This window comes from Pteronotus mesoamericanus, unplaced genomic scaffold (assembly GCF_021234165.1).
Source record: "Pteronotus mesoamericanus isolate MK-2021 breed Mesoamerican mustached bat unplaced genomic scaffold, CSHL_Meso_final contig_25, whole genome shotgun sequence".
Taxonomy (NCBI): domain Eukaryota; kingdom Metazoa; phylum Chordata; class Mammalia; order Chiroptera; family Mormoopidae; genus Pteronotus; species Pteronotus mesoamericanus.
In genome coordinates this window covers 20,492,597-20,547,432 of record NW_026555105.1, presented here as the reverse complement: position 1 = coordinate 20,547,432, position 54,836 = coordinate 20,492,597, and the positions used below count along the sequence as shown (strand labels likewise).

The window sequence follows — 54,836 nt, the reverse complement described above, 5'->3', positions numbered from 1 at the left end:
CTTGCCATTTTGTTCCATGCTATGTGATAATGCTAAGTTGGATCACTTTGTTAATGGAGTGCCCACCAGATCACTCCATTGTAAAGGAAACATCTTCCTTTTGTAATTAATAAGTAATCTGTGGGGTAACACATGAAGACTGTATGAATGTCCTGTTCCTTAACAACAAACTTTCCCTCAATCGTTTTAGTATCCCTGGATGATCTTTGCTTCTTATTTTCAGAACTATTTAAGCATGTAATATTGTGTGCCAAGTGTGTGTGTATATGTGTGTGAACACATGAGGAAAAAAATTGGAAAATTGGAAATCTATTCACAGTAATTGAATACAATAATAAGTGAAAAGATGTGGGGAAGAATTGCATGTTTCTTTAAAATTTTTATTTATATATTTATTTACTTTTAGAAAGAGAGGAATGGGAAGGGGGGAGAAAGAGAGAGAGAGGAACATCAATGTGAGAGAGAAACATCCATCAGTTGCCTTTCACATGCCTCAGACTGGGGACCTGGCCCACAACCCAGGCATGTGCCCTGACTGGGAACCAAACCGGTGACCTTCCAGTTATTAGGCTGGCACTCAATCCACTGACCACACCAGCCAGGGCTGCGTATTTCTTTAGAAGAAATATTTGGTAATTTAACTACCTGAGACTCTAAACAACCTCCGTTCTTGACCTTGGCTCAGATCTCCGCTGGAAAAGTAGTCTCATTACAGAGGCTTTGGCAGGTAAAGCCTCAGGCACCCACCTTCAGACTGTCCTATCCCTATCTCTGGAGAATATCAAGACAGGTAGACCCTAAGCCAGAAATCCGACTCCTGATGAGAGCTTTCTGAACTTGGGTCAACCCCTCAGTTCTCTGGGTCATATGCACAATCTCCCACTCTGGAGTGTAAAGGGAGATGGCCAGATCAGCCCCAGGCCAAACTGAATCAAGTGCTCAGCCTAGCAGCAAAGCAGGAGTGTCTCTGATTTCCAATTGTTTGCTCTCAGATGAGGAGGCTTGGAGCCATGAGGTTTGGTTGCTGGGCAAATCCGATGGCTTGAATTATTGATGGATGAATTCATCAGGCACACTGCCTTCACCCACTCACTCAGGTCACGTCCAGCTTATTGAGAAACAGAGCCTGAAAGTGTACACCATCTGCCCAGAACTCAGCTACTCTGGTCCAAACTCCTTAGCCTTCTATGTTGCTGGAGTGTTGGAAAGAGCAGCCTTTGGAGTCTTATAGACCTGAATTCAAGTATCTGCTCTCCCACTGCTGACTGTATGACCTGGGCTGGCTAGTTTACTTCTGTGAGGCTTAGTTTCCTCATCCATAAAATTGGACCAATCATCCCTTACAAGTGTTATGGAGTGAAAGAAAACACACCTAAAGTTATTAGTACAGTGCCTGGAATATACTAAGCAAATGACTCTATTATTCAAACGCTTATAGTCTGACTTCTTGCCTTTGCCTCCCCTCACCATGGATCCCACGTTCCAGCCGCACCTCCCCACCTGCTAAGTTTGGGCCAGCCATATGATTTTAGACCATCTGTGCCGTTTATCATTTTATTGCCTCTCAGATCTAAATCCACTTTTTACCAATTCTGTGCTAACGGAGCTGAGCCTTGTAAATATTTCTCTTTTGTCAGTTGACATATGTTAAGCCTTTTCAGTAGAGTCTACTAGAGGGACACAGGGAGAGAATGGGTCTTCCTGATTCCAGTTTGGCTCACTTTCCGGGCTCCTGGAAATCATGTTGTCTTCTCCACTGCTGGGCCCAAAGTTTCTCCAGTGCAAGGTGCCTCCAAGGCGCAACTTTCTCTAGTTTGTCTGATGCATGCTTTCTCCAGCTCTTAACTAGGGCAGCAGCAACACAGCCAGGAGCCCCAGACAGCATGGGCCCGCACCCAAGTCCAGGTCACTCCTATCCACACCCTCTCCTTACCCCTGGACGCACATACCCTGGGAGCCCCGCAGGGCTGCTCATCTGCAGAGCCAGCCACCTGAACTTCATCCTGTGGAACTGGCCTGGAACCACCCTGGCCCAAGCCATCAACAGAAGTGCACTAGGTTTCCAGAGCGGGAGGTCTCTCTAAATTACTTATCTCCGTTAACATGCTCTGTAATATAAAATTACACACTAGCACCCTATAGGCTTTATATTTTATTTGTGTTCATTTTATTTATTGTCTTCCCAACATCCCCATGCCACCACACTAACGAGGGTACGAACGGGCTTTTGCCTGCATTGTTCCTCATCCGTGTCCTCAGAGCGTAGGGCAGTGCCTGGCATATAGTGGAATCCTCAAATATCTAAGGAGTGAAGGAACGACGGAATATTGGATGGCTGCATGCACGAGTAAACAAATTCTTAGTGATGAGGCTGAGGATCTGTGCGGCAGCCTAAGATTGAGGAGGCAAGTGGATTGGGACTAGGATCCTCAGGACTCCCTCCGGACGCGTGCCCACCGCAGCTGTGCGGTGTTTCTCTCCCGGCCGCTCCCCGCGAGTTGCTTAGCAACCGCCCGCCGGGACTCTCCGCCGCCTCCGGAGAGCGTGCGGGCGGGGAGACGTGACCGCGCGCGCCTGCGCGGCTCGGGCCGGCGACAGAGGCACGTCACTTCCTGTTGCTTTAGGGGAACGTGGCTTTCCGCGCTGCTGCCGTCTTCCCTTCTGCGACTGTGTTGCAGTGGCCGGAACTGGAGTCGGACTCCGAGCGCAGCGTGGTGATGGACTCGGCCCTCAGCGACCCGCACAACGGCAGCGCCGAGGCTGGCAGCCCAGCCAACGGCACGGCGCGGCCGCCTTCCACGCCCGAGGGCATCGCGCTGGCCTATGGCAGCCTCCTGCTCATGGCGCTGCTGCCCATCTTCTTCGGCGCCCTGCGCTCGGTGCGCTGCGCCCGCGGCAAGGTAGGGACAGCGGCAGAACTGGGTGCTTTCCACCTCTCTCCCGGGGAGCGGCTGACACAGACTCGCCCCCGCCCGCCCCAGCGGGAGCTGACACCTCCTTTCCCTGACACTCACCCTTCCCAGCCTTACTCATCGCCGCATCCCCGTCCCAGGCCCACATCCCGCGGCCAGCCTTAGGTGGTCCGAGGTCTGGGCTCCGACTCGCGAACCAGCTACGGACACCTTCCTCGAATAGGGTCCGGTTTCTACCCTCTCCCAGACCCTGACACATCCCTCCCTCTCTACATCATACTGATAACACTGTCAGCCGCCCCTTACACTGTGATTCCCGCACTAATTGTTCTGAGCCAGCTAGACCCAGCCACTCCAGCCCCACCCTCAGCTCTGGCAGTTCATCCCATCTGAGACAGTCGCCCTATCCCAGGCCTGGGTTAACACCAGTCTGCACCCGATGGGGTGCTGGTCCTGAGAACTCGGGAGTGGTATCATGTGGTGTCATCCCTCCATTAGGAACGCTGCCTCACCCCAGGGCAGATTCGAGCATCCAGGCCCATCCCTAGATTCTGACACCTGCCTAACTGGAACCTATGGCTTGTAGTGTGTTCTCCCAGAAGCTTCAGATCAGGCCCTTGCTCCTGCATCTCAAAAACGAAAAAAAAAAAAAAAATTAACCGAGGAATATAGCCGCAGCTCAGCCTCGTTTTTCACCTCACTATCTGGAACCAATTACAATCAGCTAGTTCCTTAGTACCTGGCCCCTGGTGCCTCCCTTTTTAACCAGGCACAGACCCCTTACCTGGCTGGTTTCCTCTCCCTGACAATCAGCCAGTCTTGTCCTCTTGAGTCCAGACCCTGTTCTAATTCCTAACCCTGTTCCCACCCCAGGCTATGAACCTGCCTCACAGAGTAGCCTTTCTTCCTATGCCCCCCAACACAGCCACCACCAAACTGGGCCTACCAGCCAGTAACTGAGCTCTTTGGCCTCTGGGGTGAGACTGGACCAGACCCCATCCCTGGCCTTCCTCAGCATCTGTCCCTGTGGGTACTAAAGAGAACTCTGGCACCTTCCACCTCTCCACTTCCTCCCCGCATCCTTCTTCCCTAGATTAAGCCTCTCTAGCCCACTGTACCAGTGGCTCCTCACTTGCTGGCACCCGATCCCCATCCCCCTGCACAGCCTCCTGATCTGCAGGCCCCTGCTGCTCCTCCCCCCCACCCCCCAAACCTGCAGTGGAACTTAAACGGAAGCTGTATTACCTACAGAGGGCTGGCCCACAAAGCAGCTGCCACTTTTGAAACTGCTCAAACCTGCGTTCTCGAAACATTACCCAACTTGAGCAGTGGCTGAGGCCTACCACCTTCCTTCCCCAAGATTGGAGACCTCAACTGCTAGCTCTCTGTGGTCAGATGCACAGAGGAGTAGTCAGGAAGAGCCAGATGGCCCCATTCACCTTTCTGTTCTACTTCCTCTAAGCAGAATTCAGGCGCCCTTCAGCCTCCCTACTGTGCCTTTCAGGCAGACAGGCAGTGCAGGGAGAAATTGTGAAATAGACCAGAACAGAGGAGGTGAGGGGCAGCATATGTGACCTGGGCTCTTTATCTGAGGGGCTCCCAAAACTGTCTGAGTAATCCTCGGCACCTTCTGCGTATGGGTCGCTAATCTCTTCAGAAAACACCTTCCAGACAACAAAGATTCCTGAACCTCCACTCTTGTCTCATGTGTAGGGATGCTACAGAGATGAGCGGGTCAGAGCTCTGTCACCAGGGAGTTTAGGTCTCTGGATGAGGGAGGAATAACCAGGTCTGTGATTGTAATACAGTTCGTGCTCCGGGTTTAGAGAGAAAGGCTGAGCACGCCTAGGACAGGGCAGGACGGGTCTGAGGCTTGATGCTGGAGACATTCTGGGACTGAGAAAACCAGGTAAGCAGGGGTGTGAAGCAGTTCAGAAGAAGATATGGCTGGAGCAGAGGGTCTGGAAAGAAGAGAGCTTTAGATCTACTGTCACCTCAAATACATGCCCTCCCCGCCCCCGCCTCAGCATCTCCTGCAGGACGGCAGGGGTTGGAAAACTGCACGAAGCTGCGAAGGGTCTGATCCTCAGCAGCCCCCCACCGCCGGGGGAGTCTAAAGTTTACAAAAGCCTTCCCTCTCGTTGATCCTCCCAGCAACCACATGTGACAGGCAGAGCCAGCTTTATTATCCCCATTGTACAGAGAAAGAAACTGGGGGGCAAAGAAATGACTTCTCAGGATCGCTCTGCCAGTTAGGGGCAGAACCAAGTGTCCCTAGGCCTAGTCTGGGGCGCTGTTCTCGATACATAGGTGCCTCTAAATGATACACAAATGATGTATCGGCCTAGGGAAAGGACAGGCCAAATGACTTCCTTTTCCTACCCTGAGTCATGCTTCCCTGGCCATTTGGCAAAGAGAGAGAAAAGTCAGCATGGGGGGCCGGGAGTTTTGATTTCCCACCAGTGTTAAACCCTAAAGCCAGTTGAAAGGGGGCATGCGAGGACAGACTTCTCCCTGGGGCTGACTTGTCCATAACAGGCAGTGCGAATTGTGAAATCATAGGGAGAAGAAAGTGGAGTGTCCAGGAGTGTGGTAAGAAGAAGTAGCAGGGGAGGAGTAACCTTAGAGGGTGCCCGTCCCTGTCAGAGACTTGTGTTGCCAGAAAGGAGCAGATCCCAGGTCCAGCAATAGCTGCACAGCCAGTTGCTTCAGAGGCTTTTGGCCTTTAATGCAGAGGGGCCCCTCAGCCAACTGGACTGGCTGCTGGGCTAGGTACCAGGGCCGAGCCCTGCCCTTACAGGGTTCAGTCACCAAGGAGAAACAGATGTGTCACCAGCCACCCAAACGGAATGCTCGTGTGCCTCCTAGAGTTGGCAGCAGTAGCCTTTGTGTGGACGGGCGAGAGTTCAGCAGGCAGAGCAGGAGGAGAGGGAGGCCCTGGACCACAGGTGTATTCAGGGAGGCTGGGCGTAGTGTGACCGGAGCCCAGGACAGGGGCTTGGATGGAGGGACAGAAGAGGCTCAGGGCTTTCTGAGGTACTGATTCCCCGAAGGCAATGCAACAGTTTATCCACATAGTTACAAAATTACTACACACTTGCACTTGGAAAAAATCAAACTGTGCAGAAGTTTAAAGGAAAAGCCTCCTCAGTTACTTCCGCTCCTTGGAAGTAACCCAGTTAGCTGTTTGGCGTGTAACCTTCCAGAACTTTTTCTGTGTTTATACAAACATATGCATGTGCTTGCGTGTATATCCATATGTAAGTTTATTTTTATAAAAATGAGGCTTTATAGGGCATAGTGCTCTGCAGTTTGATTCTTTTTTTTTTTCTTTAACAATGTCTTGGTCGTTTTCCTACGTCAGTACATGAGGACCTACCTCGTTGTTTTATAGCAGGGAGGGTGGGTAATGCACGCCCGTGGTACGGAATTCCGGAAGAACAGAGGGGTGCGCAGTGAGTCTTCCTCCCACCCCAGCTGCCCAGTCCCTCCCCGGAGGCAGACACTGTGATCCGTCTCTTGGATAACCGTCCAAGAGATTCTGCACCTTTACAAGTAAATAAACACGCTTTTCCCCACTTTTGCTAGATAACTGTTATATTTTGTTATATATACACTTCTTTTTTGCACCTTTCTTTTTTTCATCAAATGTATGTTGGCAATAAATATGTCAGTACTTATGGAGTGGTCATGTTCTTCTCTGATAGCTGTTCGGTGTCCCACCTGTGCCCCCAAAGTGTGACGCCTGGACCAGCAGCATCAGCATCCCTTGGGAACTTGTGAGAAATGCAAAATCTGAATGAGAAACTCAGGTGGGCCCAGCAGTCTGTTTTCACACGTCTTCCTGGTGACTCTGATGTGTGCTCAATTGTGAGAATACTGACTTAGAGTCTCCTGCTGGTCATTTAGGTCGTGCCAGTCTTTCATTGTTATGAGCCATGCTGAAATTAGTCTCGTACAGTTCTTTCACACTTGTCTGTGTATTTGTAGGATAAATTCCTTGAAATTGATTTACTGGGTCAAAGGCAATGTGAGTGTTTTAACTATTCCAAATTATTCACTATGGGGCATGTATCAGTTTACACTCCTACCTGCAGTGACCTCAATTCCTGTGTAGTGGCTGCCTAATAGCTCATTCTCCAGAGATTTTTGAGCAGGTGCATGATACAATCAGTTCTAAGCTTCAGAAGATGCTCCTGGCAGGGCAGTAACAGACAGGAGGGAGAGAAAGGAGGCTGGTGAGGTGGGCGGGGTCAAAGGATGGGGGTGGGGGTTGGTTCAGGAAACGCTTCGGAAGCAGAATTGCGGTGGGGTGAATGAGCAAACGTCGTGGTAAGGAGAGGACACCCTGGGATCCCCAGCTGGAGCGACAGAGTAACAGAATAGTCCACAAATGCCAGAGCGTTTCTAGGGCATGGCCTGGAAGCAGCGCTCCCAGCGCTCGCGCTGAACCAATGGCTTAAAGCCTGACGTCTGTCTTCCCTCACTGCTTTTGCTTCCGCCCTGATAAGCGAACATCCAGAGTGTCACTGGAAGCTAAATTTATTTCTGCTGTTTGTGTCAGCTTCCGCCCACTCTCTGATTACACTTAGTGTGTCAGAAGCAATTGCGTTTGCATAGGAGCATCTGGTTTAAAAAATAATCCAAATTGAATTAGGAGAGAATCCTAACAACATTTAGTATTTTTGTAACTATGAAGATGAACGGTTCTGTTGTCAGGAGTCTGTCCGTCAGGAAGGCCTCAGGCTCCCTGAGCACCCTGTCACAACTCTCCAGCAGAATTTTCCAGATAGGAAAGGTAGAGGGAGTCTAGGAAGTTGTAGCCAAGAGGTTGGGCTCTGGAACCAGATGGCCTCAGTGTGAATCCTGGCTCTGCCACTTGCCAGCTGTGTGACCTTAAAGCAAGTTACGCGCTTCTCTGAGCCTCAGTTTTCTCGTCTATAAAATGGAGCAACTGAAAGTACCTGCTTTGTAGGGCTTTTGAGAGGATGAAATCATGTAAAGCACCTAGAACAGTGCTTGGCCCCTAGAAAGCTCTCAGTAAATGTTACCCTTGTTACTAGCATTGACAGTCGGGTCGCAGGTCTCCCATTCTGACTCAACATTACAGCATGAGGTATTTATAACAGCCACCCACGGAGGAGACCTGATTCCTTTGTATGGTGGAGCATCTGTTCAGCCTTGGTTTGTCATCAGATATGTTAAGCCTCTTCTGCCCAGGGTACTGGGCTATGTGTGGAGATGAGCCCTAACATTGATTAGTAGGTGAAGCCAGAGTCCCCTATATACTTTCACATCTTTGAAGACTTGGCCTTCAAAGCCTTGCTTAAGTGGCATCTGCTCCACACACCTCTGACACTCCCTAACCTCCATGCAGAAGTATGTCCTGTTTGCTTTCTCATGGTTTCCTTGTATACAATAGTATTAACACAAATCATTTATACAGCTTGAATGACGTGTTCAAGGCACAGCACTAAATACTTCCAGTGCAAAAATCATAGCCTCTTGGCAACTCCTATTAGAGCTGAGGAAATTGAGGCCCCGAGAGAGGAGCGCTCCCAAGGCCCCACTGCCGAGGAGGCAGACTGGCCTTTCTGACGTCAGAGCCCTCTCTCAGCCATTTGGCACTCGTGCCATGTATCACACCAGTATACGTGTCTTATTTTGTCATGTGTCACAGTGTATTGTCATATTCTGTTTACTGTCAAGGTCCTGGCCTGCCTGCCTGTGAACTCTTCAAAGTCAGGAGCTAGTTTTGGGGGTTTGTTTTCATGTTTGTTTTTTGTGCTCGCACTATTGCTGCACAGGAAACAGGATTTGTGGAGGTACCTGTAGGGGGTGAGGAACTTGCCCAAGCCCCCAGCACACTCCTGCCAAAATAGAAACCAAGGGCTGGGAGAGGAAAGGGGAGGAGGGTAACCCTGCCGCTCAGTGTCAGCGTTGCTCTGCCACCCCGCCGCCGCCCCGCAGCAAAGCTGCCCGAGAGCGACTCCCACCGAGCCGCCTCTGGAGCTGCTGTGCCTGGGCCTCCTGGCCCTGCGTACGGGCCGCAGGGAGCTGGCCTCCCGGATAATCACAGCTCCCCAGCTCCCCGTATGGTCACAACACTTCGCAGTTTTCTAACCCTTTGACATCCCATCTCATTCGGTGTAAGCTCCTCGGCCCTTTTAGATGTAAGTAAAAGTAGAGCTTGTCATGTGTTTGACAGATGAGTAAATGATTTGTCTCTAGTCACCCAGCAAGCCATTAAGAGAGCAGTGAACACGTTGGCCATGCTTTATATGTATCATTTTGCATGAGTATGAGTTATATCTGGAGGAAAAATTCCCAGAAGAGTTCCTTGGTCAAAGGGAATGTGCATTTGTGATTTTGTGATTTTGATAGCTATTGCCAGCGTGCTCTCTACAACCAGACCTGTGTACCCTCCTGTCCACAGTGCGGGCCAGCACCTGTGTTCCCCACAGCCTGACCAGCTCACGCAGTATCATACGTGGATTTTTGCCTTTCTGATGGTGAAAAATGGAATCGCAGTATACCGTAATTTGAGTGTTATTAAGAGTGAGGGTGAACATTTTTCCATGATTACGAGCCATGTGTAGTTCCTGTTCTGTGAATATCTTTGTACCTGGAGCATGTGCAGGTTACGGTTTGACACACCCGCCAAGTTGTCCTCCCCAAAAGGCTGGACCAGTTTGTACACAATCAGAAGACATGTACCCAGTTCCCCACCTCTCCATCTCCTAGTGATCATTTGATGGGCTTCCTGCTCTATGCCCCCACCGCCTTCCCCCTCTGCCACCTTCCATCGTGGTTGGCCTCCCTTTGGCCAAAATCTTCCTCTCCAGACAGCCTCCCCCTTAGCTTGTTTTGTCCTGTGGGTTTTTAAGAGGCAGCTGTGAGCCATAATATTAATGAGACTCTGCAGCTGAACATGATCCCCTCTCTTGGCGATGCAGATTCACGGGATGGACGTGGTGGTGGCCTCTCGGGCACTGTGCTGGGTCTGTGGCTCTTGTGGAGAGAACTTCTCTTTGGCATGAGCAGAAGTCTAATCTGGTGTTGCTAGGACTTTCGGTAGCTATAATATAAAACAGAATTAGACATACAATGCAGCGAGAATCGCAGCTGTGAAGTAGGCTTATCCCAGCGCGGGAGTCTGGAAAAGCTTCGTGGCGGTGATGCTCGCTGGGTCCTTGAGGACTGAGGGTTTTGCCCAGCAGAGGGCGTGGAGAACATTGTGATCCTGAAAGCTTTTCGCTCTGTGTTTTTAATATATTACTACTGATGGATTTTCACTAGGAAGTCTTTCGGTATGAATTCTATGAAGAATTCCTATGTTTAATTCCTGTGTTGCACTATTAGTCCATTTGCAACTTTTCCCATAGTCGTCGTACTGAAATTATTTTGATTGCATCCAGTTCTTTTTCATGTAAATATTTGTCCTCTGCCAGCCCTTTACCCAGACCACATTCTTGCCAACCATAGCATCTACCATTGCAAATTTAATTATGGCTTTCACTCTTACCAGATGCAGATTTCCCAAATTTCTTAGGCTTTAAGTGTTGTCAAGACTTGCTTCTCACTGTTGGTACCTTCCCCTCTGCAGGTTCAGCCATTGTCAGTTTTGTTTGTTGTTAGTTTATTTCCACTCAGTATTCACTACCTACTGGATAAAAAATTAGTCATATTTATCTCTTAGCTAAGCCATAAGAAAGTTGGAAAGAGTTCTCATGAGTTCCAGGGCAACTCTGTTGTCACCAGCTTCCAGGGTGGGTTGGTTATTTTTCAGTTATTACATATCATGACTGTCTTTGCCATAGCTTTTCTCCCTAGTTATGCCACACACACATTAGGTCCTCCCTGGACCTTCCCTGTTGGGGTCTGAATATACTCAATGGCAAAATAGTAGGATCAGAGCCCCAGGGTGGTTGGGCAGCACCCTTGCCAGAGGGGACAACATTAACAAAGCCTTGATATGAGAAAACATGGGATCCCAGTCCTGGCTGGTGTGGCTCAGTGGATTGAGTGCTGGCCTATGAACCAAAGGGTTGCCAGTTCGATTAGCCAGGGCACATGCCTGGGTTGCAGGCCAGGTCCCAAGTTGTGGGCATATAAGAGGCAACCACATGTTGATGTTTCTCTCCCTCCCTTCCACTCTTAAAATTTTTTAAAAAGAAAAGAAAGCTTAGGACCCCTGAGGCACCTAATTGAACTGGGGCTGAGAGGGGGTGGAGCTACTGGGACATCATATCCTCACCAGTGTCCGTCCCTGGGAGGCCAGAATCACAGCCCTGCTCAGCGGACACCTCCGTTCCTTCCCGCAGAATGCCTCGGACGTGCCCGAGACGATCACCAGCCGGGACGCCGCCCGCTTCCCCATCATCGCCAGCTGTACACTCTTGGGGCTCTACCTCTTTTTCAAAGTAAGTCTTCGCCACCTGTTGTGTCATTTGGTTTCAGTAACTTTTTGTTTTATTTTTTTCCATCACAGGAGACATGCATGTTCATTTATAGCAAATAGCAGGAAAAGAATCCTAACAATTCATCCCTAGACCCACTACCCAGAGAGCACCGCTGCTGGTGTTGGGACGCTCCACCCCCAATCTTCTTAGCTCTTCATTTTGCTTTCGTGATGCCCGTTGGTTTCGTGGTTCTCTCTGTGCTGGGATGGGGTATAGCTTGTGTCTCAGACATACCTCTGCCATACTAATTGCTTTTTTTTTTTTTTTAATTTATCGAGGTTTATTTTCCCAATAAAAGTTACGCAGGCTCAGTGTTGAAAACCTGGAAAACACAGAAAAGTAAAAAGGGAAAAACAGCAGTCATCCAAAACCCCACTACCAGGGACAGTCACAGATTCCCTTTGGAGGTGTGTCCTTCCACTCTTTCTCCCCGTGCATGGTTTTGCTGTAGCTGTGACCACGTGGTGTATTCGGTTTTGTAGCTGCTTTTTTTCACTTCCCATTAATAACATCATTAACATTTCCTCATGTTACTGCAAACTCTCCTTAAACTTTTTTTTTAATGTTAAAAAATAACGTCTTATTTTTTAATTATAAACATCATATACACAGAAAACGAAAAGGAGGGGAAAATATCAAGGGAAGGAAAAATACACAAAGATAATCTCTTTTGACATTTTGGCCCGTCTCCTTTCGGGCTTTTAATAAGCATATTTTAACATAATTATAATAATCATTTTAACAGTAGTGTCATATGTCTTTTCTTTTTTAATAGTACATCGCGAACACTTTTTTCCTGATCAAGTAAAATTCCACAAGGACAACCTTTATTTTACATTTTAAAAATGTTGTGCACATGGCTGAAATGTTTTTTCAATCTAAGGAAAGATGGAGATGAGCCATAATCCTGTCCTCAGTAAAGCTTCCTGTGAATTTTTATGTATAGAGCTCCATTTATGTTCAAATTTCAAAATGAGTACATGTCTGAAACAGACAACTTGTACCACGGAGGTATTTTTGAATCAAGCCAGTTAAATCTACCTCATTCTTTTTAACAGCCGCTTGTGGTTCTGTGTTACACCTGTGCCCTGGGGGGGCATTCCGTGTTGGGCATCACAGCAGTGCTGCCAGGAACATCGTCAGGCGCGCGCGGCCGCTGCTCATGTTTCCAAGTGTATCTGCAGTAGGATCACTAGGTTGAGTAGCATCCCTTTTGGTTATTTGGATATATATAGTGCCACATCCCTCCAAAGAGATTATACCAGCTTACATCCCCTCCAACAGTCACAAGCGTGCTGGCTCCCCTGGATTCTCACCTGCATGGGGTAGCATCCAGATTCTCTGTTTTTACCAGTCTGCAAATGAGTCAAAAATATAATTGCTAATGCCTGTTTCCTGTTCCATTTCTCCTTCATTGTTGGATCAGGACTACTCGTTTTAATGGTTTCAATATACCCCTCCAAACAGATAAACCATAGTTGACTTACATCATCCCCCTCACTTTAAACAGAAAAAAAAAAATCATTCTGATTTTTACTCTTATCAGTAAATAAGAGTGCAGCCCTGGCTCATGTGGCTCAGTGGACTGAGCGCCAACCTGCAGATCAAAAGGTCGCAGGCTTGATTCCCAGTCAGGGCACATGCCTGGGTTGTGGGCCAGGTCCCTGGTTGGGGGCATGTGAGAGGCAACTGATCAGTGTTTCTCTCACACATCGATCTTTCTCTCCTTCTTTCTCCCTCCTTTCCCCTCTCTCTAAAAATAATTAAATAAAATATTAAATATAAGTAAATAAGTAAGAGTGCATCGAGTAACATTAGGTATTCATTGGTTGTTCTTTACTTTTTTTCCTGGACCTCAGGTGAAGAGTTGACTTTACCAAATGCTTTGGTTCATAACACACACTCATCATTCCATGTCCTTATTTTTCCTCTCTACCACCTCCATTTTTCACCTCCATTTCCCTCTGTGCCAGAGGCACCTGCTCCAGTGGTTTGATCCGTGTCCATAGATGTGTGTCTCCTTGTAAAATACATGGTGCTGGTGCATCTGTGTGTATTGAATGAGGGTCCAGCTTCCATAAATAGAAGTGTGCAACGCATCCCCTCTGTTTCCTTTTTCTTTCCCCTGTGCTTTTGAGATCTTTCTGTGGCCATGTGTACATTTAGCCTATTGTCTTTGACTTGGCTGTCAGCAGATATTTATTTCTCAAGCCCTTGCTATGCTAATTGCAAGAATACACATCCATGCCCTTGCCTCAAGACCGTCTAACATTTTCAGTATTTAGGGTTCCTTCCTTAGGCTGGATTCCCCAGAGAGGAATGTCTGGCAGCAGAGGGTATGCGCGTTTTTATTTATGGCACTGGGTGCCTATTCCTCAGCCTGTCCTCCTCCCCTGCCCAGCCTGCCTTGTGCCAGAGGACACAGCATACCTCTTCCCCATGTCTCGGAATGTGCACGTTGGCATTTCGGAAAGGCAGCTGCCTGGACAACACGGCCACCAGCTTCCTCCTGAGCTCCAGGCTGACGGCTGGTTGGTTGGCTTACCTGACGGTGGCTGTCACGCAGCCCCTTTCCTCCTCTCCTCCCGAGTGGAGCACTGGAGTTTGTAACATTTCTTAAGGTCATAAAATTTACTTTATCCCCTCTCATCTAAAACTGAGTGCTTTGAGGTAGCTCATAAAAATTAAACTTTCTAGCAGCCAGGGCACAAAGAAAGCAAGACTTGGTGCACATAGTCAGGCCAACCAGAAACTCAAAGGTGCGGCCAGAGAGAACTAGAGCCCACATTGCAAACACACCGTGTGAGAGGTACCCCGCATCATCATAAATAAAACACAACCCACATGCCTATATTCAGAGGCCTTTTTCTCATAACATTCATAGAATAGGCCATTGATTTGCTCATCCGTTCATTCACTCGTTTATTGAGCACTTGCTACACACCAGGCCCTGTGCTGGGCTCTGGGGACACCAGAGTGAGAAAAACAGCCAGCCCATCCCTACCCTCAAGGAGTTTTGTGTTCAGTGGTGGAGACACACACTCATTAAATAATGATGTAGATGAATGGGAAGTCACAGTCTTGGGAAGAGCTATGAAGGCAGAACGTGTAGCACCAGAAAAGAAGGAAAAACCATCCTGGAGTGAACCACTGCTCCTGCCCAGACCCCCCATATTAGACAGCGGCACCACCCCTCACCGCACTGCTCAGCCAGACACCCTGGGAGCCATCTTGCTCCCTGCTCCTCCTCAGGCCTCAGAGCCAGCCCCTTGGCACCTCCTGCATCTCCAGTCCCAGCCAGATCTGGAATCTGACCGCTGCTCGGCACTTTCCTCCTTCCCAGCCCAGGGCACCACCCTCCCTCTGCTGGATTTTGCAGCGCCCTCCTCACTGGCCTTTGCGTCCACCTTCACCCTGCAGCCTGTCTCCCACACAGCAGCAGACAGAGCCCCCCGGCCATCACATCGTAGCCGCCCAGGTCCAGCCTGTCTCACCCAGATGAACCTACAGCCTGTCCACGCCACCGCAGGGTCTGTCTCCCCTCAACCTTCCCGGCCTCATCTCCTGATACCCTCCCTTTGCTCTCTCAGCTCCAGCCTCGGGCCCTCACTGGCCCTTGCGCACATGGGGCCGTGCCCACCTGAGGACCTTTGCACTCACCCCTTCCTCTGCCTCAGAGGCTCCTCCCCCAGACACCCTCACCGCTGCTCCCTTCGTTGAGGGTTCTGTCCTGAATGAAGTGTCCTGTTGGGGGCTTCCCTGGCCCCCTGTCTAAACAGCAACTCTCCCTGCTTCTCCATCTGCTTGCCCTGCTTGCTCTTCTTCTTGGCACCCATCACCACCTGACAATATTGTGCATATTCATTTCTTTGGAGATTCCTTTTCCCTCACTGGCACATGAACTCCGTGAAGGCAGGGACTTTTCTGCCTTAGTCCGTGCTGAATCCCCATCGGTTAGCATAATGCCCTGCACGCAGTAGGCAGTAAACGTGAGCTGAGTTCATGAGGGATCTCCTTGTCATGGCGAGGAAAGCTGTTCTGAGCTGAGAGTGGAAGAGTGGTGAGTGGGGTTGGCCGAGGTGAAGAGAGGAGGCACCCAGGCAGCACGGAGGGCGAGAGCTGCACGTGGCGTGAGCTGCAGCCGAGGAGGCCTGCAGCGGTCACCACGCGGGCCTGGGAGGCCGGGCGAGGGCGAGACCTTGAGCTGTGAGAGCAGAGGGAAGCTGCTGAGAGGCTTTAAGCAGAGGAGCAGCGTGATCAGTGGGGCAGATTTAAACAGATTCCTGAACAGCCCTTCTTGAGAGTGCCCAGTGTCCCGGTGGCCCAGCCAACAGCACCTTATTGCCTCCCAGTTAGAGACTCTCGTAACAACAAAGTGAGAAGACCGTGCAGTGAACGTGGCAGAGCATGGCAGAGCCTTCCCAAAGTCTAGAATTCGTAACAGGTGACGGCTCTGGAGCACCGCGAGTGTTCCCTAACAATATACCGTAACACCAAGAAGCAGCTGTCAGGGCTGGCTGTCATACCTTCCAGCTGTCACCGTGGGAGGAGTTGTCCAGAAGAGCAGGATGCGGAGAGTGGGGCGGGGTGCAGATGACCTGCAGCCAGCATGCTCGGGGCCTTGGAGGAGGACACTGTGAAGAGTATGTCCCCGCATCCAGACAGCTACCCTGGGACTCTGAAATCCAGACTCCCCTCCCCCACGGTCCCCGTGCAGGACTCTGGACAGAGCCACAGTATTACCTGTGTCCAGGTAACGGAGCCACCAAGCACTAGCCCACCGACTCCTTTGGGAGGTGCGTCCGGTGGTCCTCTCCTTTCCCCCATAGCCACAGAAGCTAGAAGGCCTCTAGTGCTGTCAGAGATTCTTCCTGACACTGTTCCCCAGCTCTGGAGGGGTGCGACCGACCTCCCAAAGAGAAGTGGGGACTCTGGTTTCCTCACAGCCACCCACAACCCTGACTTCCTGTTTCTCTTTGTATTTCTGTCAGATATTCTCCCAGGAGTACATCAACCTCTTGCTGTCCATGTATTTCTTCGTGCTGGGAATCCTGGCCCTGTCCCACACCATCAGGTCAGAAGGCACCTCTGCAGCCTTTGAAGCAGCTTTTCCAGGAGCCAGTACAGGGTCCTGGATGAGAACTTGACCTTTGGCATCATTCAGAGCCAGGTTGGAATCCTGGCTGTAAAACCCAAGGGAACCTTTCCTCTGTGTCACACCGTGGGTGACCTAGGACAAGAACCGTAACCTCTCTGGACCACGGTTGTATTACAGGGAGTAATAAGTGCCCCCTGGTTGTTGGGAAAGTAAGATTTGTGAACAGGAATGTCACACTGCTTGTCACAGGACTGAGCTGAGTGGTACCCACGCCCCCTGCCACGTGTCACAGCCCGCTGCGCCAAGCCCTGTGCGAGGCCCCTCACATGTGATCTTAGTTCATGAGAGGAGGCGGTGCAGTGAGGGGTTAGGAGTGCGGGCTCTGGAATTTGACTACCAGACTCTGCCATTCAATAGCCCTGTGACTTTGGGCAAGTTACTTAATCTCTCTGGCCTCAATTTCCTCACCTGAATGTGGAGGAAAATATTAGTGCCTTTCCTCATGGGTCATATGGAAAGCATTTAGCACAGTATCTGGTATTCAATGTGCTCAATAACTGCCACCTCTTGTCATTATTATCATGCATTAACCTGCCAGATAACCTTATTAGGCTAGCTTTTGCTTTGAATCCTGTGTTACACTTGGAAAATAAAGCTCATAGAGGTTAACAAATTTGCTAAGATCACACAGCTGATAAGCAGCAGAGCCAAGGTTCAAACCCAGGTCTGTGCGGCCCTAGGACCCATCCTTTTTCCCACTCTCACCTGGTCACATTGCCACATCCTGCGTCAGCTCAGTGGAAATGGAGGACCTAGGCCAGCGATCCTCAGGACTGCCGTTGGCATTGTGGACATGCCCGTTCTCTGTGCATTGTAAACATTGGGCATCCCTAGCCCACTTAACCAAATGGAGGCTGTGCCCCCAGCCCAACTGCGGAGGCATCCCCATCTGTCTCCGTCTGGCCCCTTGAAGTGGTACAGCCTCGGCCTGAGAACAACTCATAGACCTTGAGTGGCCAGCAGACCAAGGAAAGTTCCCGCAATGAAGGAGCACAGCTTGGAAGGGTAGGAAACCTGCAGGGAGTGTGACAGAGAGAGGTCAGGAGCTGGGGGGTCTGTGCATGTGGAGGGGGCAGTCAGAGTCTTCCCATAGCAATTAGAGAGAAATCTAGGAAGAAAGAGCGGGGTCAGCTCACAAAGGCATTGAAAGCCAAGGTGAGTTTGTTGTCATTCTTCCAGGCACGCCGGCAGGCAGTGTTAGCCAGGAGCGTGAGCTCGAGAGGCAGATGGCCCTGGAACCAAGTCCTGGCTCAGCCGGCTCCATAATTCGTGAAGTGACTCCAGCTCTCTGAGCACCAGCTTTTTCACTTATAAGATGGAGATCCTCCAAGCACCCCCCTGGTAGGGACGTGGGACAGATCTAGACACGTTACAGACCTGAGCACAGTGCCAAGCATGTGATGAGTGAGCTGCTGGCCCAAGGTCACAGCTGGAACTTGAATTGCCTTTGGACTGAGTTCTGTGTTGTTCAGCTACACCTACCCTCAGTCTAGCCACCTTGGGAGAGTTCTAGTCCAGCTCCCATCCAACAAAATCAAAGGCACCTCTGTGCTTTGCCCTAGCAAGATAGTGACAGGCCCCAACCACCCTTCCCCAAAGACAGACCTCTGCCTTCCTGATGGACCCAGGGTAGGGTAGGGCCCCGGAAGTCACTGCCAGGCCCTGGGGCCCAGCCTTTCCTCTCCCGATCAGGATCTTCCCCACCCCAGCCCCGACTCCAGCTCTCGCTTATTCCACCCCAGCATCTCTGAGAGGCCTGAGACCCCTCCCCGTCCCCACAGCCCAACCACCATCACAGAGTGAAAGAACCCAACATATCTTGAAAGCCGCTGGTAGGCCGTGTGCTGGGGCATTGGTTATGTCACTTTTATCTCAGCGACTCTGCAAGAGAGCGCCATCCAACTGCCCAAGCAGAATATTTTTGAACCTGTATCATTTTGACACCAGAGACATTTTTTTTCCTTTAGTACAACAAGTGAGAAACACTATCCGAAATTTGTCATGGATTAGCTAAGAAACAGTTGTTCATCTGCCTTTTAACAAATTCATAATTTTTACTGGTAGAAATTACCAACAAAATAGAACCATCAGCAACTAAAACTGCACATGGTAAAATTTGTGAGTGATTAAAAATTAGCAGGAGAATCATTTTCTTGATAAAATTTGCAGCACAAAATTTGACCTGAGAAGATTAGACCTTATAAAAATAATGGCTAGTCATGTGGAAGCAGTGTTCACCCTACAGACCAAGCTGGCCTGTGAAAAATAGGAAAAGGACTGGAAACTGGGAGATGAATGAAATTGTTACTGTAAAGTTTACATGGAAAAGAACTGAACTGGCTGAATATAATTTTAGTTTTTTAAAAACAAGAATGTCATAATTTGATCACGCTATTTAGAAAGTTGGCCCAAGAATTAAATTTACCTTTATTCTTCAATCAAATTGAATTTTGTGAAGTACTTTCTCAAAGAAAGTCAACAGCCTTAGAATTCTGGTGAGCTGATTTAGAGCCAGACCTTCCTCAGGATCCAACAAGGTCTTAAGGTTTGATATAGGGAAACCGCAACTCGAAGACCACCAGGGTTCACAGCTGGTAGGAGCAAAGTTAGGTTTTGAGCCCAGATCTGTCCAATCCTATGGCCAGTATTCTTTCCAGTTTCAGCAAACGTGAAGGGAAAGAGAGAGCCTAAAGAGGAAGCCAGCCGGCTACCCTCTCCCAGTGGGCCAGAGACCCCCAGGGGACTGGCAGAGGAGGAGAGGCTCTGAGGCCTGAGCCCCAAGGCTTGTAGGAGTCCTTCCACCTCCACCACCATTTCCTAGCCCGCCTCAAGCCTCTTCGGAAAGAAACCGCAGGTTGGGGTTCCGGGGAAGGCAGGGGCGGCAGCCTTGCATAACCACCGAGACTCGCGCCCATGCCAGAATCCCTTCTGCCAAGGGACCTCAGCTGATTTTTATCACCTGTGAGCTCACACCAGCTGACCTTTAGAGCAGTGGTCCCCAACCTTTTTGGTACCAGGGGCTGGTTTCATGGAAGACGGTTTTTCCATGATCCCCGGGGGGGGGGCGGAGGTGGTGCAGGGGGACATGGTTTCAGGATGATTCGAGCGTGTTGCATTCAGGCTCACTTCCTGCTTAGTTCCCAACAGGCCTGGGCTGGTGCTGGTCTGTGGCCCAGAGGTTGGGGACACCTGAAATAAAGGCCCTGAAAGCCAAAATTTGCCACTCAGGGAAGAGGAGGCCATGTCACCAATTTCACTGAGCGGTGCCTTCCGTGCCCAGGGGAGAGGGCAGCAGGATGTGGTTCCCCAGCAGGAAGCGGTGACCTTTCGCTTGGATGTGAGCCACTGAGGGCTGAGAACAGCCTGCATTCTGAGGCAGGCAGGCAGGCATTTGCCAGCAGTCTCTGGCACCGGGCCTGGCCAGGGTGGGGCAAAGGTGACGAAACAGGACCCCCGCCCTTGAGGTCAGACTCACAGCAGCCGGGTTGCTTGACTGTTACCCTGTGTTATCCAGCTGCCCCTTTCCTTGGGATAATCACAGATACCCGTGTAGAGACTTGCTACGTGAAGTTGAAACTACAATTAAGCTTACCGAGTGCTAGGCATCCGTTTAATCTTCTTCATAAGACTATGAGGACAATATTGTAGTGTTCCAAATGAAGAAATCGTTGCACAGAGCAGTTAAGAAACTTTCCCAAGGTCATACAGTCAATAAGTGGCAGATCTGGGATTTGAACCCAGGAGTCTTGCCTCCAGAGTCCATGTTCTTAATTGGTGCATTCTGCTGGTTGAGAAGCCAAGCATTGAGCTTCTGAGGAACAGGCCAGACTGGAGTGAAGAGCTTAGTTCCTTCGGCCTTCTCTCTGCCTCTGCACATTCACTCTGGATTCAGACTTTCCCAAAAGTGGTTCACCCAACTGAGCTGAAAGTAGCTTCCAGACCCACTCACCCCAGCTTCCACCTCCCACCTGCTCAGAGCCTGCTGTGGAAGCCCACCCCCGATTCCATCCTCAGGCCTGCCACATCTCTCACCATGCCACAGCCTTGCAGACCTGGAGGGGCTGGCTGTTTGACAAGTGAGGAGACTGAGTCCAGAGATATTACTTAACTCCCCGTCTTCCTTCTCCAGGCCCCAGGGTCTTAGAAAGAGAGCTCCCTTTTCCCTGCCTTTCCCTCTGCCCCGGTTCCCTCCCGGCCCGCCTCCATTTCCCTGTCGTTAGGAACAGCATTCTGGAGTTGCCTACCTCATTAGTCACATCAGTCTCTCAGGCCCTGCCAGATGCTTTGAGCTCAGGCTCTGGACAATCTCCAGTGATGAGAGGAGCTCACAGTTCTTCCATCCCTGCTGTGGGTCCAGCTCTGGGCTAGCTCCCCCCACCCTCCTCTCTCTACAGCAATACCTGACACAGGTGGTAGTATCACCCCATGCAGACGAGCCACTAAAGTGACTCATCCAGGGCCACACAGCTGCTTTGTGGCAGATCAGGCTTCAGGGCTGGGCCACCCAAGCTTGTTGCGACTCCACATTCTGCCACCTCCAGGACCAGGTTGGGCCAAGAGGCCTAATATGCTCATCTTGCTCTGTAGGCGATCCAGAAAAGAAAGTCTCTTCCCTGCCTGGCCAGGAAGCAGAGTATACTGGGTAACGAGAGATGAGGCCAAGCCCACCCCGGAGTTAACGAGGGTATTTCTGCCCTAGGGGCTGTGCTTCATGTGGCTGATCAAGTCCAACAAGTTTATAAGAATCTCAGGCCTCACAAGTCAAGGGAGTGGGGTGACTATCAGGTCATCCAGCTTAGGTCCGGAATGGAAGGGAGTCCGGGAATGTACGTTCTTGATGCAGACGGTGCATGGACCAGACTTTGGAATCCATTGCTCTCCTACAAACTGTGTTTTACGTGAAAGTCTGCCTCTCTGGATTTCTGGGGTGATAACCAAGAGGCAGCATGGAAGCACAAGAGTCCAGGGCCCCAGATTCACGTCTCAGCTTAGATGCTGACTCCCCGTGTGACCCTGGGCTGTCCCTTAGCCTCTGAGGGCCTCTGTTTCCAAATGTGTAAAATGGGCACAATAACACCTGCCTGCCAGGACATGTGTGAGGTGCCAGAGATCACAGCTGGGAACAGGGGCTTTGTGAGGGCCGTTGGGGCTGTGATTGCTCTCAGGGGCTCTTTTGCCAACCTGCGTTGTCTTTTCTTCCAGCCCTTTCATGAATAAACTTTTTCCAGCCAACTTCCCAAATCGACAGTACCAGCTGCTCTTCACGCAGGGCTCTGGGGAGAACAAAGAAGGTCAGTGCTGCCCGCTTTCCCCTGCCTGGGGTGTCTTCCTCCTCCACCCCTCCTTGTCCCTCCGATGTTGGGACTCCTCGGTAGAGCGAGTGATGGAGAAGGTGGGCTCTGGGGTCACACCGCCTGGGTTCACGTCCCAGCTCTGCCACTGCCTGCACAGGGGACTCTGGGTGAGTGCCTTTACCTCTCTGAGCCTTGGGTGTTTTTGCTGGGGTTTTTTTTCACAAGTAAAATAAAAATGATGATCTGTTACCTCCCTTGTAGGCATGTTGTTAGGACGCAAGTAGGTGATGAGCAAAAAGCATTCAGCACACTGCCTGGCTGCAGTAAACACTCAGTAAGCTGACTAGTGGAGCTATTTTTATCATGCTACAGGACTATTTTTAGTATGACAACTTTGCCACCTAAGATGTGAAAGGGAGGTTCCATGGCTTTTTAAAAAGTGGAAAGTACAGGGCATTGGGGAGAGCTTGGCTTTGGAGATTAGTTGGGATGGGGGTTCATGTGCTGTAACAGAGTTCATCAGTGGCTTGATGAAATGGAAGGTGTTTCTCACATGAAAGTCTGAGCTCGTGAATGTCGCGAATGTCACACTCTCTTCCTGGAGCCTCATGCATTCTGTCCTGCCTGTAAAAAGCAGCGATTGAATGTGATTCTTTTTCGCATCTCCAATGCATCTGTGCCCAGTAAATGATTGTTGATTTTTCAAAGGCTAAGCTCGCACCACAGTCTTCAGGGTCCCAGGCTCCACCTGTCTCTTGCTCTGCCACACTCAGTGGCCCTGGGGTCTGGGGTGGTGCACCGTCACTCCACTGTCCCACCAGGTGGAAGGAGAGGCAGCTGTATCAGTCCCATTTAGCAGCAGGGGAAGCTGGAAAATGTGGCCATGAGCTTGCTGGCCTCATGTCCAAATAAAAATCACCAGGGTGCTGTTACCACAGAGGAAAGGACAGAAATCGGGGCCAACCAGCAGTCTGCTACACTCTGGAATCTGAACAAAATGGCTATATGCAGGGACCCTGGGCAAGCCCCACCCCTCGCTGGGCTCCCTTGTTAGGAAACTTGGAAGCGATGGAGACTGGTCTCTCCCACGGAGCTCCCCACAAGAACCGACTCAGGGACTCCCTTCTGCTTTTTCTCCAGGCCACCTGTCTCACCTTCTTCCTCCTCTGCTAGTGCTTTAGGGCTGCCAGCAACCTTCCTGATTCCTTTGGGGGCAAAATAGAAAGATCCCTGAAAGAACTAGAACCGTGCTAAGGACCTGGGCTCAGTGGCAGCTGGCATTGATGAGTGCCCACTGTGTGCCAGGCACTGCGCCAGACACTTCATAAGGACCGTCTCACTTGCTCTGCACGGCGCCCTATCAGGGAGGTGACAGGATCCTCATTTTACAGATAAGGAAACTGAAGCTCAGAAAGAGAACGGCCTCCCCCAAGGCCACCCACCTTCAGGTGCAGAGCCTGTGCTTCCAGCCACCTCCCACCGACCCCGCACGCCACAGCTATAGGCCTGTGATCTCTCTGGGCCTCCGTTCCCTCTAGGAAAATGGAGGGGCTGGGGGTGACTCCCGTGAGCACCCCCCGCCTGTGAGCCTCTGACAGTGCCCACAGCCATGCCCTCCTCCGTCCAGGGGCTGACAGGTGGGAGGGGCAGCCCCGCCCCGGGGAGTGGACTTACCCGGCCTCTCTGCCCAGAGATCATCAATTATGAGTTTGACACCAAGGACCTGGTGTGCCTGGGCCTGAGCAGCATCGTTGGCGTCTGGTACCTGCTGAGGAAGGTAAGCAGCCAGGGCCTGGGATGAGTTGAGGGTCATGGAGGAGCGGCGGGGGACTGGATGGGGCAGGGCAAGGGGGCACAGCGAACTGGTCTCACTGCCACTCTCCCCAGCACTGGATTGCCAACAACCTCTTTGGCCTGGCCTTCTCCCTTAACGGGGTAGAGCTCCTGCACTTGAACAACGTCAGCACCGGCTGCATCCTGCTGGGCGGCCTCTTCATCTACGATGTCTTCTGGGTGAGCCTCTTCCTACTCCCTTTCGGGGGCCCAGGCAGCAGCCACCTGATGGAGGGCAGCAGGCACGGCCTGGGAGTCAGGGCCCCAGAGAAGGTTCTCTGTGGCCCCAGCTGGCCTCCTCCATGAAACGGGGAAGAAAACAGGTCCCTCACTGGCCGAGACCCCACCCTGTGTCCAGTGCCGTCAGCCACCCTCATCTCTTTCTCACGGGGGCCCTGGCAGGGGTAGTTAATGCTGAGTAATGGGCCGACACGGGCACTGAGCTGTGAAGGCAGAGGCTGCTGTTGTGTGCCTGCTCTGGCTGCTCCCAGCCCTGGGCTTAGGTACCCGCCGCGTTCATGCCGAGAGGCATCGCTGTGGGATCGTGGTCAGCCTGACGCAGGTGCCCTTTCTCCAGCCTCAGACAGCCGCTTCTCCCGTTCAGGGGATGATAAAGGAAGGGCACCTCTGGGAAGGGGCAGAGCCCTGACAATCACAGATGCCTGGCCTGGGCCATCAGAGGCCCTTTTCTGACTGCTCTGAATTGCCCCTCTGTTGCCCAGAACCAGGAACCCAGCAAAGTGACCCTATGACCAGCATTGGTGGCCACCCACTCTCAACTTTACATCTACTCTGGGGCCCCTCCCAGCTCCCTACCCTCTCCCTGCAGATCCCAGACAGCAGGACGTTGAGGAGTCTGAGGTCAGCCGTTCTGTCCTACCCAGTCCCTATCTCCTTCCTGACTCTTTTCTTCTCCTTCTAGGTGTTTGGCACAAATGTGATGGTGACAGTGGCCAGGTCCTTTGAGGCGCCAATAAAATGTAAGTGACTACCCCCACAGGGGGAACCCCTCTGCAACACCCCACTGGCCTTTCTTCTTGTGGTCCCTATCTTGGTCCTAGCTGTCCCTTAGCTCTTCCTCACACCCCTCATCCTTCTCTAGGCTCTCCTGTGTCTCCAGGCTGGTTTCCTTGTCCTCATTTATTCATCTGGCTGTGTTCACGCCCAGCCACCCTCTGCTCAAGTCCTGGCCTCTAGCCACTTAGTCACGGTGCAGTGTGCCGTGGGGTGAGCTGGAGTGGGAGCGCGCGTAGAGAGGGCGTGGCTAGTGCGCCTGTGGCAGGGCGCGCAGGGGTGGTGGAAGGGGGGCCTGGCTCTCCCCTCGCTGGACCCCTTTAGCGCCTAGCTGTTGGGCACCGTCTGTCCCACGTGCCTCATACTGCCCAGTCATGCTTTTCCATGTATTTATTGTTTATAAATAGAAAATCCAGCTGCAAGCATCTTTGAACAATGTGGAAGTTTTGCTGTTGCACACTATAGCAGGCCCAGGGGTACAGCGCCTCAGGGTTGGGTCAGTGACCCTCGGTGGAGTCACCAAGAGTCAAGGTGACTTCATTCCTTCCGCCCCACCATTCTTAGCATGCCCACCTCATGGTCCCAAGCTGACTGCCAAGTTTCCAGCACTGATTCCTCACACAGCCATGTGCAGAAGCAGAAAGAGGGAATTTTGTCTCTTTCTCTTCAGAATGAAGTATTTTTCCCCGCAGCCGCCCTTATGTTTCACTGGCCAGAATTGGGTCACAGGCCCAAATCCAAACAGTCATCAGCAAGGGGGGGTGGGGGAAAGCATGATCAGCTTAGAGTCTAAGCGTCAGACTACTCAAGAGTCACCTCCTGGGGTCAGAAGACCCACATTGGAAGCCGCCCCACACAGGCGTGACAGCGAGGACGAAGGGCAGGCTTCTCCTGGGAAGGCGTGAATAGTGAGTGAGCCCCGTGGGACACGTTGGCTCGCAGCAGTCGGCAGTCGGAGCAAAGTCGGCCTTGGAGAGTCCATAAGTAGCTGCCTTTCGCGCAGGCTCACCCTGCCCTGCTGCAGACAGGTCCTCTCCGTGAGCCGGGCGGGGCTCGTGGCCCCCCCGCTCCTAAAGGCGATGGTGCCCACTCAGTGACCCCTGAGGAAAGCAAGTTCTCCCAGCTTTGGCTTAAATAGATGTATGAGGCCTGCCCCGGCCCACGAACCAGGCACTCCCGTTGGGGAGAAGGAGCCCCGGGACGACGAGGCCTCGAGGCACGGTGTTTGAATCAGCGGCAGCCCAGATCCAAGGGTGTCAGGTGAGGGCAGGTCTCCAGAGCAAGAGACCAGGTGCCTGCCAGGCCGGGGAACCAGCAATTCCCCACATGCTTTGATGGATGAACCCAGCCAAGGTGTCAGGAAAAGCCTCCCTGAGTCACGAAGGATGAATGTGCATCCACCAAGCCTGCAGGGGCAGTGTGGGCATTTGAAATGTAGACTGAGTACAGTTTCAGCAAAGGGCTGGACGCGGGAAGCTGCGTGGAGAGCCCTGGGAGCAGCGACTCGCGGAGGGAGTGTGACTGAGATTCGGGGAGCAGCAGGAAAGGGGCCAGATCTGCAGAAGGCGAGGCTCCCGTGCCAGGGGTCTTGGGCGCCATGTGGTGGGCAGTGATGAGCCCCTGGAAGGCTCTGAACAGGAAAATGACTCTGTCGAATTTGGTTTCTGTGCTTAGAATCTGGTTTTTCGGCTAGGGGAGAAGGCCAGCTGCCCTCCACTGCTGGGAGTGGAGCTCGGAGGCAGTATAGCAGAGTGGTGGAGCGCGCACGTGCTGAAGTCAGGCTGCCTGGACTTGAATCCCAGATCTGACCCTTGCTGGCTCTGAGGCCTCAGGAAAGAGACTTCTCCCTGGGCGTTGATATCCGTATCTGCCACTCGGAATTGAATGGTCCCAGAATTGAGAGGATTGAAAGAGGAGATCTGTCAATCACTGACTGCATTCAAAGCAGGAAGAAATCATCAGGGAAGGACAGCTATATGCTTATTAGGGAAGCACAAGCTTACCCACAGCCCCCAGCGTGTCTCTGCCTGTGACCATTGGCCTGAGCTGGGTCACATGACCACCCAAGCAGCAAGGGAAGTCAGGACTTCAGGGACCAGATTGTCCGGATTGTCTTACCCTTACGGCACACTTGATCCATCGCCTGCAAAGGCTGCTGCACACAAAATCGGGACTGGGTTAGTCAAAAAGGCGTGAGGTAGCAGTCAGCAATGTGCCGGTCATCTGATTCTCACCGCAACCCTGCGGGCTCCCTTCTGCTGTTAACACTCATCTCACAGGTGAGAAAAGTAAGGCATAGAGCAGTTAAGTAGCCTGTGCAACGTCACACATCAGAGCCGGGATTCGGACCCGGGAGCCCACGCCTAAATGCTCCTCCACTCTCAGGGCCCCGAGGATGAAATCTGGTTAGGGTAGCTGCCTTTTGCCGTAACTGGGCACAGAAGGAGGCATGTCACTCAATCTGTATTTACCCAAACAAGCCCGCCAGCAGGATTTCTGAGTGAGAGGCATTCAGCAAGGAGTTTGTAGGGTGGCCTTTTCTCCCTCAGCAGACACAGAAAGAGCCTGTAGCCCAGGCTCCCCTCAATGAGAAAAAACACCCCTGTCTGTCCAGACCCCTGTTGTAGGGAGGTGGAAAGCCTATTAGAGGGTCAGCACTGTGTGGGCTCTTGTAAGTCTTTTATGCATTGTCCTTGGCTTTAGGGTCTATCCCATTTAACCAAAGGGTTCCATTGCTATGTAGCTTAGTAAAGGCATTAAGCCTTTGACCTAGATGGTCCTAGAATCTTCCCCACTCTAACCAGCTGTGGTTTCAGAAGAAGACACTGTCCTTCAGCCTATCAGCATCCTCTCACCTCCTTGCCCCCGCTGCCCCACCCAGAAATGCAGCTGTGAGCATTTCTGACAGCAGAGGTGGGGGCTGGCAGTCAATATAAGCTGGGCTGCCACCAACTCCTCGCCTCCCTGCCTCCCGCTGCAGTGGTGTTTCCCCAGGATCTGCTGGAGAAGGGCCTCGAAGCGGACAACTTCGCCATGCTGGGACTCGGCGATATCGTCATTCCAGGTGACCGGGCTGGGGTTGGGCGAGCGTCCCCTGGATCAGGGAGCAATACTGTGAAGCAGACAGCCTCACCTGGAGGGAAAGCCAGAGAGAGAGGTGATTCCACAGCCCCAACCCCGGCTCAGCGCAGGGTGTGCTGAAGGGATCCACCTCAACACACATAGAGCCCAGGCGAGTGCCAGGCGCTGCGCTGGGCACTGGAGGGTCCCGGCAGTGAGCAACGGTGTCCTCACAGAGCTTCCGGCCTGGCTGGACAGACATTATTCAGGAAGAACAAAAGTAAATAAATATGCATGACAGATGGAAATACACTTAAAAAAACAACAACATAAAACCCCGCTTTTCATGGCCGTCTTAAAAGAACCTGACCCCTCTCACACACCTCTCCACTCACCAGTGTTCGCAAGTGCACAGATGTGCCCAGCTGCCAGAGCCCCCGGGGCCCACTCCCAGTGCTGGGAGGGCCCCAGGGGGACAGGCCTGCGTGCGTAAACGGGGGGGCGCCATGGGTGGGGGCTCCTGGGTCTGCGCTCTTGGCAGAGCAACGCGTGCACACGCTTTCTTGTCTGCACGAGCTGGCCCTTGAACCCATTCTCTACACGTAGGAGGGAGTCAGTGCACTTGTGGGTGTGGGCACAGGTGCCTTTGTCTGCAGGCCGATCATGGGCCCACATCCCCAGGGGCCACGGCCTTGCCTCTTCCTGGGGCACCAGCAGCCTAAATGACCAGTCATGGGACTGAGGGCACAGCTGAGCTGCCACTTCGAGGGCCGCTGTGGCGGCTGAGGTCTGGGTGTGTGTCCACAGACCTGGGCCTGGTGGCGGGCAGTGACCATCCAAAGGGCCTGCTCGCTCCCCTCATCCCGGCAGGTCGGGAGGACCCCAGTGCTTGCTTAAAAGAATGAAACCTTACCCTTTGCGATGGCATGGGCGGACCTGGAGAGTAGTACGCTAAGTGAAATAAGCCAGTCAGTGAAGGATAAATACCATATGATTTCACTTATATGTGGAATCTAATGAACAAAATAAACTAACAAAGAGACAGATTCATGGACACAGAGCACAGACTGACAGCTGTCAGAGGGGAGTGGCGTAGGGGGACTGGGCAAAAGAAGGTGAAGGGATTAAGCAAAAATAAATGTGTGTATATATATATGTGTGTATACATATATATGCACAAAAATATGTGTGTGTGTATAAAAAACACACATAGGCACAGACAACTGTGTGGTGATAGCCTGAGGAAAAAAGGGGTGGGGTACCTGGAAGAGGGCAAAGGGGGGGAAATGCAGATGGAAAGAGACTTTGCTTGGGGCGATGGGAGCATAGTGCAGTGTGCAGGTGATGTTTTCTTGAGTTGTACACTTGAAACCTTTATGGTTTTGTGACTCACTGTCCTGATAAATTCAGTAAGATAGCTAGAGAGAAGGAAATTATAATAGCTATGAATATAGCATGGAATTTTGTGCAAAAAAAAGTTTGCAACAAATGAAAAGCCAGTTAATTACCACTGCAGGAAGTAATAGCAGTTCTCATAACGCGGGTATTGTGATGCTTTCATTTCCTGACACGTATGGTGGTACAGGGGAGGCTCGCTCTCTCCTGCCACTGAGGAAAGAGGCTCAGAAGTGAGGGGACTTACCTAACTTTACACACTAGTAAGCAACAGGGCCAGGACTGGGACCAGGTCTGTCTGATTGCAAAAAAGGTGACACTGTCAGAACTCTTAAAACTGTCATTATGACAATAAGATCATCACAGCAGCTACCATTTGTCAAGCAGTGTGCTCAGTGCTTTTAGACATTGTCTCTGCTACTCCTAGCAGCCCGTTAAAGTAGAGGGTATTTCTGTTTTACAGCTGAAGAGACTGAGATTCAAAGAGACTTGCCCACAGCCTTGGGAACATAGAGGGTATGGTCTTGAAGCCCAGTGTTTCCATAACTTGGAGAGCCATGAGGCAGGGAGACGTGCTTCCCTAGGAAGAGGCGGCTCCTTTAGAAGAAATTGAGTCCCATAAAGCATTCAGCTCACTCTGCAGCATGTCTCTCACAGGCATCCACTCAGACTGCCCCAGTGTCCTTGTTGGTTGTAGTCTGAGCTTGAGGCCTTCATGGGCCATCTCTGCATTTCTGTGTACACCTACATACCTCTGAGTCTTTCAGCAGTTACAATAAATGGAAGTGAATTGTACCCTCACAGAACTCAGGCGATATTCTTCAAAGAAGAACAGGTTGTTGTAGAGCATTGTTTTGAGGACCAGATGCATCAGGAATAGTGAAAGCTCTTGACAGAGCTCTGACTCCTGGATCAGTAGGAGTACAGTTGCAGAACTCAGCCGCCAGGGGGCACTAAATTCCCCACTTTGTTTCCAGAAAGGCAGCATTTGTTTGCTGTCCACCCACCAATTCCCTGCTCAGACACAGTCTACAGGGAGGACTGACTCATTTCCCTCTTTAAAATTAAGCATATGGCCCTGGCTGGTGTGGCTTAGTGAGTTGAGCACTGGCCTGTGAACTGAAAGGTCGCCAATTTGAGCCTCAGTTAGGGCACAGGCCTCAGTTACAGGCCGGGTCCCCGGTTGGGGGCAGTGTGAGAAGCAACCAATGTTTCACTCGCACATTGATGTTTCTTTCCCTCTCTTGTCCTTTCCTTCCCCTCTCTAAAAAATAAAATCTTTTTTAAAAATATAAAATTAAGCATGTGTTGCCAGTTGGTGCTTCTAATCAGCAAAGAATATTTTGGTTCTTGAGAGCTTGCTCTCAATTAAATGAGATTCCTGCCCTGCCCTGTCCGAGCCCAAAGACCGGTGAGGGAGGCAGACTCAGACTGGTGCTCGGTATGTGCAACATCCAGAGGCTGGAGGGCGTGTCTTAGGGGCACTTAGGCTTCAGGGTGCCGGGGCTGGGTTTTGAAGTACTGTAGGCATGCAACGCCTGGACAGAGCAAGCCACGCTCCCCTGACTTCTCGCAGAGCGCCCTAATGGTCTGTACTCCTACTCTTTCTCCCTGCCGCTGCCGCAAGGGCCCTTTTCAAAATCTGTTTAGTTCTCCCACTTAGAGCTCTTCAGTGTGTCCCCTTGCTCAGCACAGAGACCCAGCTGCTCCTCTTGCCCTGCGGACCCTGCATGACTGGCCTAGCCCCTCGATCTCTGTTCTGGGCTGCAGCCTCACTGGCTCTCCTTGACTCCTGCTGCACCCCCTGAGCCTTCTCTCAGGATCTTTGCACAGGCTGTTCCTTCCCCACTGGCAAGTGTCACTGCCTAAGGAAGCTCTCCCTCCTGCCCTCTCTCCCCGCAGCCTGGGTCTCACCCTGATGCACCTTCCCAGGATGCCGGAAGCACCTCTCAGTTATACTCTTACGTGGACTTTGGTTCTACTCGAGCAGCATGTGTACCCCTTGCGCCCTGGGCTGAGCTCCGTGAGAGCAGTGGTGTGGCTTACCCCCTGTTGCCTACAGCCCCTGGTACCATCAGCGCTCGATGAACATTTGGATAGAGGGAGCCAGTGTGACACAGTATGGTGCTCTGAGGTGCCGGATCCATGTGGTCCCCAGCCAAAGCAAAATCCTGGGACCTTATTGTTCTAGGCCTGATGATAGAGAGACAGGATTTCCGTGGGCAGTTGGCAGTGTTGGCTGCTCCCCTGGACCCATTGATGGCTCCATGACTGGGAACACCGGCTTGGGGACCCAGTTATGTGTTGGTTCCTCCCTGGCCTGGGCAGGGGGCTACATCTCCTGGGCTGCTGGCTTCCTTGCCACTGCCTAACGCTGGCTTTCTCCCCGCAGGAATCTTCATTGCCTTGCTCCTGCGTTTCGACATCAGGTAAGTTACTTAGGACCCCCAACCCTCAGGCTCCAGGAGTGAGGGGCCTTCCCCTGGCGGGGTTCTCCAGTGGCTTTCGGGGACCCAGACCCCACACCTCCACAGCAGCCAGGGCAGTTCTGATTTTATCTGCATTCTGCATTGTGAGATTCTAAGTGTTCAAAAAGCCTGTGTGGCCAAAAGAAAAGTTAGCAGTCAAAAGCAAGAGGATTTAAACATGTAGCACTTTCTCCCTCTGTGACCTTGGCAAGTAAATCAACCTTTTCCAGCTAAGGTGTTTCATCCGTATGTTAGCAGTAAACAGAAGCTCCCACCTCGGGAATGCCAAGCAGCCCTGGAGAATGCTGAGCACAGGCTGACCTCGGGAGCTCCCCGGGAGACCCAGCTGCAGTCAGCGGCACTGTCCTCTATCAGCCTGGGGTCAGGACGCCACGGCCCAGCTGCTTTCGCTGTCCCTACCCCTCCTTACTCAGAGTTTTTTCAGTTCATTGTAGAAAGCACACGGAGAGAAAGGGGCCAGCTTGAGTCACCAGTTAAAACACAGGAAGGGTCGTGCTTGAGTTAATGATGCACCTGGGCAGCTGGACCTGCCGCCAGCAGGTAGCATTCTGTCCTGCCAGTGGAGGGCTACTGGGTGTGCACTTAATTTTGAGGTGGTTTATGAACTTCATTTCCTCGTGCCCAGTAATTGCAAAAGCAATCATAGTGTTCACAGTGGTAATGAGAAACTCAGTACCAGCATCACTGAAACCCAGTTTGGATGTGAAACTTAACCTTGCCCTGCTCACATCCATCTGGGTCATTTGTGTAGTGCCTCTCTGGACCTCATGAACACAGCCTTTGGAGAGGACCTGGCCAGTTTGTAAGCTGAGGCCCGTCTGTGCCAGCCAGCTCTACTCTTGGCCATTCAGAGGTGACAAAGAGAAGCCCACGGGCATCCTCGGACTGTTGCTGGAAACACACTGAGCTGCCAGCATCCTCAGAGGCAGAATGTCACTCCTAGCTTGGACTTGCAGGATAAGCACACTGTTTAGAGCTGGCTCCAGAATTTCTGCAACATTCCCAAAGGGAGTCAGTTGAACCCCAGGCTTCACAGCAGAATAGCTCTCAACGTACTTGCGGCTCAAGGCTTAGAAACAGCCAGGGCAAGGAAAGAGGTCAGAGGTACTTCTCATTTCACAAGTGTTACTAGGCATTGCTGCAGGTGCAAGGGGCACACAGAGGTCATGAGCTGGCATTATAAAGGAAGACATGTAATGGCAATGCCAGGCTTCAGGTGATTCAGCTGTTCTGGGGCTGATCTTGGATGAATCAGCTCCAGGAAGGCACTGGGATTTCACCCACGCAGTCAGCACCTATTTAGTGTTCACAATGGGTTACTGAACTATTATTTGCATTTCATTTAAAATAACTTACCTTTACAGTTTCTGTAAAAGCATGATCTACGTGTATCAGATTCCCCTGGGATTTTCAAAATGCAGATTCCTGGACCTTGCCCCAGCCCTATTAGATCAGGGAATTGGGCCGAGAACTCTATATCTTTTTGTACAAGTTCTCCAGGTGACTTTTATGCTGGGTAGAATCTTAAGCCACTGTCTAGGTTATAGCATTTGATATTTACAACCACTGGAGAGATAGCTTGTGGTTTCCCCATTTTGCAGGTGAGTAAAGTGAGGCAGAGGGAAGGAAGTGATTTGTCCAGGGGCACATAGCTGGGACAGCCCCAGGATACATGCCCACCTCTGGGCTCTCCCGGCCCAGAGCTCTCAGCCACCTCACAGCCTGCAGGGCCTTCCCAGCAGCCCTCTCAGAAGAGATGCTTGCCTCTAACCCTCCTCTCCTCTCTCCCCATCCCGTCCCTGAAGCTTGAAGAAGAACACCCACACCTACTTCTACACCAGCTTCGCAGCCTACATCTTCGGCCTGGGCCTTACCATCTTCATCATGCACATCTTTAAGCACGCGCAGGTGAGCAGGGCTGCCCTCAGTGTGTTAGTAGCGCTTCACTGCAGGTATCAAGGAAGCCATGTAGTGTATTTGTCATATTGAGAGGTAGGCGTCGCCCAGTGATGCCAGAGCAGGCATGTCTGATTCTCTGGGCCTTTAACTCATGGTTGTCGCAAGATGACTGCCTGTTGCCTTCATCAAAAGGGCAAAACAGCCGTGGCTGGCGTGCCTCAGTCGATTGAGCACTGGCCTGCAAACCGAAAGGTCGCTGGTTCAATTCCCGGTCAGGGCACATACCTGGGTTTTGGGCCAGGTCCTCAGTTGGGGACATTCAAAAGGCAGCTAATCGATGTTTCTCTCCCTCTCTTCCTCCCCTCCCCTCTCTCTAAAATAAATAAATAGGGCAAAACCTTCCCCAGAATAAGGAGGTTTTTGCCCACATCTCATGGGCCAGATCAGTGTCACATGGCCCCAGCTACAAGGAGTCTAAGAGAAGATGTGACTTCTCAGCCTCTGTAGCGGGGAGACCGAAGAATGGAGCTGGGTGAGTGCTGGGTATGTCAGCGCAGCGCCCGCCCGGCCAGCTGAGTGATGGAGTATTGAGGCCCCTCTCCCCCCACTCCCCAAGCTGGCCTGGTTCTGCCAAGATGTGTATGGAGTTGCCACAGAGGACACTAGGGGGGGTGGGGGCTGGGAGCTCTTGGCAGCGTGACCTGGAGAGGGGAAGACTGGGAGGGCTAGTGAGTGGACAGGATTACTCATCATTGGGAATAAAAGCACTCCCAGTGCACCAGGCTCTGCTCGGCTCTTCATGGCGGTCGTTGTGAACAGATGAGGAAACTGGAGTTCAGGGGCCAGACAGCACGTATGCGGTGGAGCCGAGATTCAAACCTGTGTCGTGGGGAAACCGAGCCCAGGCTCTGAACCCCGAGCTCTGGGAAAGGCAGTGTGGAAAGGAGGCCAAGGGAGCCCCGGTGGGAAGGGACACCCCTCCACCTGCTAGCTGGAGGCCTCTGGGCAAGTCGCTGGACTTTTGCTTGATTTTCCTCGTAGATGGATAAAACCAGAAAATTGGCATAAATAATCGTAGCCACCTTAGAGCTGCTTGAGGATGAATTAAGTTAATATGAGTAAAGTGCTTTGAATCCTGCCTGTTTGGGTGGTATTAGGTGTCATTATTGTTGCTGTTCCCCACCTCCCTCCACCCCACCAGGGCGCCAGCTGCAGAGGCGACGCCTTCAAATTAATCACAAGAGCTGTTTGTTGAGCGGTTACTCTGTGCCAGTCACTGATCTAAACCCTTTTGCTCATTCACTCATTTAGTTGTTACAGTATTTACATACCTACAGTACATAATGAAGTAGATACTGGTATTATTCTACCGAAGATCCAAGGTCCTCTACCCCACAGGTGAAGAAACCAAGAACCATTGGGAGCCACCTCCCATTCTGTTCTGCACTAAACAGCTTTGGGGTCTGTGCAGGCTGAGAGTCGCCTGCACTTGGTGAGGAGTTCACAGAGGGTGATTGAACCCGGACTGGGGAAGGAGTTTAGACTGCTCTCCAGCTGCCAGCCTGTTAGAGTCAAAGCTCAGAGCCATTCCCCCAGTGGCCACCAGGTGGCAGACTTGCTCTCTGCCTTGGCTAGACTTTGGAGATCTCACATAGCTGGGCAGAGTCAGGAGAGGTGGCCCTCTTTGTGGGCGACAGTGTAGCTCAGACAGAAAAGGAGACTTTCCTGGGTTATCTAGCAAGTCAAGCTGGGCCCCAGCTGGAGCCCTGGACTTCTGTCCTTGGGGCCCAGGCCTGCGCTGCTCCCCAGCAGGCCAGCCATTCTTCCCAGTCATCCATGTGGGCATCTCCCTGAAAATCTTGGGAAGGGGATCCAGGACACAAGGGGAGCCTGTTCTGTGAAGTGCCTCTCCCTCTTCAAGACACAGGCAGTCCCAATGCCAGCAGCTCCCTTGGTAAGGCTCTCCTGCCCACATGGTTTTCCACCCATTGAACCTCTATCAAAAAGCCACTTCAGCCCTAGCCAGGTAGCTTAGTTGGTTGGAGCATCATCCGATACACCAAAAGGTCATGGGTTTGATCCCTGGTCAGGACATGTATGGGAGCCACTCCCTTCTCCTTTTCTCTAAAGTCAATAAGCACGTCCTCAGGTGAGGATTTGAAAAAAAAAATACAGCCACTCTAAGCCAGGGGTTTGGAAGCCTTCTAGATTAGCCCTTAGAGATGATCGGGTGTTCTCCTTGTACAGAGATGGAGGAGTGGTTCAGCTGTGGTCACACAGCAAAGCCAAGGTAGGATAGAAAGCCAGGAGTCCTCGCCCCCTGCTCAGCACCCCAAGCCGTACAGCTCACCCTCTCTTTGGCACGACTCTTTGGAGAGGTTCCCTGGTGCCTTGAGAGGAAAGAAAATAATAGGCTTGTGTCCTTCTGATAATCGCAAACTTGCTGCCTCCCAACGGAGCCCCTCCCATCAGCTGTGAGTACTGCTTTGACTGCCTCTCATAAGGTTTGGTGTAGACCTTTGTCATTGTGATTTCTGTTGCTCCTGGCTCAAAGCCTAGCTCTTAGCAGAGACGTGATGTAGTGGGAGAAGCGCAGCTGCCCAGGTTCAAATCCAAGCTCAACCACTTACAGACACCCTCTGCTACCTTTAACAAGTCATTGCCCCCTGTCTGAACCTCAGGTGCATCATCTGTAAAACTCTGGTGCTAATATTTATGGTCTTATAGATTCGAGGACAACTTAATGTGAAATGACGTGGTTCACAGCCAAAAAAAAAAATGGTTGCCAATAAATGATCTGAGTGTCAGACTCGGGGCTATGGAGCCCTGTTCTCTGGCCAGAGACTGTCTCGGCTTTAGGAATAGTGTCTCCTCACCCAGTCATCTCCAAGACACCCTCTTAGTTCTGCGGGCATCCATGAAGACACTGTGTTCAGTGTTGGCCTGGCCCTCCTCGGAGTGCCAGGAATCCAGCCAAGAACAGGACAGCCGTGAAGCCCGTCCTCACAGAGTTCCCAGTCTAGCAGGGGGGAGGCTCCAGTCTGTGATGGCCCAGGGATGTTCTGTTCGAAATTGCTAGAGCATGCTGTGAAGAATTTCATGGGGCTCTGGGAGTGTATAACAAGGGGTCTTGATTCCATGCAAGTGAAGGCTTCCCTGTGGAAGTCACAGCTGAGCCGGTGTCTGAAGGGGGAGGGATCTAGGCAAAGCGTGGGCGGAGCTCCCTGAGGCGGCAGCAACTGCACAAACAGAGGTCCTGAGGCTGCGGGTGACAATGAAGACCGAAGTGAGGCCAGTGAGGTCAGAGTAGGGCAGGTGAGGTGAAAGTGGAGAAGGAAGCAGGGGGTTTCGGGCCACCAAGAGCAATGGGAGCCATGGAGGGTTGGAGAGTAAAGTGACATCCAACTTTCAGATGCTACAAGTTAAAAAAAAAGGCTTTCAAGTCTAATATGCCCGAGTTTCAATCCCCAGTTAACCGTTTAAACCTCTGAGGCCTGAGCCGTTCCCTCTCCTCCCAAAGCATCAGCCTTCTGTGCACAAGGAGGACATTGACAAGGCATGCGGAGATGGACTGAAACGCCCCCAGGAGGCCTGAGCTCAGGGTGCACAGTAGGTGCTCCGTGAATAAGCGCCCTCAGAATAATTGCCATCCTCCAAACCCAGCTTCACCTGGAGTCTCAGCACAGGCTTCAGGCCCAGACCACCTGGCTGTGATGAATCCTGGGAGAGCCAGTGACCAGCTGGGTGACCTCGGCACAGGCCACAGCAAGTGCTCCACCCATAGCAGCTATGCCATCATTATCGTCACATTATTGTATCTGCATTTCCTGGAGTATGTGTTAAAAATGTAAACTTCCAGCAGCAGACCTAGGCAAGGAGGGTCTCTGGGAATAGAACTAATCCAGGAGCTTTCATGTTTGAACCTCATGTCCTAGGTGACGGAGGTGCTGCCAGCCAGATGCCTGAGCACCCTGCGTACTTGAGTTTCTTTGGGTTTCTTGCCTTCCCTCCCAGGGAGGAGCAGCCTGGGCTGGGAGTCGACAGCCCTGGATTCAGACCCAGCCACTGACTCGCTCTGTGAACCTGGGCAGTGGCCACCCCGTCGTGCCCAGGAAAGGGGCGCAGTGGTGGGCATGGCCCCGAGCAGGTGTTTTCCCCACGCTGCCTCACCGCCCTGTGTCCTCCTACAGCCTGCCCTCCTGTACCTGGTCCCCGCCTGCATCGGCTTTCCTGTCCTGGTGGCACTGGTCAAGGGAGAAGTGACAGAGATGTTCAGGTGAGACGGGGTGGGGGCAGACGTCTGCATGGCACAGGTTCACCTGCAGGCGGCCGGTGGAGCCGGCCGGGGCTGTTTGTATACGTCTCCAGGGGAACATTGTTCCCACCGCCTGCCCCGCCCCTCACCCTTGCCACCAGCATGTGGGTGTGTGACCTGTGGGCACCAGCAAGAACCTTTCTTTGGTCCAGGAGCCAGGGGAGGGCAAGGACTTGGGTCTTTCCAGGCTCCCCCACAGCCAAAGGCCAGCTGGTCTTGAGAAGGGACTGGCTGGTGTAGAACTCCCCAACCCCCACCCTGGCTGCCTCACTCTCAGGAGTCCTGAGTTCCCATCAGCTCTGCCACCGTGTGACTCCAGGCATGTCCTTCCCCTCCCCTGGCCTCAGCTTTCACATGGGAGTGAGAGGAGGGCTGCAGCGAGGTACAAATTGCCCCAGGCTAGAAATCAAGTGTCAGTCCTTGTTCAGGCGCCTCTGTGACGGTAACCCACAGTTAGCTGGTTTCTCTGTCACATATGCACCCCTTCCCCATGGCCAGATGCACACCAGCCACACCCTGTGCACAGCCCCGCCCACAGCCCAAAGCCTGCGTGACTCTGGCAGGTGTCTGCTCCCCAGCACCACTGACCCCACCTGCCAGGGACCCAGAAATAGCTGCCAGCTGCGATTGAAGCTGCCCACTCAGGCCTTCCACCCAGCTCCACCTGCCTGGCCTCCAAGTTGTCCCTGGAGCGCCCGCCAGGACCTTCTGTGCACCTGGCTGCCTCCGAGGGAACCTGTGACTCACCCCTCCCCCGTACCTGCCCTGCCTGGAAGCCTCAAGCTCCCAGCTTGCCTGCCCTTATCTCTTGGCCTGGCAAGACCTTATGGACTCTGAGACAAGGCTACAAGGGACCCTGGGGGCAAACCTGGGCGCGCTTTGGAGGCAGGGGTGAGACGTGATCCCTGAGCTCGACCCCTGCTGTCACTCTCTGGCTCTCATCCAGCCTCAGCCCCAGTCCTGTCATGTCTGCGTGGTGTCCAGCTCTGAACCCCGAGCCGGGTAGGCACGCTGTCCCCATCCTTCGCCCCCACCCCTCCGAGGGTTCTTAGGTTGAGGTAAAAAAGCAGATGGTCTCTCCCTACTCTTTTCTGTCTGACTCTCTCCCTAACTCTCCACCTTATCCTGTGTTTTACTTTTCCCTTTATTGGCACTGTTTTTTCAAATAGGCAACACGTTTACATGGTTCAAAATTGCATGACTGTGAGAGGGACAACACCCTCAATGCTCCGGTCACCCCCCAGAGGCCAGCTCTGTCACAGTGTGTCCACGTTCAGAGCCATCTTTGCACCTAAGAGCAAGTGTATGGATGCACATTCTTGCACAGGTGGTAGCACTCAGAGCTTTCTGCGTCTTGGTTTTTCACACAACAGTGTATCTGAGAGTGTGTGCAGCAGCCCATAGGCCTCTAGCGCCAGCTGCCCAGTGTCCCCTTGTATCTGTACATCTTTTCTTTTTTATTCCCCAAGTAACAGCAGCTTCTTTCCAGAGAGCCTGAAAGTGCAGAGACAAAGACACAGTTCTGCTCCTTGCTCCTGGGAAGAGAAGTCTCTGTCCTTCTTTAGTCTTTTTCTCGCCATCTCTTTTTTCTGTATCTCTGTCTATCTCTCACGCAGCTACGAATCCTCGGCGGAAATCCTGCCTCATACCCCGAGGCTCACCCACTTCCCCACAGTCTCGGGCTCCCCCGCCAGCCTGGCCGACTCCATGCAGCAGAAGCTAGCTGGCCCTCGCCGCCGGCGCCCGCAGAACCCCAGCGCCATGTAATGCCCAGCGGGTGCCCACCTGCCCGCTTCCCCCCACTGCCCCGGGGCCCAAGGTAGGGCAGACACCCCAGCTCCAGTGAACGGGGTAGGGACCATAGCCAGGGGCAGGCTGCAAGAGGCAGCTCCTCCACAACCACCAGGCAGTCCCTGCACCGAGCCGAGGGGCCAGGGCAGCCCGAACCTCGGTGTCCTCACCGATAATGTGGGGCTCTCATGAGAGCGTGGATGTCAACAGCCCTTGTCATACAGTAGTAGAGACCGTTACTACTTGCTGTACATGTGTAATCTTGGGCAAGTCACTTTCTTCTTCCAAAGTCTCTCTTCATCTGTAAGTGGGTGCATTCTGCCTCACAGGGCTGATCTGGTGAGGAAATACTGGTATTGTCCTTGGCATGAACTCAGTTGCTCAATAAGTGGAGTCCATAGCAAGAGTTAAGCCAGGGTGTCCACCTTCAAGAGTGGCACCTTGCCACTTGCCAGTAGAGCGACCCCCTCCTGTAGCCTCGTCCTGGCTGCCCCTGTTTCCCCACTGTCTCCAGCAAAAGACTCAAGAAGCCCAAGCCCAGCCTCTCCTCCATTTGCCACTGCCCTTCCCGCCTGTTGGCACCACTGGGTACTGGGAAAGCAAAGCCACCTGTCTGAGGAGGGCACATGGTGGGGCGGGGACAAGCGTTGGAGGAGGCTGGGCGGTAGGCGGGGTGCTGACGGGCCTTGTGAGCTCGGGTTTTCCCGAGATGGTGGGATTCTGGGACCCTGCTTCCCGCTGCCTCTAAATGTGTTATTTTTATCGTTTTGGTTTTTTTTGTCAGTTATGAGGAGTCAAATCCTAAGGATCCAGCAGCCGTGACAGAATCCAAAGAGGGAACAGAAGCCTCAGCATCAAAGGGGCTGGAGAAGAAGGACAAATGATGTGGCTGGTGCCTGACCCTCCGAGGGCCGGACCAGGCAGGCGGGAATGGACCGGCACAGGCCCGCCCAGGCAGAGGGCGCCAGAGGCCTGGCGACTCCAGGGTGGGGTGGGGGGCGGCAGGACCCCGCTGCGGGGCCTCTGTGGCCTGGTTCCCTCTTCCCCTTCTCTGGCCTTCCTCTGCCCCTCCCCATCAGCTGAAGGCAAAGGAAGCTCCCAACTTCTCCCACTGCCCCAGGTGCCAAGTGGGAAAAATGGGTCTGATTTTTAGATTTTTGTATTGTGGACTGACTTTGCCTCATATTAAAACTCATCCCAATGCGCAGGCAGACCGCTGTGCTTCTAGGGGGTTCTGGGTTCTCTGCACCCAGCACATTATGTTGGGTCTACCTCCCCTCACCCATACCCAGAAACTTTCCTTTAAGCCCCTTCCTGGGGACTGGATTATCAAAACCTGGGAGGAGGCCCTGACCTTTGGGCTCCTCTGCCCTGGATGCCCACCCAGTGCCTGGCCAATGCACCAGCTCCGCACCCCAAGGATGACCTCTGACCAGCGGAGGGGGCCCATGGGCCCTCCTCACCCACCAGCCATCCAGTTTTCCTCACCAGCATCCTCATAGCACTAGGGGGCAGCAAGCTCATTGGTCAGGTGCCAGATGTGTCACCTATCCACCCACCCCATCAAGGGCGATGAAGGGTTGGTACCAAAAGGCTGACCTCACCCAGCAAAGGGACCAGGTATCTCTAAGGCCAGGGAAATGGGCAGGGCCTCATCGTCCCCAGAGAAGAGCTTAGATTTTATTCCCAGGTTGGCAGGAGCCAGCTTCCCTGTTCCCAGTGTTAACATGGTTTCAGCTGGAGAGCGCTGGGGCTCCCTGTCGCCCTGGAGGTCAAGGTCCCATTGCTCTCGTTCCCGGGGTTCTTGCAAAAATGACTACTGCAAGGCCAAAACGGTCCTGCATCCAGGAGCCGCCTCCTTCCCCACAGCAATGCTGGTCACAGCACAAGGGCCAGAGCCACTGGAGAAGCTGAGGTGGGGCAGGGTTGGGCCCAGTACTTTGGAGGAGCATCCAGGCCCAAGAGCTGGAGCTCCCAGCGCCAGGGCTTCTCCCAGGTTTGCTGAAGCAGCAGCCTGGGCCAGCAGGAGAAGCCCCAGTGGATCAGCTGAGGAGAGTGCACCGCCCTCATGCACCTGCCTGGTGTGGGGCGACTGTGTGGAGAGACAGATGGGAGGAGGGTGCCCACTGGCCTGAGACTAAGCCCTTCAACTCCCAGCCCAGGGCACTCCCTGCCAAGCTTCAGGTTCAAAGGCTGAAAATAACAGTGACTTCCAGACAGTTTGGAGATGTCTAAAGGACAAGGGTGGGCAGAGAAGCAGGACTGTAATCTCACTAGGTATTGCGCTATACATGGACCAGGCACCTCAATAGAGGATTTCCCTTGGTTCAAGTCAGGCTTCGATGTTAATATGAGCCCCATCATGCAAATGAGAGGATTGAGGCAGCTTTCCTATAGGCATGGACTTAGCCTCATGCAGTCTGAACCAACTTCCAAAGTTCCCTAAGGACTGTGCAACTCCTTTCCACTTCCTGGGCCTGAGTCACGGTGGGTCGTGTGCTGGGCACCTTGGAGCCAGCTGTCCAACTTCTCTGGGCCCAGGATTCTATGGAAAGAAAAGAAAGGGTAGGAAATCTCCAAGGCTTCTCTTGGCTGGAGGGGGGTGTGGGTTCCTGTCAGGGGCTTCTCGGATCTCTTCCTACTCTCACTGCCTGCGGAGGGAAGGCCGTGTGGTCCTGGAACAAGGCCCCTCTGAGGGCGGCAGATGGGGCAGGCAGCCCAGGCACACAGTGCGGTTGGCTCTGCGGCCCAGGGCCCACAAAGGCCTCATTGAGTCACCGCCGGCCCCCGGCGGAGGCTGAGGTGGCAGTGGCGCCGGGCGCCTGCCACCTAATGACCGTCCTGGCCGGGCCAGATGTTCCACAGACCTCGGCAGCGGCCATCCAGGGCCCGCCCGGCCAGCCAGCACCGCAGAGGCCACTCTAATTCCAATTAACCAGCTTCAGCTGAGCAAACAGCGGGCAGCGGTGGCCCAGCCCGGGCGGTAGGCCCGGCCCGCAGAGCCTCCGAGTCTAGACTCCAGATGTGAACCGCCACCGCCAGAGTCCCATGGAAAAATGGCACCAGGCCGGGCACGGATTGGGCCTGCACGCCTGAGAGGCGGGGGTGGGTTTCTGGGCGGGGCCCTGAGTGGGCCTGGCTCCAGCCTCACCCCAGGGTGGGGGTGGATCCTTGGGAAACCGCTCGAAAACCCCTAAGTTCTGTCCCTGAGGCCTGAGTCTCTGCAGCCTCCTTCTCCCTTAACTGCAGTGGATGGGAGGGGACTGCAAGGGGGGAGACCTGCCGGCTGAGAACCCACGTACACAGGCTATTTCATTTGTATTTACCGTGCGTCTAGCATTATGCTATGTATTTCAGAAATATTTTATTGTTACAACAACCCTGTGAAGTAGGTACCATCATTTTTACAGATAAAGGAAACTGAAGCAGAGGCTTTAAGTTCCCTGGGGGGATTTGAACCCAGGGTGCCTGGCTTCCAGCGCCATGATGTTCGCCAGAGGTGCCGTTTGACCTGTCAGGATACAGGATCCCGGGTTCCGTTTCTTGGGGGCCGCGTTCGAGAAGAGTCTGACTGAGCAGGGCTGACTGCCACGATGCGACTGCAACAGGCCCGCCCACTCGCTTGTTTCCTCAGCTGTGAAATGTAGAAGAACCTCCCTTCCAGACCAAGCTCTAACTTTGGGGGAGGGAGGGGGTCGGTAGAACCTTGAGATGTCCTCTCAGGTCTCAGCACCAGCTACGATCTGGGTATCATGCAAGTCACTGGGCACCGCGGGGCACACAGGTCAAGCGCCAGCGCCCTCCCGAGCTGAGCTGTGATGGAGAGACAGACCAGAAATGGGTGAATAAATGAATAATGTAGAGACATAAGGCAGAATAGCTGCCTCCGGCTCCCACAGTCCTGTCTGAGGCCTCTGAGGGGCAAGACCAGAGCCTGGAAGATCCAGGAGATCGGAGTCCAGCTGTGCTTGCACGAATGAGAAAGCTGCGTCCCCCCAGAAATGAGCAAGATTGACCAGGGTCTCATAAGGAGCGGGTACAAGAGACGGGCAGGGCCTGCGGCTTCCAGCCAGCCCTGCTCTCCCAGAGCTCGGATTCCCTCCACGATTCCAGGCAGGGCCGTGGGAGGCGGAGGCTGAGGAGGGGCGGGAGGCGGCTGCATCCTGCCCGGGTGCGTCAGGAAGGGCCGAGCGGGAAGGAAGGCACACCCCCCTCCCCTGCCGCGGCCACACCTGGGCTCCGCAGGCGGGCAAGGAGGCCCGGCCGGCGCCTGGCTCCAGCGAGTCTGGGCCGCCTCCCCGCGCCCCCCTACGGGGGCCGCCAGATGGGCCGGCCGCCCGCCCGCCCAGCGACGCAAGCAGGAAACGGCGGCCGGGGCTGCCTGGAACACCGCCTGGGGAGGGGCGGGGCCAGAAGTGGACACACCCACCTGGGGGAGGGGCCGCGGGCCGCTGGCAGAGACCGAGTAACCCGTGCGAGCCTTTCAGTCTGGCCTCTGCCACTATCAGCTGGGCTTCCTTGGGCAAGTCACTCCTCTTTTCTGTGCCCCAGTTTCCCGACCAGGAAATCGGGGCTGATTATCACTTTGACTTAAGGGCGGTTTTTCCCCTTCTGTTTTCTGTTTTTTACTCGGAAAATGGCGCCACCTCCAGTACACAGCTGAGTGCCCAAAAGATGAGAGCACTCAGTATTTGGGACATAATATTTGTTGAATGTCCCAGATCTGGGACAGTCCTGGGGACCTGATACATAATAGGCGCTACATAAATAGACACGTTCACGTTGTGTTACGGTCGACTAATTCGGGCCAAGTGGCTTCTCGTCCCTGAGCCTCAATTGCCTCATCTATCTGATGGGTGGCTGTGAGGACTGAGGGAAATATCCATGGAGAGAACACATATAGATGACATTTATGGAAGAGCCTACAAGGTGTTTGAAAAGAGTAACTTTGAGGCCAAGGAAGATACAAGGGAACTGGGTGGCTTGAGAGGAAATTTTTGCTGAGTTACATAATCTCCTGTATATTTTATAGTATTAAAATTTTGAGCCAGGTGAACATATTTTTAGAAAACATACAATTGAAAATAAAAATGAATCCAGCTCTAGCAAAAAGAAATATTAACTTATCTCCATCTGGCAAAAGAGGCATCTGAAACTCAGAGGGTCTGAACCCTGCCCGGCATCACAAAGAGCTTGGGCAAAGCTGAGAGACGAACACAGATTTGCTGGACTCCAAATTAAACATAAAGAGGAGTGAAGAGAGGACGTTCACCTGTGTCATCGTTGCTTCCAGGAGATGACCCCAGCCTGAGCAGAAGGAAAAGGCCAGAGGAGAGGAGGAAAGATGAGCAGACCCCAAAAGTCCAGGCAAGAGACTCGGACTTTATCATGGAGGCAGTGGAGCCAAGGAAGGATTCTGAGCAGAAGATTGACAGTCCGTTCTAAACCTTAGAAATGGAAAAAACCAGGAAGCCAGGGATGGGGCCCCAGGCCCTCGATGGTGATGCTCTGAGTGATAAAAGGGCAAGGGCCATGGGGTGGATGGACAAGAGAGATCGAGAACTAAAGCTGGCCAGACGGTGGGCCCAGATGTCCCTCAGCAGGGTGGCGGGGCCACAAACCCAGGTGCTCCAACTCTACTTACCAATTTCTTCTCCCTTGGAGATTGTTTAACCGGTACCACTGACATCCTTAAACATGTCCTATGACCCCTCAAGGTCCCTTGGGTCTGGTCAGGTGGCAGGAAGAAGTCTAAATTCGCAGCAGCTTTGAGCTGAAAGGAAGCAGGGAGATGAGAATGCTGAGATGGAGAACTGAGAACTACCATTTCCCCCACCCAGGATATTGTTCTCAGTGCCAAGTGCCTGTGATCTTGTCGGCAAGCACCTGTGCCTGATGCCCCCATGCAAGTACAATCTGCTTCATGCAACATAAAGACTTCAGTGTGAATGAGCCACACGTGCACATGCAGACCTATGTGCATGTGAACCTGCACATGAGCCAGCCTAGGGGACTCACATACACCCATCCCTGCAGGTACTCTGGAAGTATCCAATCTGTACTGGAAAGTATAAACAGATAACTTCATGGAAGACTAATAACAGCAGCCACCATTATGGGGCATTTACTATGTGCCACACACCAGTACGAGTGTTTACATGCATTACTTCCTTAACATATCACTCACCATGTGAGTCTCCATTATCCAGATGAAGGAATAAAGACACAGAGAGGGGACCTGTCCTCACAGAAATCAATAGCCTTCCCAAGCTCTGGGCTCACATAAGGCCACCACCCCCTTGTCATTTTTCCTGTCATTAAGTACTCATGTATAAAAAGTTTTTATTATCCAGAGACTGCATCTGTGCCTTGTAAAAAATTAGAATATGTGTTTTCAAAAATGGGAAAATAAAACAATATATTCCCACCACCCAGAGATTACTGCTGTTAATAATTTAACATAGACTTCAGATTTTTTTTTCTACACCTATTATGTATTCAGTGGAAATCACATCAGTGCATATTATTTTGATATTAATTTTACTTCTGCAGTCAACAACCTGGGCTTCCCATTTTGGTCAGTTGTCATCTCCTCTGATACCCAGCCAGCATCCCCAGTGAAGCAAATAGACAGCCTGCTTGTGAAGCAGACCTCTGTGGGGGGGTGGGGGGGTGGCAGGGCGGGGAGGCCCTGCCACGGTCTGTGATGGGTCTTTTCTTCCTCTCCCCTCTGCCCTGCTGTCCTCAAAACTGTGAATGGCTAAACCCTGTGCCTGCCTGGGACCAGCCCTGGGGGGAGGAGGGAGGGCACCCAGATAAGGCTGAGCCCCTTGGTGCGGTATTCAAGGCCTCCACGTGCCTGTTCCCGACACGCACACACGCACAAACACACTCACACATACTTTGCTGCTAAAAGTTGGCTGCCCACCTGCTCTCAGACCACTCTGGGGTCCAGCTGGGGCCCTGAAATGGGGGAGGGGAACTGAAGGCACATGGAGACACGTGTCACAGATGGTGGGGGGAGTAGAGAAAGCCCAGGCTGGAAAGCCAGCTGCCAAGGTGTGGAATTGCCTGGAGGGCCGAGCCCCTTTCTGCTTGACCTGGGTCCTTTCTGCTTGAGAGGCCCTCTGTGCAGTATGTGTACTTGTGTGTGAGTGTGTGTTCTTGTGAGAATTAAGTGTTGGGTTTCTGCAAGTGTGTGGGTAAGTGTGCTGAAATCTTACTTGGGAGAGTATTGTCAATGGGTTTCTCCCGGTTGCCTTTGTGAATGTGTGCTTACGTGTCTGGACGTATCTTGGTATGTTTGGAGTGTGTGTTTGTGAGAACATTTGGGAGCAAGTGCCCACACTGGTGTGTGTGTGAGAGAGGACGACCTTGTGGGGCTGTTGGGAGTGTTTGGGTTTGTAAAGGGTTTGGGGCAAGGCTTTGCTTATACGAGCTGGTGAATATGTTTCACTTCCTGCCCACATGCGTATGTGAGTCTGTGTGTCCCAGGTCTCATTCTGCAGTCCATGTTCTCTTCTGCCTGGGTCACTCCCCAGTCTTGGTGTCTCCATGGACCTCCTTGTGTCTTCCGCCCTTCTGACCTCATGGAGAAACTTCAGATAAAGCACAGACTCCAGTTAGAAAAACAGGGCTTGAAGTTATGACTCTGCCATTCTCTTGCTGTGTGGCCTTAGCCAACTAACCTAAAGCCTCAGTTTTCTCATCTGTAAAATGGGGGTACCTGGTGTCAACATAAGAAACGTCTAAACCTGTAAGAACTTTTTTTAGTTTATTTGTGTCAAATGAACCTCAGGAAGTAAAACCTCAATGGAGTGAGAAAATGCTCACGAAAATGGCAGTTTTGCCCTTTATTTAATACATTACAATCAGAACATATAAGTGGGTTACATGAAACCCATTGAAGATAGGTTCGGGAGGTAGGAGAAAGCAAAGCTAGGGGGGAGCCTCTGGGATTGGATGAAAAGTGAAATGATAGACACATACTTTTTTACATAGGTGGGTACAGGATAGTTAACAGCAAACAATTCACACGATAACAATAACAATGAGGGGGGGTGTGGTCTCCCTCTGGTGCGGTGCCTGTGCTTTGAGGGGTCCAGAACAAGGAAATTGGACGTTTCAAAGGTATGTTATCGTAGATGCAAAAAGACAGTGGACAGACTCAATTAAGGTAAAGATTGATTTTTGTCAGAGCAGGTGCTAGCCTAGGGCAAGACTGCTCGAAGTGACCTGCTTTTAGTTAGAAAGTTTTTAATTTCAGACCATCCTGTGTGGTTACTTTAGGTCTCTAAGTTTGCAAGGCCATCACACAGGCCTCCCCTGAGCTTGTCAGGTTTACCATGTGGCCCTTTTTTGCCTGCACTAGCTCCTGTTATTGTTGTTATTCCGACTGCTCTTATTCTCTCTACTGCCCGCCTCCTCTGCAAACACTGGCCAGTCCTTTCTGCTCTAGCCAAACCGATGACACCTTTGTGTTTTAAATCTAAAACCTGTTTCTCCCAACTTGCTCTGCAACTTCAGCAACTATTTGCTGATCACCCTGGATTTACCTGGGACATATTTCACATGAATCAAAAAGCCATTCAGTAAATAGCGCTGGGAAATGCCCCCAGAGATGCCGATTTGTGCGCATGGTGGGAAAAGCTCTCGGACTTTAACTGTTCAGGCCCAACTGTTCAGAGCAATCTGTGGGAAAGTTGCAACTGAGAGGGGAAAAAAGGTTTTTTCTTCCTTTAAAAAAATCTTTTTGTTTTCAGTCTGTGTCTCTTTTAAGCCCCACAGGATGGAGATGGACTAAAATAAGAAATTAAACAAGAGGGGAAATCCCATTATCTGTTTTTTTTAATGGGCCCCTCAGGATTCCACGGGGACCCCCATCCCAGCCGCTGTGTGGTCCAGGCCTGAGAACGCCAAGCCCCCGGCCCCCGAGGCCCACGCCCACCCACCACCCAGCCCCAGCAGCAGTTTCCCAGGATTCACATGGTAATGAAGGCATCCATCTTCTCCCAGACACACACTGGGCCCTCCGACCCTCCCAGGCCAGCGCACAATGGCCCCCAGCTCCCTGGCCCCACCACCTGTTGGATTTTCCCAGGGAAGGGAGGGAGGGAGGAGGAAAAGAGCCCCTTCCTCCCAGCCCCCAGCCCCATTTGCACCCTGGTCCTGAGAGTCAGACAGTGCAAGTGCCCCTGTCCTGGATGCCCCAACCACCCTCAGCAGTCTGTAGCCTCAGTTTCCTCATCTGCAAAATGGAGGTGATGGACCAAGCCACAATGTGGCTGGGAGAATTCTAGTGGGAACTGCGGTGAGTGGTAGGCTCAGGGAGCTGCAGCTGCGGTCACCTGGAGAGCAAGGTCATGATACACTGTCAGTAATCACCACTCTTTTATACCGGACCACAGGGTGGAGCAATTCACATCCTTGTCTGAGGGCGTCCCCACCGCACCCCGTGGGTGGCACTGCTTAGGGTCCGATTTGCAGAAGGAGACACTGGGGCCCAAAGCACCTACTGCATGCCAGCCTGGTGCCCTGGAGGATTTCAAACTTTTCCTACGTTCTGACGTTTTAACTGAGTGATGTTTGAATTGTTCTTCCTATTTGGTTTATACCCTCCAGTAACCAAAATCCTCATACATAAATGATTCCTCTAATAAGACATAATTCCACCTTGTGATCAGTCACAGAGACTGGGGAGGGGGCAGAGGGAGGTCTTCATAGCAGATGTCTGGGAGGAAGGACACTTACCAATTACAGCAAGTAACAGAAGATCAGATCATTGCCTCTTTAAATACAATAGTGAAAATCACTGGATCCCTCACCCCACCACGGCTGCCCCCAGTGCGTAAGTGTTCTCTCCTGCACCTTGCTCACATCCAGCCCCCCCTTAAATATTCAAACAGAGGTTTTCCCTATGCATTTATTGGTGTAGGAAAAAATTAAGGATTATTTAACTTTTGTTTAGAGCTGATTTGTATTTCCAAATGCTCTATGATAAATATATATTGTCACTCTACACAACTTTAATACAAGGAATATGTTTTTATGAAAAAGCAAATGCTACAGGTACATATAACAAAAAGGGGAAGGTCTACCTTTGATCTGAATCTGATCCCACAACCCAGCCCCAGAGATAACCCCTGCTAGAGCTTGCTGAGGTCTCTGGGCATTTAACAAGTAGGTTTTAAAGAAACCTTGAAAACATTATGCTACATGAAAGAGGCCAGTCACAAAAGACCATATTTTGTATGATTCCATTTATATGAAATGTCCAGAGTAGAGAAATCCATAGAGACAGAAAGTGGCTGCCAGGGGCGGAGAGTTAGGGGGAAATGGGGAGTAACTACTAAGAGGTATGAAATTTCTTTCTTAAGTGATGAAAATGTTTTAAAATTAATTCTGGTGATGATTGCACAACTCATTGCTTGGGTACATAGTATGATCTTGAAATGGGTGGATTGTATGACACATGACTTATATCTCAATATAATGTATGTGTGTGTATATATATGTATATATATGTATATGATACAATAATAATCTCAAAGCTGTTTTCAAAAATAAATCAATTCTAGAAATGTTCTTGTATCTGAGCCCCCAGCTGAGTGACTTCCTCCAAGCCCCGGTCCCACTTCCAGGTGGCTGTGACTGTGAACAATTCTCAGGCCCAATCATTGGTTCAGGTGAGTTCCTCCCTCCTCCTAAATCAAAGGATCACAGGACAGGGAACACCCTCGGGACAAAGCACTTTCCCTTTAACTTTCCTGGGTCCAGACCCCTCCCCTTTTCATTTAGATTTCATTTCATTTTTGAACGGGTGAAACGTACTCACGGAACAAAATTTAAAATATACAAACATTCCCATTTTCCCCTTTAGAGGTAGTCACAGTGATCGGTGTCCTATTTAGTTAGACACAAGCAAATATGTATGTGATCTTTTTTCTTTTCTGTTACTTCTGTTTTAAACACAAGTGGTGGCAGTCTATGCAAACCACTCTGCAACTTGTTCTTTCTTCCACTTAAAAATGTACCTTGGAGACCTTAGCAGACCAGGATAACAGGGGGCTTCCTCCTTCTCTTTCATGGCGCGTGTATTCTGTTATGGAGAAAACAGCCTTCATTCAACCAGTCCCCGAGGGATGGACATACAGGCTTTTTCCAACTGGCTATTCTTCCTGAACAGACATCATTTCATACATTTGAGTGTTTTCCTGACTGAAAGTGGAAGTGCCATATCATGCTACCCCAGGGCCATGTGTTTTATTTAGTTCATTTAGCCTTTCTCCTTTGGATGAACATTTAGGTTGTTCCTAATTGGTTGCTCTTATGAACAAAGCTGCTATGAACACTTTCTATATTCGTCCCAGACCCCTTTGGCAATGTGTTAGAAGCTGTTGATCCTTTCCCCAACCCCCCAAAATGCATCAAATTCACTCAACTTTGACACACACCCAGGAGCCTCCAAGTTAAGAAACTCCGGCCTAAACAAACTGCTGTCATTCTACAAATGGAGACACACAAGGCCCAAGATGACAGGGCCGTGTCTCGTGTACGGCGGGGATAATAACCTTGCAGCCACTGGATCAGGGTTATTGACATTCAGTGCAATGAGTCTCCTCTGCTCAAAACCCTCCCACGCTCCTGTCTCACCCAGAGCGAGAGCCGAAGTCCTCGCTGTGGCCTGTGTGATCCAGCTATGCCCTTCCCCCACCCCTATCTCCCTGACCTCGTTTCCCAGCGCCGGATTCCTTGCTCACTCAGCTAAAGTCACACTGACCTCTTGAACACACCAGGCACACTTCTTCCTTGGGACCTTTCCCCCCAATAGCTGAAGGATGTGAGAAAACAAGTTCTTTACTGAAATAGCAGCTTCTCAGAGAGGTTTTGCTGACCTGCCCCCAACCCTATTTAAAATTGCAACCCATCTCCTCTTTAGCCCTCCCTATTCCCTCCCTTCCTGACTACATAACTTTTATCCATAATATTTATCACCAGATGAAATAACATATATTGCATTTACCCTGTTCATTACATGCCTCTCTCCCCCAGATGGGAACTACAAGACAGAAACTGCTAGTTGTTCTGTCCACTCTGACACCCCCTCCCCACCCCCGTGCTGACCCCCAGCCAGGTCTGCAGTAGGTGCTTCACAAATACCTGTTGAGGGAATGAAGGAGGGAGTTTTGTGAAGCACTCGGCACACAGGAAGCTCCAGGGGGTACATGGAAACCCACAGGCTTTGAGGATCCTGGCCTCCTAACCCAGTTCTGCCACATTCACGCTGTGACCACCGCCCAGTCACTTTTGGTGTGGGGCTTCCCTGTTCAACGTTCCTCATTCCGAGGTGCTCCTCAGAGCACCTCCTGCACAGGGGGCTCTGAGAGAGAAATGAGAACGGCTGAAGGCCCTGCTCAGTGCCCAGTAAATACACGGCGGCCAGCGCCGCCGCTGCTGCGAGGATCGTGGCGGTGGCCATGCAGGTGTTGATCCAGGCAGGGGTGTGCCCTGACGCCGCCGGCTGCCGAACACCGCGCTAGCACAGGAGGAGTGCAGGGAGGTGCTCGCGGGTGGGGACGCTCGGCCCAGCCCCCTGAGATGTCTTTCTGGCACTTACTTCATGGCAAGAATGATGGGACTGTTGGGGTGGGCTGCAGGGGCGGCAGAGGTGAAACGCATCCACCAGAGACACCCTTAGACCTGTCCCCAGCTCCCCGCTTCCCCGTTGCACCAGACGGCGGTCACACCAGCCGCACCTTACTCGCAGCCCGCCCCGCTCAGCCGCCGGAGGAGGGCGGCGGCGTGAAAGCAAGCCGGCTTTTCCCAGGCTCCCCCCATCCCGAGAACATCTGGCCGTGAACATCTGCCTGTAGCCTTTGTCGCCCGGCCCCAGGCCGGCCTCGCACCCATCTGCTGCAGCCCGCGGCCCCCGCCCCATCTGTGCGCCGCTCCCCCGGGGCGGTTCCCGGGCCCCCGCCCCCGCCTGCCGGGCTCCGTTCCCACGGGTCGAGCGCGGGAAGCCGGGGCCGCCCATCTGCCCGGCGTGGCTGGTCCAGCCGCCCGGCGTCCCCAAGGGGCGGGGCGCAGTGCCCAGGAATGCCTTTCAGATGGGTGCGCGCCCCGAACAAAGCCCCGGCTTGGGGCTTCTCCCCACCCAGCTGGGCCCAAACTCCGCGCCGAGCTACCCTGGCAAAAGGCGGCCGGCGCTCCTCCGGCTCCTCCGCTTGGCCCGCAGGCCAGCCTGCCGCCCCAGCCTGTCACCGCGCTTCCCCTGCGCACCCTTACACCTCTGGCCTGAAGGCCTTTCCCTGCGCTTGCCCTTCTGCCTGGAAATTCCCCTTTCTCTTTGCTAGCCTAATTTTTAATTTTGGGACGTGTAAAAACTATCGAAAAATACAGCGCTTTGTGTTCCTAATACGGTATTCCCACCACCCAAAGCTAACAACCGTAGGCAGTTTGCTGTTGTTGCTCCCCTCCCAACTTTTCAATAAAGAATAAAAGTTTGCAGATAATGCACCCAGTCCTTTGCTCCAAGACTATTTGCTACCTCTTGCACCCCCCAACTAATATCATGATGTGTGCATGCTTTCTTCCAGGCCATTTTTTACATGTTTATTACACATAAATGTATTAGCATCATTTGTGTGTTTTCAAGTTTGCACTTAAAAAATTTATTCTTCCCTGGCTGGTGTGGCTCAGTGGATTGAGCACCGGCCTGCGAACCAAAGGGTCGTGGTTGCATTCCCAGGCAGGGCACACGCCTGGGTTGCGGGCCCAGGTCCCCAGCTGGGGGCACTCGAGAGGCAACCACACAGATGTTTCTCTCCCTCTCTTTCTCCCTTCTTCTCTCTAAAAATAAGTAAATAAAATAGTTTTAAAAATTTAAAGATTTACTATGCGTTTCCCCTCTTTTTGCATATATCCAGATCTAGTTCATTCCCGATAACTGCTGTATGCCATTTCCCCATCATTTCATTTCCCTGTTCCCTTGTTGGACAAGTAGGCATTTTTCAACTTGTTGCTGCTGTAGACACAGCCATGGCATTTCTTCCCCTGTTGCCAGTGTCTTGTGTGCAGCACCTTCAGGGAATATCCGTGGGAGTAAATTGCTGGATCATAAGGTGTTCCAAGGATCACTTTTACTCAGTATTGCCACATTGAACTCCCAAGTGATAGCAACAGTTTGCACACTCACCAGCAGTGGATAAGAGCTGTTTTCCCACATCCCCGCCACATTTTATATTTTCAGACTTTGAAGTGTTTTTTAGTTTGATGTGGTAAGTTGTGTCCTGCATACATTCCAAATGTGCAATGCTGGACCTCAGGAGCATCAGCCTTGCCCTACTTCACAATTTTTTCATCTCAGTTGGGATATCGCCTCCTCCTACAGGAAGGCCTCCTTGACCTCCCACAGCTGACAGGGGACTATCCCAGACCACAGCTCTCACAGCCCCTTGAGCTTCTCCACCACAGTGCTGGGAACTTGGAGCGGGGGGAGGAGGGTGACCGTCTCTCCCATCAGACTGTGAACTCCTCAGGCACGGACCATGTTTGCAGGACCACTGTGCATACTGTGAGTAGCACAAGGTGCTACAGAACATGCTCCTAGAAGGCACATTTCATGCACTCAAAATAAGGGGCTTCTCTCTCCAATTCCTACAAAGCGCCCCCTTGGGATGACAGCAGCCCACAGATTGCAGCATTTGAGTCCCCAGGGACTATCCACCTGGCCAGCGGTGTTTATTCCCATTTGGATACTCCCGACTGACCATGGCTGCTCGGATATACCGTCCGGCCCACTTGTTCAGTCACTGCTATGCCTAGCACAGAGTAGAAGTGCAGTAATTGTTTAAGGAATGAATGGTTGGCATTTAGTGCTTCTGAAGTTATTTGATTCATTGGTGGAGCATATATCTGATTATTTAACAGGGCTTACCTCTAGGAGAGGTGGAAGAGTCATCGTAAGCATAATAATCATTAGTGTCTATTGAGTACTGACTTTGCTGGGTACTATTCTATGCTTGTTATGTGACTTAACTCATTTAACCCTCATAGAGATGGGGACTCATACCATCCCCCACTTTCACAGATGGGGAAACTGAGACACGAGGAAATGAGATGACTTACACTCACACAGTTCATAAGCAGTGGACTGACTAAGAACCCAGGGCTCTTTGGCTCTCTGAGAGACCTCACTCTCCTGTCTTCTAGGAAA

The 54,836-nt window shown here is 52.1% G+C and overlaps 1 protein-coding gene across 2 annotated transcripts; it reads left to right on the top strand.

Moving 5' to 3' along the window:
* Positions 1-2,608: 2,608 nt before the first annotated feature.
* On the top strand, positions 2,609-40,827 carry HM13 (histocompatibility minor 13). Of its 2 annotated transcripts, XM_054573924.1 has the most exons (13): positions 2,609-2,900; positions 11,237-11,335; positions 16,366-16,448; positions 21,735-21,823; positions 23,518-23,603; positions 23,714-23,839; positions 24,582-24,639; positions 27,654-27,737; positions 31,521-31,557; positions 33,423-33,525; positions 37,707-37,792; positions 39,448-39,594; positions 40,407-40,827. In XM_054573924.1, exons 1-13 carry the CDS (start codon positions 2,718-2,720, stop codon positions 40,504-40,506), a joined length of 1,281 nt encoding a protein of 426 aa, XP_054429899.1. In that variant the 5' UTR covers positions 2,609-2,717; the 3' UTR covers positions 40,507-40,827. The 2 variants fall into 2 exon arrangements, with proteins under 2 accessions (XP_054429899.1, XP_054429898.1); XM_054573923.1 differs by lacking the exon at positions 39,448-39,594 and having other exon boundaries at positions 2,611-2,900.
* The last annotated feature ends 14,009 nt before the right edge of the window (positions 40,828-54,836 follow it).

What these genes read in the sequence shown, in the direction of transcription:
- HM13 (XM_054573924.1), top strand. Translation starts at nt 2,718, where the DNA reads ATGGACTCGGCCCTCAGCGACCCGCACAACGGCAGCGCCGAGGCTGGC. An exon ending in TGCGCTGCGCCCGCGGCAAG is followed by an intron (nt 2,901 to 11,236) that starts GTAGGGACAGCG and finishes TCCTTCCCGCAG; the next exon opens with AATGCCTCGGACGTGCCCGA. An exon ending in GCCCTGTCCCACACCATCAG is followed by an intron (nt 16,449 to 21,734) that starts GTCAGAAGGCAC and finishes CTTTTCTTCCAG; the next exon opens with CCCTTTCATGAATAAACTTT.